We start from the raw sequence: 60,948 nt of genomic DNA, 5'->3' as shown, positions 1-60,948 counted from the left end.
AACTGGAGAACAAGCTGATCAAAAGCCTATCCAAATCTTACGAGACACCGGGGCGGCGCAGTCAGTAATCGTTACTGATGCTTTACCCTGGTCTCCTGAAACGTATTGTGGCTCGTACGTCATATTACAGGGGATAGAGACAAAGCGTACCTGTACCATTACACTGGGTTCACTTAGTGTCAGACTTGGTATCAGGACGTTTCCGTGTTGGTGTAGTGTCTACACTGCCAGTAAAAGGAGTCACATTGCTACTAGGAAATGATATTGCTGGTGGTAACGTCACTCCTGTGTTAGAGGTAGTAGACAACCCATAAATCAGAATTGCAGATGAGAAATTGGTTCAAGCATCTCCACATGTTTTTCCTGCTTGTGTGTTAACGAGGGCACAATCTCGCAAAGTAGGAGATGTGGTGGATTTGGCTAGTTCCATTTTTGAGAATGTTGAGGTAGAAGACAATGCACCGAGTATGCCTTCTGCAATGCCGACAGGAGTAAAAACTAAGGCAGGGGAAAGCGAAATTGCGCCCCAATTACATGACATTCTTTTGTATGTCACCCCCGAGAAGATGATTGAATGTCAAAAAGGAGACACCAGTCTTCGCAAGTGTTTTGCTTTGGTAATTTCCATTGAGGAAGCTGAAACTAGAGACACCGCCTACTTTATGGAAGCAGGAGTTTTGATGTGGAAATGGGCAGCTCATGACACCATTAATGACTGGAGTGAAGTGTGTCAAGTGGTTGTTCCTACATCGTTCCGACAGCAGGTGCTGTCACTCGCCCATGACCAGGCGTGGTCCGGACATTTGGGGATCACAAAGACATATAACCGGGTCCCTCTGCATTTTTTCTGGCCAGGTTTGAAATCTGACGTGGTCCAATTTTGTACAACATTATGTCAACTCACTGGGACTCATATGTCAACTCACTGGGAAAGTGAATCAAACAGTTCCTCGAGCGCCGCTCTGCCCGATTCCTGTGGTGGGGGAGCCGTTTGAAAGAGTGATAATTGATTGTGTAGGTTCATTGCCGAAAACCAGGTCAGGTAACCAGTTCCTACTAACAATAATGTGCAGTGCTACTCGATACCCAGAGGCTATTCGTCTCCGTACAGGCTTCTCTTTCTCAGAAGTGTACCTATTTGCGTGGCATCTTGTTTGGATGACCCCTCTCCCCCACTGTTGCTTGTGGTTAATGTCATATGAATTGTAGATATTGGTTCTGTAAACTGTCTAAAATGTTATCTTTTCAATGTTGTTCAGTGTGTAAAATTTAAAAAAATAATAATAAATAAAGATACTGCTGAGCAAAGTGCTGCTCTGTCCTCTTCAGATGAGAAGGGATCAGTCCCAAAGATGAGAAGGGATCAGTCCCAAAGATACCCTAATCAATGTGGATCCCACATCTTCTTTAACTAGACAAGTCAGTTAAGAACAAATTCTTATTTTCAGTGACAGCCTAGGAACAGTGGGTAACTGCCTTGTTCAGGGGCAGAACAACAGATTTTTACCTTGTCAGCTTGGGGATTTGATCTTGCAACCTTTCGGTTACTAGTCCAACACTCTAACCACTAGGCTACCTGCTGCTACAGTGGCTCAAGACACCAGTCTTTTTTTAGGCATCCATCCTTTACCAGGTTTGTTGGGAATGGTGTGGAAGAACTTGACTGGCCTGCACAGAGCCCTGACCTCAACCCCATTGAACACCTTTGGGATGAATTGGAACGCTGACTGCCTAATCGCCCAAAATCAGTGCTCGACCTCAATAATGCTTGTGGCTGAACGGAAGCAAGTACCCACAGCAATGGTCCAACATCTAGTGGAAAGCCTTCCCAGAAGAGTGGAGGCATTTTGTAAAGAGATGTTTGACGAGCAGGTGTCCACATACTTTTTGTTATGTAGTGTATGTTGTTTGAAGGTAGAGCACTTTAACTATGAGGTGATCACTTTCGTTGTTATCACTTACAGCTGATGATGCTGGTAGGTATTGAATTCCCATAACTGGCGGCTGATCATCTGTCGCTGTGTCCTTGAATAGGCCTTGTATCAGACTCTCTGTGCCTTCCTGAACAGACACTCTTTTGGTGCTGCTGGCTTCCGGGTTGGATGCGCGCTGTGGTAAGAAGCAGTGCGGCTTGGTTGGGTTGTGTTTCGGAGGACGCATGGCTTTCAACCTTCGTCTCTCCCGAGCCCGTACGGGAGTTGTAGAGACAAGATAGTAACTACTAACAATTGGATATCATGAACTTGGGGAGAAAAGGGGGTAAAATTTAATTTAAAAAAGACATCCAAATCTTTCCACAACATTGGCACTTCTTTTATATTTGAGTAGGAGATTGCAACAGGAGCCACATACTGCTTTTGAAAACTCATCAAACAGTGTGACAGGTCCCGTTATCTCTTCTAAAGTCAGTGTATAGTCCGGTCGCAATAAAGACGATTTACCTTTCAAAAGGTTGTTTGTTCCTCTTACAGTCGTATGGCAAACATCAACATAATATTAAATCGGTAATTTCAGGGCCATCGTCACGCACTGTTGCACCTACGACACTAATCTAGTGATTACTCTTTTTGAACTGTCCTAGCTATCTGGCCGGAAGGCAGGACATACCTATCGGGCCGGTCCACCAGACGGACTTTCTGTTCTATGTTCGCTATTTCTTTGACGTTTTTGCGTCTAACTTTTGGTTTTGTACACCAGCTTCAAACAGCTGAAAATACAATATTTTTGCTTATGGAAAATATATTTTGCAGTGGTATAGATGGTACAATGACACTATACTTGCTTGTTTTGTCACATAAACTGAAATTTGGCAAACTATTTTAATTTTTGCAACCGGGAAATGGCAGAGCAATTTATATATAGTGCATGTTGAACCACACTGCTAACCTTATGCCCAACCTTAAACTACTCAAAGAGAAAATGTTTGTAGCCAATTTTGACTTTGAGGCTGTGGAATATGACTTTGTGGCTGTGTTTTCTAGTGCAAACCCAAGGTCTGTGTGTACTGTACACCACACCCACTGAAATTACATACACTTGTTGAAAATACACCAGCAAATTCTTCTGACTGTATGCGGCTTCGCCAGAGATACTTTTAGGAGATGGGAAACTCTTCGCCATAGATACAATCGCATTAACGCCCACTGTATCCGTCCATTGTCGATGGGCCGCGCTGTGCATTCTGGTTCCACTCAGACAAGGCGCTCTCTCCTTCAATGAGTCTATGGGAGTAAATTGGGCGCGAACACAAAAGGCCAACATTAGCATGAATTACGTAAACAAGAAGCTCAACATTACAAATATTTTCCAGGATTTGAGATAACGAACTTGTCCTCTGTTATATCGTATAGATTTCAAATCGTGACAGTGCGTACTTTCAAGGAAAATAGGCAGGTTTCTCGACTCATACCCTGATTTACAAAATTGATTTCGTTACGAATAGCTAAGCAACCACATTACGCAGCATGATAACGTGAACGCGATTGGTCGACAGTCGACAGGGCGAAGCGTTAAGTTCTCTATACATTTCGTGCTGGGACTCTTTTTCAAACATTATTTTATTTTTTGTAAAGGTTTTTTATTTAGGAAAATACAACCATGAAGATACAGAATGCTTAAAAAAAAAAAATCAAATACAAAACCAATCTGATGCTATGACGAGAACAGTTGTTAAATCACTCCATTTGTACCCTCATAAAAAGTAGGTTTGTTGAAAACAGCTCATAAGTAGTAGTTACCTTTAAGAACTGGCCCGCTTCACATTAATTCACCGCTGTGTATTCAACTGTCATGTGACAGTTCCTTATTCAAAATGTGCAGCTAATAAAATAAAAAAACATTATCAGTAGAAACCAAAATAAATTAGACAAGATAGGTAGGTCAGTCAAACAACAGATCAGTGATCCAGAAAACAATTGAGTAGGCCCTCTTCATTTACCAGAACCCACAGCGATCCTAAAAAGCCCAGTGGACTAGAGAACATTTAGAGAACGTCTCCACCATCCCTCCCTCTGTCAGGTAGAACAGTGGAAACATGATGGTGGTGATGGAAGGTTTCAGACCTTTGTGTACATTTCCCTCATTCAGACTCATCACCATTAATGGGTGGCAAAGCAGTCACAATCAAATCAACCAAAATAAGTGCAAGCATTTTCGTACTTTGTTACAGAGCAGAGCTTTGAAACTACAACTGCATTACCATTCTCTATCCAAGATACATTCACTGTCTTTCAGGTTGTGCACAGCCCAAAGTGAGGCAAAGGCCTACAGCACATGAGCCTTGCTCTTTCGAGCTCCCCACAAAAACTGTAAATGTAAAATTTTGTTTGTTTTCAATAACAAATAAGGAGGATCAGAAAGTAAAAAACAAAAAAAACTTGGAACAGACCGGTGGTGGGTGGCTCGGAGTGCAAGCCAGCCCTCCCCACACTTATCCAGGACTGCTCTTATCTACATGGTGGGTTTCAGAAGAAGATTTAAAGTGTCGCGGAGCAGCAGGCGCTGGGCTAGGACCAGGCCAGGTCCGCTGTCATCGAGATGGGGCCGCTGGTTCGGGGTTCGGGGCCGAGCCCAGACGACAGGCATCCGGACGCCACTGTCCTACCAGCCACCCTCGTCACCTGAACGATCTCCATATCCTCCTCCTTGTGCTCTGTCTTTGTTGTCGTAGCCTCTTTCTGATCCATATGAGCCTCCACTTCTGTTGTCCTAACGTCCACCACCATATCCCCGGTCACCACCACCTCTGCCTCCACGGAAGTATTCTCCTCCACCGCCTGAAGAGCCCCCTCGGAATCCGCCTCCGGACCTGCCACCACCGCCAGATTTGCCCGCCTGGTCGACACGGATCTGTCTGCCATCAAGAGACTTGCCGTTCATGGCCAGCATAGCATCCTCGGCCTCATCTGGGTTCTTGAAGGTGACGAAACCAAAGCCCCTGGACCTTAAGTGTCTCTGTCTTTAATTTCATCAACTTCAGATATTTGCCCATATTTGGAGAATTCATTTTCTAATGACTGTTCGTTAGTGTCAAAGCTGAGGCCACCCACAAAAAGCTTCCCTTCCTCAGACATCCTTTTCACCACTCCGATAAAACAGAATATCTTGCGACCGACCTGCAGCAGATGGGAATGAATGAGATGCGAGGCCTCCCGGTATATGTATTGATCATCTTTTTCAAACATCTCTGGCTTCGCGCTAGCCTTGCTGACGCGCGACCCACGTGTCAACACGGCGAGGAAGTAGAGAGGCTGGTGTTTTAGCAAGTTATATCTCAGGTGTACAGTCACATATAGAACAATGTTCTATCTATACAAATCTTTGGCAATGTAGTGAAGGTCATTCTGAGTCATTTCGGTGAGCTCCCAACTGGATCCTCGTTCAAAATACTTTAAAACTCGATCGAGAACCATGGGAAAATTGCAAATCGCCGTTGTAAAGCCCAGGAATGAACTACTAATTTGTCAGATCGTGAAATGCACGTTTAAATACATTTTTACCTGGATAAATTATTCACCTACAAAAATGAATTTTCTTTAAAACACACTGCAAAAATGAGCGTGGACCAGAATGACAGCTTTCTTGTTTCTGCAGTGAGTATTCACCCTCTTACACACTTATTTTGTAACGTATCTGCAGGTAATCATTGTTTTGAGACAAAAAAAACCAACAACAGTGTACTTGTATGTAAATCAGGGAGCCTAATGAATGGCTCTTTCACTCATGCGATTCGGTTCATAAAATAAAAAAAGAGCAGCTAGGTCGCGAACGACCCATCACAGTGAAATGGCAACTTATGAAAGCACTAATGAAGCAAAGGACACCACATCTCCAAACAAGAATGACAAAACTTGCTGTTTCTGTAATATTGCCAAGGAACAGTCGGGATCGGACACAGAAATGCAGCTTTTTGTAAGTTTCGTCATTTGACAGAATCGAACAAAATAGCTAGCCAATGAGGTGAAAGTCTAATGCTGCGTTCAAGTGCTAGCTGGAACTTGGAAACTCAAATGTCCAATTTACTAACTTGTGGTTATACACGTGCCGCGTTCAACCGGTTAGCAAGTCGAACATTTCAGTGTTTCCTAGTTTCAACTAGCACGCAAACGCAGCATAAAACGTGCTAGATAGTAGGCTACTACTACTAGCTACTGATATTGTGTGTCTTACATCATGCCAACATAAGAAGCCAAATGTTTATTATTGTCAAATGCGTAAGGATGATGAACTAGTCTGCTTTCGTGACCTGAAACCCGGGGCACGGCATCATTACCTGGTTGTACCTAGGACACACTCCGGAAGGAGCACATACCTTTGGGTAAGGTAAAGTATTTACTTCTGGGGTGCTGACCTGTTGCACCCTCTACAACCACTTTTTTATTACTACTACTTGACCCTGTTGGTCATCTATGAACGCTTGAACATCTTGGCCATGTACTGTTATCTCAACCCGGTATAGCCAGAAGAGGACTGGCCACCCCTCAGAGCTTGGTTCCTCTAGGTTTTCCCTTGCCCCTGTGCTACTACATCAAATCAAATGTATTTATATAGCCCTTCGTACATCAGCTGATATCTCAAAGTGCTGTACAGAAACCCAGCCTAAAACCCCAAACAGCAAGCAATGCAGGTGTAGAAGCACGGTGGCTAGGAAAAACTCCCTAGAAAGGCCAAAACCTAGGAAGAAACCTAGAGAGGAACCAGGCTATGTGGGGTGGCCAGTCTTCTTCTGGCTGTGCCGGGTGGAGATTATAACAGAACATGGCCAAGATGTTCAAATGTTCATAAATGACCAGCATGGTCCAATAATAATAAGGCAGAACAGTTGAAACTGGAGCAGCAGCACGTCCATGTGGACTGGGGACAGCAAGGAGTCATCATGTCAGGTAGTCCTGAGGCATGGTCCTAGGGCTCAGGTCCTCAGAGAGAGAAAGAAAGAGAGAATTAGAGAGAGCACACTTAAATTCACACAGGACACCGAATAGGACAGGAGAAGTACTCCAGATATAACAAACTGACCCTAGCCCCCCGACACAAACTACTGCAGCATAAATACTGGAGGCTGAGATATCTGCATTGCTTGCTGTTTGGGGTTGTAAGGCTGGGTTTCTGTATAGCACTTTGTGACATCGGCTGATGTAAAAAGGGCTTTATAAATACATTTGATTGTATGTATAAGGAGTCGTGCTGTCTGTCAAATTGTAGCTTCCTGTGTTAGACCAATAAGTAAGCTGGTCTTGGACACTTTCATTAGTTTTATATTTGTATTGAAAATGTTTTCTACTTATTATATTGTTGTCATTTTTGTATTTTTAAAAATTGACAAATGTATAAAATACAAATAGAGCAGCACAAATTAATTGGAAATAGACAGGCCTAGCCCATATATTATCCTCTGAAATGTTGTGTACATAATCACATGGTGTCTGAATGGAGAGTATTGATAGGCTCTTTAATTTCTGCAGTGGAGAAGATGGAGGAGATGGGAAGGAGTGTACTGCAGAAGAAAAAGGTGACTGACCTGGATGACATAAGGTAAAGGTCTACATTATGATTAGCCATGTCATTGAGACAGATCACATTGACCTCAGCCTTAATAATACATTAGAGTACAGGCCCATCTGTGTTGCAATTTCTGAGGATCCTAACTTGTTCCTTTGTTTTTGTCCATAGGATGGGGTTCCACATGCCCCCTTTCTCCTCTGTCCCTCACCTCCATCTCCACGTCATTGCTCCTGCCAGTCAGATGAGCATCAGTTCACTCAGGAACGATGGGCCACAATCCTATTGGTTCATCACTGTGAGTGGAGCAGCAACCTATACCATTTCACTATGGGTGGTCCTTCATGTTTGTGTCATGTTTACAATATTCAGATCTCTGTGTGTGAAATAATTTGTCTGTGCTCTATTGTAGGTAGACAAAGTGCTCCAGCTGTTAAGGACCCAGAACCAGGTCAAATAAGAACACACCTGGTTTAGCAGGAAACAACAGCACTGGTCAACAACTCTTACATGGTTGACTGCATTCCCTCCCTATACTTAACATCCACTAACCTGAAGGACTGGCCTGCAAAAATATTTGTTTTGTTTTTGGTTAAAAAACACAGTAAAATCACCAGGAATTCTGCAAAAAATAAAAGATGTGATCGTGTCTCAATGTAATTCAAGGTATGAAATTATTGCTTAGAGATAAATGGGAGGCTATTCTCAACAAGTGTTCTTTTGACCTAATGCTACTTCTAATAGAAGAATCTAAAGAGGACAGACAAGTAGTCCAAACAGAAATTGAAGAAGTAAAAAGGAAAATCAGAGCACAGTGACAATTCTCACAAAGCACAATGTGATGAGATCTTGAAAGAGAAAGTAGACACATTCACTCTGATATTGAAACAAGACAAGCTAAGAAGATTTAGAAGAGATGAAGTAGACTATATAGATGGCAAGGTCTTTGCCTGGAGAAAATCAACACGCAATAATTCAGAATCACATCTGCAGAGAAGGAAGCCTAGATCTGTTTCTTTCAACTTTACAAGCAGTGACGACGAGGATCACCCCAGACGCTCAGAGGCCAGCTCCTCCCAAGATTTTTTTAGATCAGGTAGAGTCGTCACACAGGTTCCACAACAGGAGAGGACGCGGAAGAGTCCAACATGGAGGGGGAGGAAGAAATCAAGACTATCCAACCACACGGAGCAGGACCAGAACAAGGCTGTGATCAACATTTCTGGAGAACCACTTTCCAATGATTGCATAAGGGTATTGTCTAAAGGACTGTCCTTTGCCCCCACATATTCAACTAATGAATTTAATACAAAGATTGACCTATTTAGTTTCTACAGGAATCTACATCTGAAGGCCTGGTACAAGCAAAACATCTCTACAACTACAGATGCCAGTGTCTCCGGTCAGGCAGTTTCTGTTCCCTCTAAAACACCTTTTAAGCCCAAGTCCACTTTTTGTCCCAGCGTCCAGAATGCCACACTAAATACATTTGCTAAGAAAGTTAATTTTGATGTGGAGAATCTGTTTAAGGGTCAAATTGACTCCAACCAAACACAACATAATCTTTCTAAGACAGAGCAGGATGCAGTTGAATCATTGTCCAAAAATGAACAGATTGTGGTTAAAAAAAGCAGACAAAGGTGGTGCTACAGTAGTGTGGAGTAAAGACAAATATGTGACAGAAGCCTACCGTCAATTAGACAATGATGAATTCTACCAATCTCTTACCTTCAACCCTACTGAGGACCTAAAAACTGAATTGAAAGGGATCCTCACAGAAGCTAAGGAGAATGGCTACATTTCAGACAATGAGTTCAAATGTCTTTTCAATGGCAGTATGGCTTCTTTTAACCTTCTTCCAAAGATCCACAAAAATCTTGCAAATCCCCTGGCAGACCAGTCATTAGTGGTAATGAAGTCTGACAGAACCCATCTTTAAGTACATTGATTACTTTATTAAGCCTGTTCTGACATCACTCCCAGCCTATCTTCAAGATACCACAGACGTGTTGAACAAAATGAAGGAATTGAACAATATAGGTACAGCTTCCTTTTTAGTCCCCATGGATGTGGAGTCTCTATACACCACCATTGAGCATGAACAAGGTTTGGCAGCTATGCACCATTTCTTGAGTACCCGACCTGAAACTGAGATGCCTCCTACAGAATTCATTGTCTCACTGACTGAATGGACTCTTAATCATAACATCTTTATATTTCAGGACCGTATCTTTAAACAGGTCAAAGGGTGTGCCATGGGAGGTACAGCCCTTCCTATGCTGGTTTGTACTTGGGTAAATGGGAAAATGACTTCATTTTGCATCCTTCTTATAACCATTTCTTTGACTGGATAATATGGTGGGAACACAATATTGATGATGTTGGCCTGTTTTGGTCTGGCTTAGAAGATGAACTTATTTCCTTCCACCAATAGCTTAACCCTTACATCAAACTAGCAATGGAGTACAGCAAGGATATCATTCATTTTTTTGGACCTCGACATTAGTAAAAATGACAAAGGTTGTTTGCACACATCAATCTTTAGGAAGCCTACATATGGGAATACCATTTTGAGGGCAGACAGCTTTCACCCCATAAGGCTAAAAGAAAACATTCCATATGGCCAATTCCAAAGAGTCCGCAGAATCTGCGATCAGGAAACAGACTAGTGTCAAATCTGCTGAATTGGAGAATCGCTTCTTGAATCGGGGCTACAGCGTTCAGGTCCTGAAAGATTCCAGTATAAGGGCTGGATTACTTGACAGAGAGAACTTGTTGCGAAGGGGAGTGCCTTGTGATACACCGGAGAGAGTATATTTTGTTACAAAATACAGCACTGAAGCAGAGAGCATTAAAAGAACCATTAAAAATAATTGGGGAATCATCCAAAGTGATACGCTACTACGCCAAGTCTTTCCTGAGCCACCAGTCATAAGCTTTAAGAGATAAATGACAAATGAGTCCACAGTTATCTTCCGGGTGACTCAAAAAACTTGGCTTGACCACAAACCCAAGGGCTCTTTTAAATGTAACCATTGCAACCATTGCAGTTGCACAGAAGAAGTATTTTGATGACACAGCTTCCAAAATGGAGTATTACGTCAAGCATTTCATTAACTGTAAAACCACTCATGTCATCTATAGATTGGAATGTCCACAGTGCAAGGTGTTCTACATTGGACGGACAAAGAGACGCCTTCAAGACCGCTTAGCGGAACACAAGTATGCCATACGGATAGGTAATGACGACTACCCCATGGCTAAGCACTACAAGTCCTAACACCATGGCAACTCTGCCTCCCTACAAGCTATGGGTATTGATCATATTCCGGCCTCTATTAGAAAAGGAGACCGTATTAAACAGTTAAACCAAACTGAACGTTTTTGGATTTACAAACTACAGGCCACTAAATACCCTGGTTTAAATGAAGATATGGATTTCTCACCCTTCCTGTAGAGTCGTGATGGGTCCATTTGCTGTCATCTAGTGGACATTTTGCTCAATTGCCCTCAGCTATGGTTAGACTGTTGTTCATGTTTGCTGTGTTCTAGTGTACTATGGAATATATAGCTTTCTTATTCTTGACACCTCTCCCAGTCATATTTAAGGTTAGAACTACCTTTTAGTGTTCTGATACTTCTAGTTTGGAGTTGTATTTTTATGATAACATTGCTACAGTATTTCACCTTTTAATGTGTATAGTATTGCTTACTAGGTGTGTCCAATCAATTGTGTAACCACTCCTTCTTTCCAATTAGGGCTAATTGTAAAGCTGTTAAAAAGGGGACCTTGTATTCCTTTTTTTGTACTCCCTGACGAAGGCCATGCAGCTGAAACATGCCAGTTTAAAAATAAAAAAAGTTTCTATTGAACATGCCATACTAATAAAGGCATTTTAATCAATTATATGAAGAGTGCCTTGGTCCTCCTTTCTTTTTGATGACATGATTGCTATTTTAAAATGCACTGGTCCTGGGTCCTGGACTGGCATGGCTACATGTGGTCTGCAGTTGTGAGGCCGGTTGGATGTACTGCCAAATTCTCTAAAACAACGGAAGCGGCTTATTGTAAAGAAATTAACATTCAATTCTCAGGCAACAGCTTTGGTGGACATTAGTGCAGACAGCATGCCAATTGCACGCTCCCTCAAAACTAGAGACATCTATGGCATTGGGTTGTGTGACAAAACTGCACATTTTAGAGTGCCCTTTTATTGTCCCCAGTACAAGGTGCACCTGTGTAATGATCATGTTTAATCAGCTTCTTGATATTTCACGCCTTTCAGGTGGATGGATTATCTTGGCAAAGGAGAAATGCTCACTACAGGGAAGTAAACAAATTTGTGCACCAAATTTAAGAGAAATAAGTGTGTGGCCCACTGACACAAACTCACTCTTTAATGTGGAACAGCACTGTTTCTCTCTTCTCAGAGAGCAACAAAGGAAATGACATTAAAGGGCCTTTTGTGCTCAGATTTGATCGTTTTTCTAGGTGGAGAAAACATCTTGTTGCCTATCCCTGCACTAGTAGGTCTGTTGTGCTATATATTACTTTGGGGTTATTTCTATGCCTTGTTACAAAATATTACCAATGTGTGTATCTTTGCAGACAGACAGTCTAATGATGAACAATAGTTTTGATGATAATCCTCGGCATTTTGCTCTTACTTTTTTTTTCATTATCATGTACACTGTAAGTAAGCCAGTGTCTGCCGTCCTTGTGCGTTGACTCCAATTATTTTGGCCACATGGGGGCGTCATAGCCCTATGATTACCAAAGAATGGCCTTGTAGATGTCAGAACATTGGAAAAGCATAATACATTGTGCCCCATCAAGAAGTCAATATGGCATTGATTATGCCAAAGATATTCATAACTAACCCAAGATTGTAAACGACAGAGATTAACTGTGGGAGCAAATGAAGCAGAGTGGGCAGAACAAGCAACGAGGTAGGAAAGCCAAGTACGACCTAAGCAGATCCAATAGCATGTATTTGCATATTTCCGTTAGGAACCCCTCTGAAGTGCGCGTGTGCACAAACTCAATTTGGTCGTGCACTTCTTATAAACCACTTAAGAAAAAGTCAAGTTTATACAACTTAATACACTGTGTTCGCAACAGATTCTAGTTTTGGGAACAGAATTGTATGGAGATCAGATGTTTCATCGATTTAGAAAATGAGCAGGATGTCGGCCCAGTTTCACCGAGTTCCATCCTTTTCCAATACCCACGACAGGACTTCATCTCACTACCATATATGGTGGTGAGCAAACGTTCTAAACGGATGCTTCAGTTTTATAGCCCCTGTGACGTGTCTGGATTACACCTTTGTCTGATTATGCTACTGTAAAATGGACACAATGGGCTTGGTTGACTGCTATATCTGAACCAACCGACTAAAGGCGAAAGTCGAGGAGTGAAGTCGGGGGAGGTGGATCTGCTACAGCCAAAAGTCGGACACTGATGTGGTTTTCCGAATGCATAGCTCAGTGCAACATTTATTTAATTTTAATGTTTTTATTTTACATTTTTACCAGGTAAATTGACTGAGAACACATTCTCATTTACAGCAACGACCTGGGGAAGATTTGTTTTTATTAACCCCTCCACCACCCCGCTTCAGAGGACAAATATCTTTTATTTTTTTACAGCTTTTTTGCTACACATACATACACGTTAAATATATGTTACATACATGGTACTTTTATATAAAGCAATCACATAATACATTACCAAACAAACTCTTTAAACCCAACCCTCAGCCACTCTCAGCCCATCCCACCTATCACCGTAGATCACCCTGGTTTGGTTTTCATGTGCCATATATTTTTTAAATTGTGCGGTTTTACAAAATGTTTGAACCTTTCTAATCGTATTTTATCCACAGATTGTGAGTTAAGATAACCTTTCCTATGAGTTATGTATTGACTGACCAATGCTTTCCAAATCGCCCAACGCTGTTCCTTGTAAGGTTAATTTTAATTTCAGGTTGTGATTTTTGAACCATTCCTGAACCAGTGACCAGAAACAAGCTACATCGGGGCAATACCAGAATAAATCTGTCTCTTCGCAGCAAAATCTACAGAGCTGAGATTGTTGTGTATATATATAGCATTCTGTTGTTGGCAAGAATTTTATATAATTTAAATTGAAAAACTAAGTGTTGAATTAAGTGCAGTTTTTTTTGCACCAGTTCATAAACCATATGCCATGGAATTGGTACATCAAAAATCTCCTCCCATTTATTTTGCACCTTGTATGGCACAGCTGTCAACATTTTGTCCTCAGATGAAACTGGTATATTTTTCTATTTATACCAGTTCCTTTCAGCCAATTTGTATCTTTAATATCGGGCAGGCAAACAATTCCCTGCCTTCTCCCTTTTCCACTTGCCCCCTCCATTTTTGTGGTAGTGCTGCAATCAATTGGTTGTAAATTTGGATTGAGCAGATATTCCCAAATATATTCGATAACTACTCCGTTTCTATTCATAATATCAGTAACAAATATAATAAAAAATGTTTTTTTATTTATCAGTATACTTGAATTTAACCATAATTTGTTCTATCTTTTCTGAAGGATAAAGCTGAAATTGTAACCAGCTTTGTATGGCTTGTTTAAGAAAGGGCGATACTTGAAACAAAATGTAATTTCCAATTAGTCAGAAATGAGAAGTTGTAATATGTATTAAGGCAAAAAGGCCATTTTTGAACAAAGGATGAGCCTTTCTTAAGAATCTAATAGAGAACCATTTTGGGGTTAAGTATACTTTATGTATGAGGGAAGCTTTTAATGAGAGGTTTATAGCTTCAATATTGAATAATTTAAGAACCCCAAACTCATTATATAAATAGGTACAGTGCCTTGCAAAAGTATTCGCCCCCCTTGAACTTTGTGACCTTTTGCCACATTTCAGGCTTCAAACATAAAGATATAAAACTGTATTTTTTTGTGAAGAATCAACAACAAGTGGGACACAATCACGAAGTGGAACGACATTTATTGGATATTTCAAACTTTTTTAACAAATCAAAAACTGAAAAATTGGGCGTGCAAAATTATTCAGCCCCTTTACTTTCAGTGCAGCAAACTCTCTCCAGAAGTTCAGTGAGGATCTCTGAATGATCCAATGTTGACCTAAATGACTAATGATGATAAATACAATCCACCTGTGTGTAATCAAGTCTCCGTATAAATGCACCTGCACTGTGATAGTCTCAGAGGTCCGTTAAAAGCGCAGAGAGCATCATGAAGAACAAGGAACACACCAGGCAGGTCCGAGATACTGTTGTGAAGAAGTTTAAAGCCGGATTTGGATACAAAAAGATTTCCCAAGCTTTAAACATCCCAAGGAGCACTGTGCAAGCGATAATATTGAAATGGAAGGAGTATCAGACCACTGCAAATCTACCAAGACCTGGCCGTCCCTCTAAACTTTCAGCTCATACAAGGAGAAGACTGATCAGAGATGCAGCCAAGAGGCCCATGATCACTCTGGATGAACTGCAGAGATCTACAGCTGAGGTGGGAGACTCTGTCCATAGGACAACAATCAGTCGTATATTGCACAAATCTGGCCTTTATGGAAGAGTGGCAAGAAGAAAGCCATTTCTTAAAGATATCCATAAAAAGTGTCGTTTAAAGTTTGCCACAGGCCACCTGGGAGACACACCAAACATGTGGAAGGTGCTCTGGTCAGATGAAACCAAAATTGAACTTTTTGGCAACAATGCAAAACGTTATGTTTGGCGTAAAAGCAACACAGCTCATCACTCTGAACACACCATCCCCACTGTCAAACATGGTGGTGGCAGCATCATGGTTTGGGCCTGCTTTTCTTCAGCAGGGACAGGGAAGATGGTTAAAATTGATGGGAAGATGGATGGAGCCAAATACAGGACCATTCTGGAAGAAAACCTGATGGAGTCTGCAAAAGACCTGAGACTGGGACGGAGATTTGTCTTCCAACAAGAGAATGATCCAAAACATAAAGCAAAATCTACAATGGAATGGTTCAAAAATAAACATATCCAGGTGTTAGAATGGCCAAGTCAAAGTCCAGACCTGAATCCAATTGAGAATCTGTGGAAAGAACTGAAAACTGCTGTTCACAAATGCTCTCCATCCAACCTCACTGAGCTCGAGCTGTTTTGCAAGGAGGAATGGGAAAAAATGTCAGTCTTTCGATGTGCAAAACTGATAGAGACATACCCCAAGCGACTTACAGCTGCAATCGCAGCAAAAGGTGGCGCTACAAAGTATTAACTTAAGGGGGCTGAATAATTTTGCACGCCCAATTTTTAAGTTTTTGATTTGTTAAAAAAGTTTGAAATATCCAATAAATGTCGTTCCACTTCATGATTGTGTCCCACTTGTTGTTGATTCTTCACAAAAAAATACAGTTTTATATCTTTATGTTTGAAGCCTGAAATGTGGCAAAAGGTCGCAAAGTTCAAGGGGGCCGAATACTTTCGCAAGGCACTGTATATATATATATATATATATATATATATATATATATATATATATATATACACACATACACACATACACACACAGTTGAAGTCAGAAGTTTACATACACTTAGGTTGAAGTCATTAAAACTAGTTTTCCAACCACTCCACAAATTTCTTGTTAACAAACTATAGTTTTGGCAAGTCGGTTAGGACATCTACTTTGTGCATGACACAAGTAATTTTTCCAACAATTGTTTACAGACAGATTATTTCACTTATAATTCACTTTATGACAATTCCAGTGGGTCAGAAGTTTTAAATACACTAAGTTGACTGTGCCTTTATCAGCTTGGAAAATTCCAGAAAATGATGTCATGGCTTTAGCAGCTTCTGATAGGCTAATTGACATCATTTGAGTCAATTGGAGATGAACCTGTGGATGTATTTCAACCTGTTTGTAGGTGACCAAGTACTTATTTTCCACCATCATTTGCAAATAAATTCATTCAAAATCATACAATGTGATTTTCTGGATTTTAAAAAAAATGTTGTCTGTCATAGTTGAAGTGTACCTATGATGAAAATTACAGGCCTCTCTCATCTTTTAAGCGGGAGAACTTGCACAATTGGTGGCTGACTAAATACTTTTTTGCCCCACTGTATATATATATATTCAAAAAAGTGTGGATCATCATTATTTGGCCCATATAGATTTAATAGGCCAAAACTGTTTTTGGTCCAATAGCATATTTGAAATTTTCCATCTTCCTTGCAGATCTGTTTGCACAATCGGATCAAAATTTGTATTAATTAGTATAATCACCCCTTTTGAGTTTCTTTGCCCATGACAAAAAATATATTTCTCCTTCCCAGTCCTTTTTCCACCCAACCTCATCTATATTTGTAGAAAGAGTTTCCTGTAAACAATAGATATTATATTCTTTCTCTTTTAGTTGTGTAAAAATGTATCGTCTTTTTTTATGATCTGCTAAGCCATTACAATTATAACTTGCTATACTTATTTCCACACTTACCAAGTTTCAGTTATACTTACCACAACCAATGTTTGTAAACTTACCATTAAAAAGCACCATGATGGTTAAGTGTCCATATAAACTCAGCAAAAAAGAAACATCCCTTTTTCAGGACCTTGTCTTTCAAAGATAATTAGTTAAAATCCAAATAACTTCACAGATCTTCATTGTAAAGGGTCTGTTTCGGGGCCTCCCGGGTGGCGCAGTGGCCATCAGAGACTCTGGGTTTGCGCCCAGGCTCTGTTGCAGCCGGCTGCGCCCGGGAGGTCCGTGGGGCGACGCACAATTGGCCTAGCGTCGTCCGGGTTAGGGAGGGTTTGGCCGGTAGGGATATCCTTGTCTCATCGCGCCGACTCCTGTGGCGGGCCGGGCGCAGTGCACACTAATCAAGGTTGCCAGGTGCACGGTGTTTCCTCTGACACATTGGTGCGGCTGGCTTCCGGGTTGGATGCGCGCTGTTTTAAGAAGCAGTGTGGCTTGGTTGGGTTGTGTTTCGGAGGACACATGGCACTAGAGACAACAAACCTGTTGACAATACCTAATCAATACCTTATCCATGTCAACAGGTTTGCTGTCTCTAGTGTGTGGCGGGCTGGTTAACACTGGGGATAAAGGGATTAAAGTTAACGGTAGAATTAACACCATCCCAACCGTGAAGCATGGAGGTGGAAACATCATTCTTTGGGGATGTTTTTCTGCAAAGGGGACAGGACGACTGCACCGTATTGAGGGGAGGATGGATGGGGCCATGTATCGCGAGATCTTGGCCAACAACCTCCTTCCCTCAGTGAGAGCATTGAAGATGGGTCGTGGCTGGGTCATCCAGCATGACAACGACCCAAAACTCACAGCCAGGGAAACTAAGGAGTGGCTCCATAAGAAGCATCTCAAGGTCCTGGAGTGGCCTAGCCAGTCTCCAGACCTGAACCCAATAGAAAATCTTTGGAGGGAGCTGAAAGTCCGTATTGCCCAGCGACAGCCCCGAAACCTGAAGGATCTGGAGAAGGTTTGTATGAAGGAGTTGGCCAAAATCCCTGCTGCAGTGTGTGCAAACCTGGTCAAGAACTACAGGAAACGTATGATCTCTGTAATTGCAAACAAAGGTTTCTGTACCAAATATTAAGTTCTGCTTTTCTGATGTATCAAATACTTATGTCATGCAATAAAATGCAACTTAAATACTTAAAAATCATACAATGTGATTTTCTGGATCTTTGTTTTAGATTCCGTCTCTCACAGATGAAGTGTACCTATGATAAAAAAAATTACAGACCTCTACATGCTTTGTAAGTAAGGAAACCTGCAAAATCGGCAGTGTATCAAATACTTGTTCTCCCCACTGTATATCCAGGTTTTTTTTATCTGCTCGCTCATGCTTGTAAGAAAAGCTCTGTCTTCTGGAGACAGAGTCATAAAAACTTCCCACTCCAATGTTGAATTAGGAATTTTAGACGGTGGCTTTCCTCCTGTTTCGCTCGCAGAACTCGAGGAAATGTATTCTCTTGTTTGCTTCGATGTATCAGTTTCTTTTCCGAACATATCAAAATGCTGATCAATAAATTGGTACAGATTCTCTTTATTTTCCACAATGTTTGTTTGTTTCGTTATCAGCTAATCCTAAATTTTTGTGATTAATTAATGGGACAAGCTGTGCCTGCCACGCTATCACCCTCTTTCCATGTGTTTTTAAGGATATATTCCTGGGGAATAGTTACAGGGGAGAGGAGGGGGGATGAATGAGCCAATTGTGAACTGGGGATGATTAGGTGGCCATGATGGTATGAAAGCCAGATTGGGAATTTAGCCAGGACACCAGGGTTAACACCCCTACTCTCACAAGTGCCATGGGATCTTTAGTGACCACAGAGTCAGTCCCATCCAAAAGATGGCACCCTACACAGGGCAATGTCCCCAATCACTGCCCTGGGGCAATGGGATATTTTTTTAGAACAGAGGAAAGGATGCCTTCTACTTGCCCTCCAACACCAATTCCAGCAGCATCTGGTCTCCCATCCAGGGACTGACCAGGACCAACACTGCTTAACTTCAGAAGCAAGCCAGCAGTGGGATGCAGGGTGGTATGCTGCTGGCAAAACATGGTAATGTTGCCATTGTTTATGAAAGTTATTCGAAATAAACATGTCTCCAAGTCCCATATCACACACTCACAAACTTTAAATATGTGTGTACATTGTCCTATCAATCTGGGAGGAGCGCCTCATATCACATTCATTTGTACATGTCCACCATATACAAGTAAATCGCGGCAAAGTTCTTCTTTGTGGGTTTCATGGCAGACTACAAGCCAAAAAGGTGTATTACCTCCACTAACTGGACAGTGGTGAAAAAAACAAGGTAAAAATCAAATCCATACGTGACAGGGAAACTAACTCAATCCACCCAAAATAAACCAATAAAAAAAACAAATTGACAAAACCAAGCCCCCAAAACAACCACTTCTACCCAATGGTGGAAAAAGTACCAAATTGTCATACTTGAGTAAAAGTAAAGATTCCTTAATAGAAAATTACAAGTAAAAATGAAAGTCACCCAGCCCAGTAAAATTCTACTTGAGTAAAATTATTTGATTTAAAAAATACTTAAGTATCAAAAGTAAATGTAATTGCTAAAATATACTTAAGTATCGAAAGTAAAAGTATAAATAATTTCAAATTCCTTTTATTAATCAAAGTGAGTGGCGCAGTGGTCAAAGGCACTGCATCTCAGTGCTTGAGGCGTCACTACAGATACCCTGGTTCGATTCCAGGCTGTATTACATCAGGCCGTGACTGTGCGCCACCCTATGGGACTCCCAATGGGCCCAGCGTCGTCCGGGTTTGGACGGGGTAGGCGGTCATTGTAAATAATATTGTTTTCTTAACTGACTTGCCAAGTTAAATAAAAAAACATCAGAACACAGAAAAAATAACAAAAGCCCTTCCATGGTCATCAACTCAACGCAATAAATATGAATTATTTTCTAAATCGAGAGAAACAATGAGTGTTGAAATATATTTTACTATAAAGCAAACATGGAAAACACTGACGTCACATTATGCGCACGTAATGAGCGACGCGGGGGGGGATTGAAAAACGTAAACAACCACCGATTTGTTTGTTCTGTGAAACAAATGTCGCTGTTTTGAGGATAAGTAATTTAGCAATATGTTGAAAAGGGTACCCAAGACAACATTAAAGTCTCTAATGAAGAAGAAAGCCCACATTTGTGTAGGCACAGCCGCAGATGCAATGGTATGTTTGAAAATGCCATCGTAGCGAACTGTCGTTACTAACAATTCTAGCCAGCGAGGCTAACGTTAAAATATTGTTTTCAAACGAATAGCTTTAAGGTACATGCAAACATAGCTAACGTTAGTTTTGTAACTTAGCTTAACCAGCTACTGTAGTAGGATAGTTAACCATCGGTGTCTGAAACGGAATGTTCCTCTCCTAGGTCGAGCTGAACGTGCTGCTGTTTCTGCATAGCCTCGCAGAAGAGGCGAGGACCAAAGCTTTTGAGGATAAATCTGCGACTATCAAAGCACACCACGTCAAAGCAGTATCCAAGGTATTGGTTACTGAACAACATTGGGTGGTAGGACACACAGGGTGCATTTCAATGGTCTAAAGCACAGGTGTCAAACTCATTCCATGGAGGGCGTAGTGCCTGCGGGTTTTCAGTCCTCCCTTGTACTTGATTGATCAATAAGGTCATTGATTAGTTAGGAACTCCCCTCATGTGGTTGTTTAGGTCTTAATTAGACACATTGAAAGTAACAAAAACCAACAGACAGCCCTCCATGGAATGAGTTTGACAACCCTGTTGTAAAGGGCCTCCTCTCCTTCATTAACACTGATCTGAAATAGCCTGGACAGCCCAATATTAGACCTCTGATTTAATTAAGGTGGGAGTGGTTGCTGAGTTTGAATTAAGCAGCGCGTCGAGTAAATTTGGTCTAGAGGAATGTTCTGAATGGACAACAGTAGTATTGAAAACTGGAACAAAAGGAAACTGGAGTAGGGGACACGTGTGTAAAATATAATGAATCGTGTTCGTTGAGTAAGGATGCGTATGTGGGAAACCCGATTGAGGTGTCAAAGGGTAGGTCTGTCAGTGACCAGGAGTGGTGTAATTTTGATTAATTGTATTTCTGAAGAACAGAGGAAGACTGGAGTGGGCCTCAGAAGAATCCAAACAACAGAAGTTTTGAACCTTGGAGTAGCGCACCCGTCAAAGGAGTTATCTCAAGGGTGACGTTGGATGTTCAGGTTAAATACCTGAAGAGAATTCCTGGTGTGGTTGGTGCCCAGCGTCTGACCCACTGGGTGAATGGAGAAAGATAGTCTGTTGGTCCTGTTTTTTGATAAAGAGCAAATACCTATGCATGTGAAGCTTGGTTATGTAAGGTATGCTGTAAGAGCTTTTGTATTGTAGTGTAAGAATTGTAAAGGATTGGGCCATGTTTCAAGTGTGTGCAGACAAACAGAGTATAGTGAAGAAAGGTGTGTAAAAGGATGATGGTGTTGCAATTGTGGTGGGATCCTGAGTGCCCTGTAAGGGTGAAGAAATTGAGGTGGCAAAAGTTAGCGGTCAATCGAAACTCCTATGTGGCGGCGATTTTGAAAAGAATTGAGAAAACAAGTGGTGCTAGTGAAGAGATGGTATTGGATACAACACAGCCTGTAGTCAATGTTTACTGCCAGACGAAAGGTGGATTTTGTTGCATTCATTGCCACAGAAGTTGAAGAAACTAGACATTGTGGCTGCAGCAGGAAAGATTTTGAGACAAAGATTTTACATCGAAAGACTTGCAAGGGGTACTGGCGCCGGAAGACACGCCCTCCCAGATTCCCCTTGAGCCTATGTAGGGTTCTGTTTGATTTATTTTTAACAAAGTTGGCTGATGTATTTATTATTTGGTAGTTCAGTTTTTTGGTGGAATCCTGTTTCCATCCTGCATAGTAGGTGGCGGGATCCACATACAATTGTGTGATCGCCAATATACCAATAAGAATGAGGTCTAAGGGCTTTCCATAGTGACTGTTGCCAGGTTTAGTTAAAATGTCTAGCCCAATGACAACTGAACTAGGCCCAAAAGATGTTGCTCCAGCAAGAGTTGCCACATGTATCCAATATGTGGCGCCATATTAGCTAGCTAGTACTGTCTTTCTTACTTGCCATGATGTGTGCGCGTGCTGCTGTCCTCTCACTTGTGACTCCGCTGCATGCTGCAGCCCTCTCTCCAAGCACACAGACCCCCCCCCCCCCCCCCCCCCCCCCCCCCCCCCCCCCCCCCCCCCCCCCCCACCACCTCAGAAAGAGATATGCCATGGTCTAATTTAAAAGTAGCTAAATAAAAAAACTGTGACCAAAACATTTTCATAACATCGTTTTCAAAATAGCCCAATTGCGGAAAACTGTGGACATGGCAACCCTGGTCAGATAACTCATGGTCCAATGACTACCTGCTAGCAATATATGTCCCGCGTTCGAAGCTACATCCATAATCGGTAGACGGTTCTGATTGTAGAATCGCGGTTTGCATTGCCGAGCAGTGTACAAGAAAGTATTAAATCCAGCTTTTAGGATGCTACCCCCTCCCCAAATCAAAATGTAATATGGATGCCAATGTCTAGCTTTGCGTGCACACATTTCCTTTATTTCTCATGTGGGGCAGCACCTGCCTGTTTTGCCGGACTTATTAGATAACAGACCGGTGTGCGCAAAAACTAACATTAGCATCCATATTAGATTTTGGAGCGTAGCATCTAAAAACTGGATTTAATAGAACCGTCTACCGATTATGGAATCTAGCTTTGGACCGGGGACACATGCTGCTAGCAGGTACGGTCATTGGACCATGAGTTATGTCGAATGCAGTCGCTATGGAATGCCCTTAGACCTAGTCTCATTAAATAATGAAATCATTAATCAAACATCTAATATTGGGCTACCTTGGGTTTTCAGATCAGAACGATGTAAATGAGGTTATTGAAATGTTGCCTTTTTCTTGAATCCTTTATAGACAGAGGGGCAAATTCCTGTGGTTGCTGTATAGACATGACAGATATCATCATAGTGAGTCATGTAGGATATCCTACATTTGTAGATGTCCTATTCCTTAAGTTAATTTGTCAGTTATGTTTCATGACTTTGAATGTGAAAAAAAGCATCTTATCATGCTACTTTTAAAATGTCAATGATGTTTTGAACGTCTTTCCTTAGAAACTTCTGAAACGAGCCAGAGGGTGAAGTGGATGGAGACCTTTCTACAACATGATTCAACAACCCGATTTACAAGGCTTTTTTAAAGTCAAATTTGTCTGAGTTATAAATTTAACCTGTATTTTGTTTTCTTTAGTTTGAATCTTTAGTCTTTTCTTCAGTCGCTAGTCTTTGTCTGTTTGCATTTCATCTGTTTTGTCTGCCATTTAGAATTTGCACAATGCAGAGTATTTTGGAACACTTTTATATGCTGTCCAATTAAATGTTGTGTCCTGTAAATCTCTTTGGTGTAGTCCTAGTCGCCCCTGCCATGTTCCATCAAGCTGACCAGAGTTTGTTTCCTGTCATACCATTCTAGTTCCCTGTCAGAGAAATGTGCCTCTTTCTTTTGACAGGAGTGATATTCACCCAGTGCCTTTTTTTAAATCATTTTCTCTGTTATAAAGATGTAGCATTAATGAAATGCTAGAGAGCCCTCCAAATTAAAATTGGAAGCTCAAAGCTAGTTTCCGTCTAATCAGGGACTGGTTTAGACATGGGACACCAGGTGGGTGTAATTAATTATCGGGCACAAGAGCCAGCAGTCCTCTGGACCTCATACGGTAAGCTTTGAATACCCCTGGCCTAGAGCCTTGTCCTATCTCAGGCCTCCATCTTCTTTCCCTAACAGTTTGTCACGGTGGTCAGAGCTTCAGGCTGAATGCTTCAGACTGTTCACTAAGCATTGGCCTGCCGCCAAGACTTCTCCCAAATTCCTCACCTCTTCACGCTACATACATTATCTGCGTGTCGAGATGTTATCTCACTCATCTTTTATCACAGGGTTTTCTGAAGCCATGGCATTTGACATGTGTGGTATGTGTTCACTTTCCTATCAAATTGCTCAAGAAGACACTTATCTGGTAGTAATCTTATAGAGCCCTTTAGGTGGTCTGCTGTAGGGATGTTAAGTTTCTACATTGTTATAATCAGGTTTATTATGAGAATAACATTGAGGAAAAAATGCGCTGTAATTATACTAATGGACAGATGCATCAAGTTTCTGTTTTTAGTGCTATGCCTGCGCTTATCCTCATACATAATCATATTTTGGTGGTTGTTAAACCAACAACCTAAGCCAGTGCAGAAAACCAACAATCTAAGCCCCCCCCCCCCTGCTTATCTCTCTTGCCTTTCCCCCCAGAGATGAAAGGATGGGTGACATCTCACTCATTTGTTCTAGTCAATGAACTAAGTAGACCAGACCCGGCGGCTATCATGTTGGTGTCTTTGGGAGAGCCACCCCTTAAGTAGACCGGAACTGACAATTGTTTTCAATGGTTAACTGCCTGTGTAAGACATCTTCATTTATCCAGGATAGACACACAGCTGGGTTGATTTGCCGCCTCCTCTAGCGATTTGTTTTCCTCTGAATCTGATCTGGCGTTCCAGTGATGTAGGGGGGTTTCTGGGTGTGGAACCCCACCCCTCTGACCCCGACAGTCCCATTGTCTGCCCGTGACAGCCCACCCACCCACGTGCTACCTAGCCTTACTGTCACTGACCCACAGATTCACATGGCTCTCCTTACTGTCATCAGCTCCTGCATGCTGCTCCAGTAAGACACTTGCAGCAGAGCAGCTCATGTTCAGGGTCCAGATGCAGATGTAGGGTAAAAAAACAAAACAAATGTGATGTTCAGTGGGAACTGGAAAGGCAAAAACATGATTTTCCCAACACTGCATGAAAGCATATTTATACAGCTAGAAGAGGGAGCTCTGTTCTGTTTTGTCTTAATATCAGTGTTATCTTGTCCTTGAGGGAACAACGTGAACATTTCTGTAATTTCACTGGGGAAATAAAGTAGTAAAATTATTTTAATGTAAAAATGTGTGTGTGTATAGGATAACCTGTTTTCAATTTGGTCTTAGACTCATCCAGCTCCAGTCTAGCAGCATCTTTGGCTTTTGTCTCAACAGATAAATCCGCTGCAACGTCAACCCCATGAATGCTCCCTCTGATACCATTTTTGAAATTTTTTCCAGAAACCAGAAGTAGAACTTTAGATGAGATGTTATTAATCTCCCGCTCCCCTGTTGAAAAGCACATTCAAAAAAAGCACTATGGTGTCCATCTAGCTACCAACAGACAATAAATACATTGTGTTGTTCAGATGAGCTCTAGGTGAAGTAAACAGGATATTGCTGTTGATAGTCATAAAAAAATTAAGAGTTTCTGAGAGAGAGAGAGAACACTTCTTCTATGTAAAAGACACAAAGGCAAGTCTGTCGGGTGGTTTTTGCATCGGTTTGTGGTTCCCAGGCCATAATGTAAACTGGGATTCCAAACAATTATCCCTTTGGAAGTGTGTGTGGCTTTTGCCTGTTACCCATAGCGAACAGAAGTGGCAATGGTTGATGCTTTCTGACACCTTCCTGTCTATCTTTGTTTTGTTTTCTTGTCAGACGTTAGAAAGTCGCTCTGTATTTGAGAGTTTGGTTTTAGTTTTCTGGTAACATTCACTTCTGAGTTAATCTGAAACACACAGTCTCAGCATAGTTTTGGGGAATAAACTTCAGGGAAAAGTCGTCAAGCTTTCAGTCAGCAATGTATTGTCGGAAATGTAGATACAAGGGGAATCCGGCTTCTTTTTGAAGTTTATATTTTTTCACTCAATCCAAGCTGCCAGGGTGACATTGACAGAGTGCCCGGTGTAAAATCTGTGAGGTGACTCACAAGTGCACTTATGCTCCTCTGTTTTAAATGAAACCAAATGCACTGACATATTTCTTACACATAGTCACCCAGTCATCCTCTTTTCATTAGAATGGGGGAAGACATGTGGCTGTGGAATGATGAAGGTATCTATGCAGATGAGGAGAATCCCAAGTAGGTGAAGCAGACTCAACAGGACAATACAAGTTAATAGGTCTACTTGAAGTGCTTACTTTAATGACAACTTTTGCATTGAGAACAGGTGTATGTGTGTGAGAAAATGAGTTTGTGAGTGAGACTGAGAGAGGGGGAGAAAGCAAACTCGCTGCTAACCCAAAACCTTGCATTAGGTTTGAAGTGCGACTATCATGATGTTCTGAGATGTTTTCATTCCTTATGGATTCTGACGGCATGGGTGATTTCATGGAATTTTTCTTGGATTTTTCTTCTGGAAAACAGATTAGTTCTCTAGCGTGCATACTGGGGTTGGGACCATTGTGGATGATGTTCTTTTAACACAATTCTGGGGGGTAAATATTTTTCAGGTATTTTATTTACATCAAAAGGTGACTTAGCTGTTGGACAAAGAACCTTAATTCCAAAGAGGGTAAAAATGCTAATTTGGGTACCATTTCTGATTTGGATTCTGCACTTCATGGATCTTATTAACGGACAATATTTCTCAAGACATCCACGACACAGACGTAAGTAGTCAACCGACACATTTTGATGTGACCTGATTGAAATGACCTCATTCAACTCCTCTTCATACATGTGTAAAAGCATGGACATTACTATGTGGGTGCAGTAAATTGTACTTTCGGGGAACAATGCGGTCATATATTTTCATGGTTTATACGCGTTGGCTTACTATGTGAACCATACAACACATTGTTAAGTTTGGCTGAGGGTTTGATAAACCTCCTGTTTCTATTCTTGGAACATTAATGTGCCAGGTATAGTAAGTCACTACTCAGGTTTATGAGATTGGCTGTATACATTGAGTAGAGAGCATAATGATGTGTGATAATGTAGTTCTTCCAAAAAAGACTGAAGTTGTATGGGATTCAAGTTTGACCAAATTTCACTTGCACGTGCTCAAGACATGTAACTGCATCCTCTCTTATCAAGGAACACATACACACGTGTGTGAGTGAAAGAACGAGAGAGACAGACACACACAGCCATAACACCAGCTCTTCTCTCCAGGTAGCTTAGTGGTGAGCAGGTTGTGTCATGCTGGCTGCCTGACATGCTCAGCGTTAAACGGCTGCCTGTCCTGTAAGCCCCGCCTCTTCTTCCACTTGAAGCATGATGGGATGCGGGAGAGGGGGACCTGTCTGCTATCCTGCCCCAGAGGTCACTATGGGACACGCTCCCCACATGTCAACACCTGCACCAGTGAGTCATGTGATGGATGAACAACACCGACACTCTTATGGAGTGCTGTGATAATAATGTCATACACAGTGTAATGCCCTGATCATGTATCCACTCTAACCATGGTCCCTGTCGGTGTCTCAGAGTGCAGGGAGGACTGTGTTTCCTGCTTCAACAGGAATTTCTGCACTCACTGTCACCAGGGCCACTACCTGTACAGAGGGAGGTGTGAGAACAGCTGCCCCGAGGGCCTGACCCCAAACGCTGCACTAAGAGAGTGCAATGGTAAGTCTATTACACTACAGCTGAACTGTGATCTTCCTTCATAGTCATAATGTGTTCAAAGTCTGCCTAAAACTAATAAGATCCAGTATTGGTCGGCCAAGAATCTGGGCTTGGATGCATCAAAATCACACATTGTGGAAGAAGACATATAAAGTACATATTTACAGTAGGGAGAGAGATCTATATAGAAATGCGTCTCTAACGTCTATGTCCCTCCGTCCCAGATTGTCTAGTGGGCTGTGAGGTGTGTGTGACAAGGAACACCTGCACCAGGTGTAGAGCAGGACTGTACCTCCTGCATGGCCAGTGCCATCATACCTGCCCAGGGGGGTTTGAGCCTGATAGACAGCTCATGGAGTGCATTTCTCAAGGTTAGTGACTCTCTGTGTTCCCCCATCTCTGTACATGCCATCCCAATAGATCATTGATCGATCACTCTACAATGCAAATTTGAGTGTACATTTTGTGTATCTATCTACCCTACAATGTCATGCCCCCCATCTCTCTCTCAGTACACTGTAAGGTGGGAGAATGGGGAGACTGGGGCCTCTGCTTTCGGAGAGGGAGGGACTACAGGAATTTTGTGGAGGTACGAAGACGAGAGGTCCTACGGCACCCCACCATGTACGGCGACCCCTGCCCCAAAGTCAAAGAGTGGAGGAAATGTGTCATCAAAAGGAGACTGAGTCCAGGTATACTGGTGATCAAAGTGAAATGTTTGACTTATTTCAGTTTTCACTCATCTTGCATTGTCCTCTCCCTTTCCACAGGAAGATCAGATGGCAAAGGCATTAGGCCAACAGAACATTGATGCAAGATCATTGGTGGGAGAAAAATAATAGCAAGTGGCAGATGTGATCCAAAACAGGATGGAAGGACAGGAGGACTGGATTAACTGGTTTGAAAGAGAGACCTCCATTGCCTGAACCTCAGTCGTTTCTGTAGTCAGGAACAGTGTGCAACAATTTATTCCTCTATGTTTGTGACCAGCTGTTGACTTGCCTTGGTTGAGAGACCTTGGAGAAGATAACATTATCATCTGCTCTAGAATTTTGTGTTCAACATGTTTTTGTTCATTACGACATGTCACCCACACGATCCATTCCAGGAAAAGGTCCTTAACTTGATATGGACTGAATTGAGCAGTGTTCAAAAAGCAAAGTGTGTTATTCTAATTAGTTTTTTTTGTTTCTATCATGATGGTGGCTAGCCCACTTGTTCTACATGTGTAGCATTTCTCTGTATAGCAAGTCAATTTGAAACTATTGATTCCTTTTCATGATTGCAATCATTGTTATAGACCTACATAAAATGTTTGTGTAGGAGATTTTATAGTAAAGTACAGTATATTGTCTTCACAAACATGACTGAATTTTTAAAAAATGAACCAAAAAACGTTGTTAGGTGGAAAGCCTACTCCAAAGATGTCTATAGCTAGCTAAATAAAACAAATTATATACAATATGTTCTATACATGTTCTCCTACATTAAGACGGCAGGTAGCCTAGCGGTTGGAGCGTTCAAATCCCTAAACAGACAAAGTGAAAAATCTGTCGATGTGCCCTAGCCCTTGATCATGACTCAGTTCCATTACATTACACATAAGAGTCATTTGACGAAGGCGTGTTCTGTACAGGGATGCTCAATCTGAACAGTAACAAGCGTCGCTTGCTGTAAATTATTGGCAGCATAAGGACCTTATCTTCCATAGCAGAAAAAAATAAAAGGTTATTTGATTGATACACACATTGGTACAGTTAGGGTTAGTGTTCTCATACCGCCATATCTCCATGTTCCAGCGCTTGTTGATGGAAAACAGACAGCTATCTAGCATGCTCCGAACACCTGTGTGTAATGTACATGTGCAACTCGGGAAGTGTAGTTTTTTTCGGTTGGAGACACTCATAGCTGTATGGATCTGTGCAAAACTGCTACTGTAGGTGTAACTTTTTTTAGTTGAAGGATACTTTCTCGCTGATGAAAGCTAAGGGACATATGTTTCAAAAGCGGTATTGCAAGCGATGAAAACGTTAAAACACAGTGTCGGGATTGTAGTTCACACGAGGCAGTCGTGGGCAAAGCTGATGCCTGAGAACTGTAAGGAGAACGCATAATGCTGCCTAGAGTTTTCAATAGCTAGATGTGCCCTTGAGCAAGGCACTTAAACTTGATTGCTCCATGTTCGTTTCTGATAATGGCTGGCCGTGACCCTATTCTCCGAGGGTGTCTCAGGGAGTTGGGATATCAAAAAACACATTTCAATTTCACACATGCATATAATAGCTGACACACTTGTACATGAAACAGGACAAATATAAGCACCCACATGTTATACGCAATCAATAAAACATGAGGCCATGTGTTAATGCCAATTTATCATGGTTGTGATGTGGTCATAGCCACGAGGAGAAGCTGGAAAATAAAACCACCCACACGTTATGCTATATAATCAACCTCCTCCGACGCTTGAGGTGGCAGACAGACCACGCAACGTCATCCCGTTACGTGTATGAATACACGGAAGGAGCAGGAACGTCAGTATTTTGCTTTGTTTTGGTAGAAGATATTTTAGTGATTACCTAGCGTTTATAGGTCGAAAACGATCAATAATTTGCGAATTATCTAAAAACATCACTGAGCGATGGTCAAACGCTATTCATGACAGGTGAGTGTGGAGGAAATTCGCTCGAGGTAGAAGACAGTCAAGCGGTGTGTCACTGACAACTGTGGCCTCCGAAGCTAACAGTAATTTGAAAGCAAAGCTTGTCAACAAGAAATGGCTACTGTACAGAAGCTAACTAGTTTGATGGCGACATCATACTATTGATGTGTGTATTTAGTATCTAGCTATGTTCTTTATGGTGATTGTCCTGTTCGCTTTAGATTAGCAAAATGGCTAACGTTATAGCAACATACCCTCTCTAATTATAACTAACCCGTGTTTTTATCTCTCTGGGAAAGAGTCCTGTCTCTTTTCAACAATATTTTTTTTCCATATAGAAAGGAACTTTGAGAGAATACAGAATTTACCCTAATGTCATCCCAGTAACTGCGCTTGAGAGAGTAAGTACATTTTTTTTCCATCATAGTAATTAGGGCAATATGATTGACACAAAATATTCTAGCCAGCTAAATCATCTGAAATTCACATTTGAGATATTTAGGCGTATTGCTAATTGAGACTCTTGTGACAGCTTGTATGTGATTTTGTTCAACTGGGAGCTGAGAATATTGCTTAAAATTAGTCCGCAGGACTGTGTCTTTTTCTGTCTCTCAGCATTAGCTTAACGATCTGTCTTTTTCTGTGTCTCAGCATTAGCTTAATGATCTGTCTCCCCCCTCAGCATGGCGAGCTGTGGTGAGGTAGACCACACTGTGGACTCTGTGTCCTCTAAGGTGGAAGATGGAGGGGACGCCTTTACTGGTGACTCCCCCACCTCCCCTAAACCTTCGGCCAACCCCTTGCCGGAGTGTGCCATCTGCCTCCAGACTTGTGTCTACCCGGTTCGTCTGCCCTGCTGCCACGTCTTCTGCTTCCTGTGCGTTAAAGGAGCCTCCTGGCACAGCAAGCGCTGTGCTCTCTGCAGACAGGAAGTACCTGAGGACTTCCTGGAGCATCCCACCCTGCTGTCCCCAGAGGAGCTGAAGGCAGCAGCTGCAGGGGGGCGAGGAGGAGCCGGGCCGAGGAACGCTGGGGGAGACAATGCCTGGTACTACGAGGGGAGGAATGGATGGTGGCAGTATGACGAGAGGACCAGCCGTGAGCTGGAGGACGCCTTGGCCAAGGGCAGGAAGCGTGCCGAGATGCTGATTGCTGGCTTCCTGTACGTGGCTGACCTGGAGAACATGGTGCAGTACCGCCGCAACGAGCACGGTCGCCGCCGCCGCATGAAGCGTGACATGGTGGACATTCCCAAAAAGGGTGTAGCCGGACTCAGACTGGACCCTGACCCCGCCCCGCCAGTAGTTGCCATGGCAGCTGTTCTGGTCACAACAGCGACAGTGGAGCGGTCAAGCTCTGCTGACGGGGAGGATGTGACTGGACGGTCACAGGCAGGTCGCTCAGGGGTTCTCATCCCAGCTCCTCCTGTCAGACCCCCTACAGTCCTGGGGGCCCACCCTGCCACCCCAGCCTTCATCTCCCTGGAAGACTCTCTGTCCCAGCTCCTCATCAGCCAACCAGAGGGGGAAGTAGAGGAGGATGAAGAGGAGGTAGCTTCAAGCATGAGCCAGGCGTACGAGTCAGCACCTGGTAGCAGTGAGGATGAGGATGGTGGTGGTGATGAGGTAGGCCAGGGGTGGGACAGGGAGAGGAGGGGACGAGAAGTAGGAGTTCGACGGAGGACCAGATACAGACTCCTACAGCGGTGGCTCAGGGAGGTCCAGCCTGACAGACTGCCACCTGGTGGTGGGTCCTCCAGCGGAGGCCTTACTGTGCGCTCACGCAGCCCTGACGGTCAGTGCAGTGTCACTGAGGTGTGACCACAACTGGACCACTGTCTCTGCACTCATCCCGGCTCAGCAAAAAAAACGCATTCACTTCATGCCCATGGTGGTAGTGAAGAACCCAGGGGAAGATAGCAGATCAGCCATTTCCATTACATATACAGTTCAGTCAGGCACATATGCTAATCAATAGTTTATAATAAAATGTCAGCCAGCAAGATTATGCAACATTGCACACAATGAAATAGCCCATACTGCTCCACTGTCTGCCACTGTAGCCATTTGAGCCCATGTTAACCATGCGTTGGTACTAAATATTTGAAGAGAAATGGTGAAAGGATAAAGGTTTGAGATTTGGAGGGGACTTAACCTTTTAAATGTAGCATCCCATCTCTAACCGGAGGCAAAAAATAAATATCTTGTTTTGTTGTACATTGTTTTTTGCTGTAAGAAATGTATTTTCTCATCTCTATTGAGTGTGTGTGTGTGTGCGTGCTCTTTTGTCTGTGTATTGAGGTCATATTCCATCTTAATATAAAAAGTGTGTGCTTGTGTTGTGTGTGAAAGGTGATGAGAGCCTACTGGTAGAGAGGTCTTGAGTGTAGAGACGAGTGACGATTTCTATTACTTGTTCTAGTATTCTATGGAAACTGTGGATGGGAGATGTATTGTGAGTGCTAATGAGTCTGTTTTGAAGTTTGAACCTATTATTTGAACTCTTCTGTCAACAAAAAAGTTTTTTTGACTTATTTAATATGATTTAACATGTGTGTGTGGTCTCTTTGTTTAACTGTGTTTTTGCAAAAACAATAAAGTTTGTCTTTGACATTAATTGAAAAGTCATGAGTTCAATGTTATTGGTAACTTAATGGGAATATGACAATTATTGGAAGGTGATAGCTATTACATATGCATATGATTTTGGGTGATACAATATGCTCAGTGTGCATGAGTGTTGTGACTCAGCATTGTGAATTTACACTCACAAGGTTTTTTTTATTCAACATTTTTGACCAGGCAGGTCAATTAAGACCAAATTCTAACATCAGCTCAGTAGGTGGAAATGATGGGAAATGCTATATCAGGAGACTTCCTCACTCAGATGAAAAATTACAAAATGAAACGGATGTTGATGGAAAAAGATGGTTAACCTGTGGTTACTTGGAGGCATGAGACAAACGCAATGACTCGTCTTTTCATCAAGTATTAAGCAGAAACCTTTGCATGACAAAGACACTACTTGTTTGGAGTTACTCTATTCCTCCTGCCTCTGACCATACAGAATGACTAAGCAGCAGGAAAATGAGGGAATTGTTTTGCAAACAAACTGATTGGATGAAAATTGTGTAGATGTTTCCCTGGATTCATTTGGTGTGTGGATCTTGATGAGCCTGTGGATAAGCTTTTTATGGCGGTTTTGGAGCAGTGGCTACTTCTTTGCTAGGTGGCCTTTCCGGTTATCTCGATATAGGACTCGTTTTATGGGGATATAGATACTTTTGTAACTGTTTTCCGACAGCATCTTCACAAGGTCCTTTGCTGTTGTTCTGCAATTGATTTACACTTTTCGCACCAAAGTATGTTCATCTCTAGGAGACAGAACGCATCTCCTTCCTGAGCGGTATGATGGCTGCGTGGTCCCATGATGTTACTACTTGCATATTATTCTTTGTACGTACTGGTGAAAGTGGTATTTTCAGGCGTTTGGAAATTGCTCCCAAGGATGAAACAGACTTGTGGAGGTCTACAATTTTTTGGCTGGTTTCTTTTGATATTCCCATGATGTCAAGCAAAGAGGCACTGGGTTTGAAGGTAGGCCTTGAAATACATCCACATGTACACCTCCAATTGTCTCAAATGATGTCAATTAGCCTATCAGAAGCTTCTAAAGCCATGACATCCTTTTCTGGAATTCTTTAAGCTGTTTAAAGGCACAGTCAACTTAGTGTATGTAAACTTCTGATCCACTGGAATTGTGATACAGTGAATTATAAGTGAAATAATCTGTCTGTAAACAATTGTTGGAAAAATGACTTGTGTCATGCACAAAGTAGATGTCCTAACCGACTTGCCAAAACTATAATTTGTTAACAAGAAATCTGTGGATTGGTTGAAAAACTAGTTTTAATGACTCCAACCTAAGTGTATGTAAACTTCCGATTTCAACTGCACATAGTCATTGAACACTGGTCACTTTAATAGTGTTTTATGTATATACTGTGTTCCAGTCATGTCTAATCCTATATCATTTATTTAATATTTATTTATGGATTATGTGTGTATTGTTTTTTATTTTATTGCTTGGTATTACTGCACTGTTGGAGCTAGAAACACAAGCATTTCGCTGCACCTGCAATAACATCTGCAAATCTGTGTATGTGATGTCTAACTCCACCCACACGGTGTGCTCCTGCAGTCTTCTCAGCAGCTTTGCCCCGCTCAAAGATAACCACCAGAGTCTGTGGTGATGTAGGTGGGTGCTTTCGTGGCTATGGCCTGTGTGGTCAAATCGCTATTCGTGACAGCTGCGTAATGATAGACGCCTCCAGCAACAGAACATACAGTAATTTCGGAAAGTATTCAGACCCCTTGCCTTTTTCCACATTCTGTTATGTTACAACCTTATTCTAAAATTAATTCAATTAAACATGTTCCTCATCAATTTACACACAATACCCCATACATTTTTTTTCAAATGTATATATAAAAAAAACTGAAATACCTTATTTGCATAAGTATTCAGACTTTTTGCTATGAAACTTGAAATTGAGCTCAGGTGCCTCCTGTTTCCATTGATCATCCTTGGGATGTTTCCAGCTGTGGTAAATGCAATTGATTGGACATGATTTGGAAAGGCACACACCTGTCTATATAAGGTCCCACAGTTAACAGTGCATGTCAGAGCAAAAACAAAAGCCATGAGTTCGAAGGAATAGTCTGTTAAGTTCAGACATAGGATTGTGTTGAGTCACAGATCTGGGGAAGGGTAACCAAAAATGTTTGCAGCATTGAAGGTCCCAAAAAACACAGTGGCCTCCATCATTCTTAAATGGAAGAAGTTTGGAACCACCAAGACTCTTCCTAGAGCTGGCCGCCCGGCCAAACTGAGCAATCGGGGGAGAACGGCCTTGGTCAGGGAGGTGACCAAGAGCCCGATGGTTCCTCTGACAGAGCTCCAAAATACCTCCGTGCAGATGGGAGAATCTTCCAGAAGCACAACCATCTCTGCAGCACACCACCAATCAGGCCTTTATGGTAGAGTGGCCAGACGGAAGCCACTTCTCAGTAAAAGGCACATGACAGCCCACTTGGAGTTTCACAAAAGGCACCTAAAGACTCTCAGAATCTCTGGTCTGATGAAACCAAGATTGAACCCTTTGGCCTGAAAGCCAAGCGTCACGTCTGAAAGAAACCTGGCACCATTCCTACGGTGAAGCATGGTGGTGGCAGCATCATGCTGTGGGGATGTTTTTCAGCAGCAGGGACAATGAGACTTGTCAGGATCGAGGGAAAGATGAACGGAGCAAAGTACAGAGAGATCCTTGATGAAAACCTGCTCCAGAGCGCCCAGGACCTCGGACTTTGGCGAAGGTTCACCATCCAACAGGAAAACAACCCTGAGCACAGAGCCAAGACAACGCAGGAGTGGCTTCAGGACAAGTCTCTGAATGTCTTTGAGTGGCCCAGCCAGAGCCCGGACTTGAACCCAATCGAACATCTCTGGAGACCTGAAAATAGCTGTACCGCGACGCTCCACATCCAACCTGACAGAGCTTGAGAGGATCTGCAGAGAAGAATAGAAGAATCTCCCCAAATACAGAGGTACCAAGCTTGTAGCGTCATACCCAAGAACACTCAAGGCTGTAATCTCTGCCAAAGGTGCTTCAACAAGGTACTGAGTAAACGGTCTGAATAATAATGTAATGTAACAAAATGTGGAATAGTTTGAATAGTTTCCGTGTGCACTGTATATGCCATTATGCAATACATCCTCAGTACACCTGTACAAATCACACACCATGATGTACTTTGTGTTCAAATCAAAGTTTATTTGTCACGTGTGCCGAATACAACAGGTGTATTCTTACTTACAGGCTCTAACCAATAGTGCGGAGGGAAAAAAAAGTATGTGTGTGTGTGTGTGTGTAGGTAAGTAAAGAAATAAAACAACAGTAAAAAGACATTTGAAAATAAGAGTAGGAAGGCTATATACAGACACCGGGTAGTCAGGCTTATTGAGGTAGTATGTACATGTAGGTATGGTTAAAGTGACTATGCATATATGATGAACAGAGAGTAGCAGTAGCGTAAAAAGAGGGGTTGGCGGGTGGTGGGACACAATGCAGATAGCCCGGTTAGCCAATGTGTGGGAGCACTGGTTGGTCGGGCCAATTTAGGTAGTATGTACACGAATGTATAGTTAAAGTGACTATGCATATAAGATAAACAGAGAGTAGCAGCAGCGTAAAATAGTGTTTGGGGGGGGCACACAATGCAAATAGTCCGGGTAACCGTTGGTTACCTGTTCAGGAGTCTTATGGCTTTGGGGTAAAAACTGTTGAGAAGCCTTTTTGTCCTAGACTCGGCACTCCGGCACCGCTTGCCATGAGGTAGTAGAGAGTACAGTGTATGAATGGGGTGGCTGGGGTCTTTGACAATTTTCAGGACCTTCCTCTGACACCGGAGAGGTCCTGGATGGCAGGCAGCTTTGCCCCAGTGATGTACTGGGCCGTACGCACTACCCTCTGAAGTGCCTTGCGGTTCGAGGTTGCATCACTGCCGTACCAGGCAGTGATGCAACCGGTCAGGATGCTCTCGATGTTGCAGCTGTAGAACCTTTTGAGGATCTCAGGACCCATGCCAAATCTTTTTAGTTTCCTGAGGGGGAATAGGCTTTGTTGTGCCCTCTTCACAACTGTCTTGGTGTGTTTGGACCATTCTAATTTGTTGTTGATTTGAACACCAAGGAATTTGAAGCTCTCAACCTGCTCCACTACAGCCCCGTCGATGAGAATGGGGACGTGCTCGGTGGTCCTTTTCCTGTAGTCCACAATCATCTCCTTGGTCTTGGTTACGTTGAGGGATAGGTTGTTATTCTGGCACCACCCGGCCAGGTCTCTGACCTCCTCCCTATAGGCTGTTTCATCGTTGTCGGTGATCAGGCCTACCACTGTTGTGTCGTCAGCAAACTTAATGATGGTGTTGGAGTTGTGCTTGGCCATGCAGTCGTGGGTGAACAGGGAGTACAGGAGGGCACTGAGCACGCACCCCTGGGGAGCTCCAGTGTTGAGGATCAGTGTGGCAGATGTGTTGCTACCTACCCTCACCACCTGGGGGCGGCCCGTCAGGAAGTCCAGGATCCAGTTGCAGAGGGAGGTGTTTAGTCCCAGGTTCCTTAGCTTAGTGATGAGCTTTGAGGGTACTATGGTGTTGAATGCTGAGCTGTAGTCAATGAATAGAATTCTCACATAGTGTGTTCTCAGACATTCAGTTTGTACTTGTATTTATTTAGCTTTAATTTATGATAGACACTGTCATTGTTGTAGTTATTGTTGTTCTCATATGCCAACAATTGTTTTTTAGGGCAAGTAAGAGGCAACTCTGACCTCTAATGGCTGAACTTATAAAGCATAATGCATTTCCAGCCATAGTATGTAATGCAATTAAACATTTTAGATGAGAGCCATGTGAAAGACATACTGTATATAGATGTTATTATGGTCACCGGGTGATAAATATAGAAATTCAACACACTTATGATGCCAATGTGAAAGATACATGGGGAGAGAAAAAGAGAGAGTGATGATGGAGGAGGAAAGAGGAAGGTGGTTGGAGTGGGAGGGAGTGAGAGAAGGAGACAGGAAGATGAGAAAGTGAGAGAGAGCAATGAGGGATAGGAAGAAGAGAGGGGGGTGGAGAAAGAGGTAGAGTGAAAGAATGATGACGGAATAAGAACGTGAGTGAGCAATCAGTGGGAGAGAGGAAGGGATGGAAAAAAATAGGGATGATGAAAGAGAACCGGGTAAAAGAGTTAATCTTAGGTACGTATGCACTAGGCCAGACATAGCCCTGAATATATACATACATACATACATACGGACGGACGGACGGATGGACGGACGGACGGACAGACAGACAGACAGAGAAGATGGACAGACGGAGAGACAGAGGGAAGATGGACAGACAGACAGGCAGACAGAGGGGAGACAGAGAGAGAGGGAAGACAGGCAAAAGTAATTTAACTCTCCCATAACCCATGTAGTCTACACCCTATCATGTCCCCCCTCTCTCTGCATGCAATATACCGGGATACAACCCCCAGTTCTACAGGAATAGTTGGATTGTTCTTGTCTATCTGACTCCCACCACCCTGTAGTTCAAGAGCACAATTGTTTTTGTGTGTGTTATTCTTTGCAACCTTGTTTTGCTTGGGATGGGACTGTTATTTCTTGTTTAATGCTTAGGGGCTGTGTATTACTTACATTGTGAGTTATGTTCTGTTGATACGTTGAGACATGTTTGAGCTAATCCATTCTATTTTGGTCGATTTATCTATTAAAACCAAATTTCCATTAGGTAAGAGTTAAGTTTGCATGCCTGTAAGTTTGCGTACGTATGTGTGCATGCATGCGTTCGTTTGTGTGTGTGCATGTGTGTGTGTGGTTGTTGGTAGTCTATTTCCAGTGGTAGAACAGACATGGATGCGGTCAGATTCACAGACGTGTCTGTAGTCTCGGCCCAATAGGAACCAGCATGACCTCATTCTACTGTAACCATCATCCGCTTTAAACCATTAATACTCTGATGGCATCCCACTGTGAAAACAGTGCCACTACGAACATTAAAAACTCTCAGATGTCACCCACCGGCTATGATTTTATTTTAGGAATAAGGCCTGTTTTTCTTTTGAAGCCAGGAGGCTAGTATCAGCTACATTTATGCCTTTACTAGACTATGGGGATATTTTATTTTTATGCTTCCACTCAGTGTTTGAGATCAATTGACACCCTTTACCATGGCACATTGAGATTTATTTTAAACTGCAAAACCCTTACGCACCACTGCACTTTGTATACCAGGTTGGGCTAGCCTCATTCACTGATATACTTTTATTTACAAAGCCATTTTGGGTTTACTACCATTTTATTTTGGCATTTTTATTGTTCAGAAATGTAGTGGGTACTCTCTTCGTTCGCAGGACTTTATCCTGCTAACTGTGCCAAATGTCCGAACTGAATTTGGTAAAAGGGCTTTTATGTACTCTGTGCCATCGGCTTGGAATGCCTTACAAAATACTTTTAAACTGGAAGAACTTGTCCCGATTGGTGATTTTAAATCACTGATGAAGGATTTTGAGACTGATTCCCTGACCTGTCAATGTTTTTAATTGGCTGTTTTATGATTTTGTTATACTCTTGTGAATTTTATGGTTTTTACTAGATTACTAGAATAGTTTTTCATGTTGTCTGTCTGTAGTTGTGTAATGAGTTGGCGCTGCCTATCCAGGATGCTCTTGAAAAAGTGATTTTAAACCTAAATGAGCTCTTCCTGGTTAAATTAAAGGTTAAATAAAAAAATAAAAAAATGATCACCTTCCTATGCTCATAAATATCTCAACCTATGACACAGTTCTGGACATCATATAATTATTTCTAGTTTATCGTCCACCATGCATGTTACATTAACCAAGGCACTGTAGCAGTGGTAACATGGAAGCATAAACAGAGAAAAAAATGACAGAATGAATTAATAGAGATTTGAGTGTGTGATTGAGTATGACAGAAATAAATGGAGCTAGTCTGATGAAGGATAGAAGAGAGGACAGAGAGAAAGTGTGAGGGAGAAACAGGTAACTGGCCAAAAGAAAGGGAACACCAACATAAAGTGTCTTAATAAGGTGTTGGGCCACCACGACCAATCTGTTGTCAGGCCTCCTGCTGGTTGTAGGGGTCTCATCTTCCTACGTGGTAATTGCTTGAACAGGGTCAGCTGTCCCTTCAGCCTGTTGCACACAGACTGACAGGGTCAGATTCAAACCCTGCAGCTCTACTCAGAATCCTACAGGTCAGGAAGCCAACAAGACAGCCTGTCTGAACACATTCCCTCATAACTCACATAGCATCATACTGTACACCGCACATGCTGCATTGGGACTGTTGCTAGCTCACTGTGAGAGAGTTAGCTTCTCGCTTGGCCAAAGTCAAGTTCACTTGTTTTTTTTACATTTAAATAGTTGCATGTTCACTTCTCTCAACTCTAAGTATGTTTTTTAAGAGCCACCAGATACAGTACTATGAATATTCCCTAATGGTACATACTGTATAGTTTAAATTGACTTTGCCCTGGGCAGGGGCGTCACCAAAGCTCAGTAGTTGTCTGTGCAAAAACCATTAGCTTACTGTTGCTATGGCTGCTATTTCCATATATGTTTTATTATGTGATAAAGTTGAAGTCGGAAGTTTACATATACTTAGGTTGAAGTCATTAAAAGTAGTTTTTAAACCACTCCACAAATTTCTTGTTAACAAACTATAGTTTTGGCAAGTCGGTTAGGACATCTACTTTGTGCATGACACAAGTCATTTTTCCAACAATTGTTTACAGACAGATTATTTCACTTATAATTCCCTGTATCAAAATTCCAGTTGGTCAGAAGTTTACATACACTAAGTTGACTGTGCCTTTAAACAGCTTGGAAAATTCCATAAAATTATGTCATGGCTTTAGAAGCTTCTGATAGGCTAATTGACATCATTTGAGTCAATTGGAGGTGTACCTGTGGATGTATTTCAAGGCCTACCTTCAAACTCGGTGCCTCTTTGCTTGACATCATGGGAATATCAAAGGAAATCAGCCAAGACCCCAGAAAAAAAATTGTAGACCTCCACAAGTCTGGTTCCTCCTTGGGAGCAATTTCCAAACGCCTGAAGGTACCATGTTCATCTGTTCAAACAATAGTACGCAAGTATAAACACCATGGGACCAAGCAGCTGTCATACCGCTCAGGAAGGAGATGCATCCTGTCTCCTAGAGATGAACGTATTTTGTTGTGAAAGGTACATATCAATCCCAGAACAACAGCAAAGGACCTTGTGAAGATGCTGAAGGAAACAGGTACAAAAGTATCTATATCCACAATGAAACGAGTCCTATGTCGACATAACCTGAAAGGCCGCTCAGCAAGGAAGAAGCCACTGCTCCAAAACAATCATAAAAAGCCAGACTACGGTTTGCAACTGCACATGGGGACAAAGATCGAACTTCTTGGAGAAATGTCCTCTGGTCTGATGAAACAAAAATGGAAATGTTTGACCATAATGACCATTGTTATGTTTGGAGGAAAAAGGGGGAGGCTTGCAAGCCGAAGAACACCATCCCAACCGTGACTTGAGGGAGTGGCAGCATCATGTTGTGGGAGTGGCAGCATCATGTTGTGGGGGTGCTTTGCTGCAGGAGGGACTGGTGCACATCACAAAATAGATGGCATCATGAGGGTGGAAAATTATGTGGATATATTGAAGCAACATCTCAAGACATCAGTCAGGAAGTTAAAGCTTGGTTGCAAATGGGTCTTCCAAAGGGACAATCACCCCAAGCATACTTCCAAAGTTGTGGCAAAATGGCTTAAGGACAACAAAGTCAAGGTATTGGAGAGCCATCACAAAGCCCTGACCTCAATCCCATAGAAAATTTGTGGGCAGAACTGAAAAAGCGTGTGCGAGCAAGGAGGCCTACAAACCTGACTTAGTTACACCATCTCTGTCAGGAGGAATGGGCCAAAATTCACCCAACATATTGTTGGAAGCTTGTGAAAGGCTACCCGAAACATTTCACCCAAGTTAAACAATTTAAAGGCAATGCTACCAAATACTAATTGAGTATGTAAACTTCTGACCCACTGGGAATGTGATGAAAGAAATAAAGGCTGAATAAATCATTCTCTCTACTATTATTCTGACATTTCACCTCCTTAAAATAAAGTGGTGATCCTAACTGACCTAAGACAGCAAATTTTTACGAGGATGAAATGTCTGGAATTGTGAAAAACTGAGTTAAATGTATTTGGCGAAGGTGTATGTAAACTTCTGACTTCAACTGTATATGTTAGATGTGTAAATTATATATCTCAGAGGTGTGATATATGCTAGATATGTTGACATATGTCAGATGTGTATAGTCAGACAGTAGTGAATGATTTTGCCACCTAAGCTAACCTCAGCTAAGCCTTCTCAGGTTGACCTGTCTCTGGGGAACATTCAGATTGATCTCTGGCTCTGGGCCAATGGCATAATATCTGGTGCCCTCCCTGGTTCTACCATAGTAAGCCTGTACTACAAATTGGGATATTATACAGCATGTGGTGGTCACAAAACTATGCTGATATTATATACACTGAGTGTAGAAAACATTAGGAACACCTGCTCTTTCCATGACATCGTCTGACCAGGTGAATCCAGCTGACAGCTGATCTCTTATTGATGTCACCTGTTAAAACCACTTCAATCAGTGTAGATGAAGGGAATGAGACATGTTAAATAAGGATTTTTAAGCCTGGAGACAATTGAGACATGGATTGTGTATCTGTGCCATTTAGAGGGTGAATGGGCAAGACAAAATATTCAAGTGCCTTTGAACGTGGTTTGGTAGTAAGTGCCAGGTGCACCGTTTGGAGGGTGTCAAGAACTGCAATGGTGGTTGGATTTTCACGCTCAACAGTTTCCTGTGTGTATAAAGAATGGTCCACCACCCAAAGGACATCCAGCCAAGTTGACACAACTGTTAGAATCAACATGGGCCAATATCCCTGTGGAACGCTTTCAAATCCTTGAAGAGTCCATGCCCCGACGAATTGAGTATGTTCTGAGGGTGAAAGGGGTGCAACTCAAAACAAAAGTTTATTTGTCACATGCGCTGAATACAACAGGTGTAGTAGACCTTACAGTAAAATGCTTACTTACAGGCTCTAGCCAATTGTGCAAAAAAGGTATTAGGTGAACAATAGGTAAGTAAAGAAATAAAACAACAGTAAAAATACAGGCTATATACAGTAGCGAGGCTTTAAAAGTAGCGAGGCTACATACAGACACCGGTTAGTCAGACTGATTGAAGTAGTATGTACAGTGGGGCAAAAAAGTATTTAGTCAGCCACCAATTGTGCAAGTTCTCCCACTTAAAAAGATGAGAGAGGCCTGTCATTTTCATCATAGGTACACTTCAACTATGACAGACAAAATGAGAAAAAAAATCCAGAAAATCACATTGTAGGATTTGTAATGAATTTATTTGCAAATTATGGTGGAAAATAAGTATTTGGTCAATAACAAAAGTTTATCTCAATACTTTGTTATATACCCTTTGTTGGCAATGACAGAGGTCAAATGTTTTCTGTAAGTCTTCACAAGGTTTTCACACACTGTTGCTGGTATTTTGGCCCATTCCTCCATGCAGATCTCCTCTAGAGCAGTGATGTTTTGGGGCTGTGGCAGGGCAACACGGACTTTCAACTCCCTCCAAAGATTTTCTATGGGGTTGAGATCTGGAGACTGGCTAGGCCACTCCAGGACCTTGAAATGCTTCTTACGAAGCCACTCCTTCGTTGCCCGGGCAGTGTGTTTGGGATCATTGTCATGCTGAAAGACCCAGCCACGTTTCATCTTCAATGCCCTTGCTGATGGTAGGCTTTGTTACTTTGGTCCCAGCTCTCTGAACTTGCACAATTGGTGGCTGACTTACTTACTTTTTTGCCCCACTGTACATGTAGATATGGTTAAAGTGACTATGCATATATGATGAACAGAGAGTAGCAGTAGCGTAAAAGAGAGGTTGGCGGGTGGTGGGTGGGACACAATGCAGATAGCCCGGTTAGCCAATGTGCGGGAGCACTGGTTGGTCGGCCTAATTGAGGTAGTATGTACATGAATGTATAGTTAAAGTGACTATGCATATGTGATAGACAGAGAGTAGCAGCAGCGTAAAAGAGGGGTTGGGGGGTGCACACAATGCAAATAGTCCGGGTAGAGATTTGATTACCTGTTCAGGAGTTTTATGGCTTGGGGGTAAAAACTGTTGAGAGGCCTTTTTGTCCTAGACTTGGCACTCTGGTACCGCTTGCTATGCGGTAGTAGAGAGAACAGTCTATGACTGGGGTGGCTGGGGTCTTTGACAATTTTTAGGGCCTTCCTCTGACACTGCCTGGTGTAGAGGTCCTGGATGGCAGGCAGCTTAACCCCAGTGATGTACTGGACCGTACGCACTACCTCTGTAGTGCCTTGCGGTCGGAGGCTGAGCAATTGCCGTACCAGGTAGTGATGCAACCAGTCAGGATGCTCTCGATGTTGCAGCTCAATATTAGGAAGGTGTTCCTAATGTTTAGTACACTCAGTGTACTTATATTCTGTGTCCATTTTGTTTTGTATTCAAGACTAATTTCAGACTGTTCCATATTTGCAAAATAAATAAAATATTTAGTGTATCAAAGGCCTTTGACTTCGACAGATAAACACCTCCAATGGTCATTTATACAGTACTCTGTAGTCTACTATGAATCAAGTGCCATGAAGTTAGAATGTTTTAATCTATAGATATACTGACAGGATTAGAGAAGTTTGTTTCTAAGATTTAGAATTTAGAGCAAGTTTATCTCATAGTAAAAGCCCATTTAGTACCTTATACATACTAAGAGCCCAGATTCAGTGAAAGGATGAGTTGATTCAGTTTCAGGTCTCAGTTTTGAACCCGTTATTCTTGTCTCATTCCAACCTGTCAGTCTCCCTAAAAGACTGAAGCGCTGACATCATATCTGCCTTTATCCCATAGCCTAGAGAATCCAACTCTTTCTGTAATCCAGCTCTCACTCATTCTAGCTACCCCCCTCTTCACCCCCCCATCACTCACTCGTAATGGACACGACAAGATGAGCCAGTCACAGCAGGGTGCTTGTGTGTGTGTGTGTGTGTGTGTGTGTGTGTGTGTGTGTGTGTGTGTGTGTGTGTGTGTGTGAGTCGGTGTGTGTTCGTGCGTGTGCGTGTGTGTGAGTGTGCCTGTGTGTGTGTGTGTGTGTGTGTGTGTGTGTGTGTGTGCCACATGAGGCTGCTGAAGGGAGAATGGTTCATAATAATGTCTGTAATGGAGTGAATGGAATGTTATCAAACACATGGAGATTTGGTGTCTGATTCAGCCATTACTATGAGCCCGTCCTCCCCAGTTAAGGTGCCACCGGCTGCCTGTGGTGTGCTCCAATTTGGACAACCGGGCACGATGACACACCCAGACCCCCTCCACAGAAACCAAATTGGATCGTCATTCATCACGCGTAAAGTGGTCGATTATAGTCCCCTCTGCCAGGCAACACACTCACTAATCCCACGAGAGCTCCCATTGCTTGTTTTGAAAGCCGAGCCCCTAGCCCGGATCTCCTTTCAAAGGGATGTTTTTGGGCCCCTTTCTATTTTCATGGGGTGGCTGAGATTCTGAAAGACCCTTAGTGGTCCTCCCAGTTTTCCTTGATCGGGTATTTGAGCTGGACACCTCAATTGGGCCGACGTGGGCACTGACAACTTGGACAGACTGACGGTGATAAGAAAGAGTTAGACCGTGATATTGGTCTTCTTTGGCGGCTGGTACCAGGTGTCAACGACATAAAGTGGGTTAAACAAGGAGGTTTGGAGTGGTGGCTTTGTACACCGTATTTTATTATGCCTAACTCAGAGTAGATTTGAAAATGTCAATTTTTTTTATTTCTAAGATACTGTAGATGTCCTACAGGAGGGAATAGTGATTGTGGGATTGGACAAAATACATTTTGGGTCGTTCCACCATTTTGGTGCCTTTGGGGAGGTGTAACTTGCTCAATAAAACTTTGATTTCACTTAATTGGAACATTCTGTCACTGTAGCGGTGCGTGGGTAAAATCACATGGGAAACAAAGCCATATTGCATACCTATACATTGTTTGCTCTATAACTTGTTAGTTCATATGCCTTGCGACCATGATATATAGGCCTAAGGCAGAGACAAAAAAGAAGACACAGTGGCAGAATAAATTAAACCACACCTTTGTTTCATCACAAAACTGGCGAGCTGCCTCTGTCCAGTGAGGTCCACAAAGAATTTTGCATGTAACAAACAGTTACATGGTCAAGCAAGTTAACGTTTCTGACATTTTCGGACTACTAAACAACTATTGATATAGAATCACAGAGTTACCGCAAGTCACAAAGAAAAATGGGCTGCCTCCACTGTTCCAGCATCACTTCAATTTCAACATTTCAACATCATCAAATCACCAATGCTTAGTCTAATACAATGACAACAATTTAGTCGAATCAACGCAAGCTAAATATGATGTGGCTGTCCATGGTTCTGATTTCTGTGTGTGTGTGTGAGTGTGTGTGTGTGTGTGTGTGTGTGTGTGTGTGTGTGTGTGTGTGTGTGTGTGTGTGTGTGTGTGTGTGTGTGTGTGTGTGTGTGTGTGTGTGTGTGTGTGTCTGTGTGTGTGTGTGTGTGTGTATGTGTTTTGTGCAAGTAGAATAAACATGTTGACTCACCGTACTTGTAGAGAAACGCCAATGCCATCCTCCTCTGTTTCATGTTGACGAAACGGTCTATAACTCTGTCATACAGTACACACTTTTAGTTTTTGTTGTTCTAAGCTACCTGGCTAAAATGCTTGCACTCTAACCCAACTTTCTTTCATGGGCAACAATGAGCCAGCTAGTTAACATTAGCCTACTACATCTAGCTACATAGAATCGCCGTCATAATCATTGACCGGTACGGAGAATTAAGTAAAACCACAAGTCCAAATCCCTATCTCCATCCATGGCTAATTTAGAAAAGGGCCAATTTTTGCTAGCTAGCTAGCCACCGGAGGACAACAATACAACGAGATGCATGTTTTTCATGTCAATGGCTTTTTGCTCTCGATGTGATCAAATCAAATCTAAAGTCATGCCCTGATCTGTTTCACCTGTCCTTGTGATTGTCTCCACCCCCTCCAGGTGTCTCTTATTTTCCCCAATGTATTTATAATGCAAATAGTCTGGGTGGCCGTTTGATTAAATGTTTAGGAGTTTTATGGCTTGGGGGTAGAAGCTGTTTAGAAGCCTCTTGGACCTAGACTTGGCGCTCCAGTACCTCTTGCCATGCGGTAGCAGAGAAAACAGTCTATGGTTAGGGTGCCTGGAGTCTTTGACAATTTTTAGGGCCTTCCTCTGACACTGCCTGGTATAGAGGTCCTGGATGGCAGGAAGCTTGGTCCCAGTGATGTACTGGGCCGTATGCACTACCCTCTGTAGTGACCTGGGATCGGAGGCCGAGTAGTTGCCATACCAGGCAGTGATGCAACCAGTCAGGATGCTCTCGATGTTGCAGCTGTAGAACCTTTGGAGGATCTGAGGACCCATGGCAAATCTTTTCAGTCTCCTGAGGGGGAATAGGCTTTGTCGTGCCCTCTTCACGACTGCCTTGGTGTGCTTGGACCATGTTAGTTTGTTGGTGATGTGGACACCAAGTAGCTATCAACCTGCTCCACTACAGCCCCGTCGATGAGAATGGGAGTGTGCTCGGTCCTCTTTTTCCTGTAGTCTACAATCATCTCCTTTGTCTTGATCACGCTGCGGTGTGGTTGTTGTCCTGAAACCACAAGGCCAAGTCTCTGATCTACTCCCCATAGGCTGTTTCGTCGTTGTCGGTGATCAGGCCTACCACTGTTGTGTCATCGGCAAACTTAATGATGGTGTTGGAGTCGTGCATGGCCGTGTAGTCATGAGTAAAAAGGGAGTACAGGAGGGGACTGAGCACGCACCCCTGAGGGGCCCCTGTGTTGAGGATCAGCGTGGCGGATGTGTTGTTACCTACCCTTATCACCTGGGGGTGGCCCGTCAGGAAGTCCAAGATCCAGTTGCAGAGGGAGGTGTTTAGTCCCAGGGTCCTTAGCTCATTGATGAGCTTTTAGGGCACTATGGTGTTGAACGCTGAGCTGTAGTCAATGAATAGCATTCTCACATAGGTGTTCCTTTTAGTCCAGGTGAGATAGGGCAGTGTGCAGTGTGATGGCGATTGCATCGTCTGTGGACCTATTGGGGCGGTAAGCTAATTGAAGTGCATCTAGGGTAACAGGTAGGGTGGAGGTGATATGATCCTTGACTAGTCTCTCAAAGCACTTCATTATGACAGAAGTGAGTGAAACGGGGCGATAGTCATTTAGTTCACTTACCTTTACTTTCTTGGTTACAGGAACAGTGGTGGCCATCTTGAAGCATGTTGGGACAACAGACTGGGATAGGGATTGATTGAATAAGTCCGTAAACACACAGTCAGCTGGTCTGCGTATGCTCTCAGGACGCGGCTAGGTATGCCGTCTGGGCCGGCAGCCTTGCGATGGTTAACTTCTTTGGGATAGGGGGCAGCATTTTCACTTTTGGATGAATAGCGTGCCCAGGGTGAACTGCCTCCTACTCAGTCCCAGATGCTAATATACGCATATCATTATAAGTATTGGATAGAAAACATTCTGAAGTTTCTAAAACTGTTTGAATGATGTCTGTGAGTGTAACAGAACTCATATGGCAGGCAAAAACCGGAGAAAATATCCAAACAGGAAGTGGGAAATCTGAGGTTTGTCATTTTTTAACTCCCCCCTATCGAATACACAGTGGGATATGGGTTATTTTGCAATTCCTAAGGCTTCCACTAGATGTCAATCATCTATAGAACTTTGTTTCAGGCTTCTCATGTGAAGTGGGGCCGGATGGGAGCTGTTTGACTAAGGGGTCTGCCTGCAGCCTCATTCTCAGTCACGTGCTTTCACATGAGAGGTATCTCCATTGCTTTTCTACAGACAATGGAATCCTCCGGTTGGAACATTATTGAGCATTTATGATAAAAACATCCTAAAGATTGATTCTATACTTAGTTTCTTCAACCTGTAATATAACCTTTTGAACTTTTCGTCCGACTGGACCAGATCGCGCTTTTGGATTTGTTTACCAAACGCCCTAACAAAAGAAGCTATTGGACATAAATGAACATAAATGATGGACATTATCGAACAAAACAAGCATTTATTGTGGAATTGCGATTCATGGGAGAGCATTCTGATGAAGATCATCAAAGGTAAGTGAATATTTATAATGCTATTTATGAATAATGTTGACTACCCAACATGGTGGATAATTCTCTGGCTGGTTTGGGCTCTGAGCGCCGTTCTCAGATTATGCATTTACGTAACGTTTTTTAAAATCTGACACAGCGGTGGCATTAAGGAGAAGTGTATCTAAAGTTCCATGCATAATACTAGAATTTTCATCAACATTTAGAATGAGTATTTCTGTGAATTCATGTGGCTCTCGGCACAATCACTGCATGTTTTAGAACTACTGAACGTAATACGCCAATGTAAAATAAGATTTTTTTATATAAATATGCACTTTATCGAACAAAACATACATGTATTGTGTAACATGAAGACCTATGAGTGTCATCTGATGAAGATCATCAAAGGTTAGTGATTCATTTTATCTCTATTTGTGCCTTTTGTGACTGGAAAAATGGCTGGGTTTTTATGTGGCTTGGTGGTGACCTAACATAATCATTTGTGGCGCTTTCGCTGTAAAGCATTTTTGAAATCAGACACTGTGGCTGGATTAACGAGAATTGTATCTTTAAAATGGTGCCTAATACTTGTATGTTTGAGAAATTTGATTTATGAGATTTCTGTTGATTTTGTATTTGGCGCCCTGCAATTTCATTGGCTGTTGGCGAGGGGTTCTGCTAGCGGAACGGGGTTGAAGACGTTGATGTCTGCGATGGTTTTCTTTTTGGAATCCGTGATTGTGTGTAGACTCTGCCACATACGTCTCGTGTTTGAGCCATTGAATTGCAACTACACTCTTGTTTTCCTTTTTAGGATGTCGGTGGGTGGAGCCAGGAGGGTCGTCAGCGAAATGGGACACACCTGGGCCCGGGTGTGTCCTGGGGATAAATACGCCTTTCTCCCATTTATTGGGGAGACTGCATGCAGATGTAACTGATGTGAAATGGCTAGCTAGTTAGCGGGGTGCGCGCTAATAGCGTTTCAATCGGTGACTTCACTCGCACTGAGACCTTGAAGTAGTTGTTCCCCTTGCTCTACAAGGGCTGCGGCTTTTGTGGAGCGATGGGTAACGATGCTTCGAGTGTGGCTGTTGTCTATGTGTGCAGAGGGTCCCTGGTTCGAGCCCAGGTAGGGGTGAGGAGAGGGACGTAAGCTATACTGTTACACAGACACACTGTTGGATTTTGGTTGTGACTGTTTTGTTGGTTTGCTTTGCACGTTTCAACACCCCTCATTATCACATCTATGCATGCACCACTTACTTACACTACTGACTACACACACCAGTGTTTATAGTTTACTTTAGTTAATAAATATATTTTTGTTCTTCCTTGATCTCCATGTTGTCTCCCTTTTTGTTACGTGCTACGAGCCTGTTCGTGACACTATGATTAGCTATTAGATGTTCAATTTTCTTTTGAATATAATATTTTAAAAGGAATAGTTTCACCATATTAAAATGAGAGTTCACGTAACAGGGTTGACCTTAAAATGAAGGACAGATGTAAATGAATCACTAATCACATAAAATACATAATAATCTTCAGAAATGACTTTGTCAAAGCAACAAAATAACGAGGGCTTTACAATGATGATGAAGACTTTGAGGTTTTTGTGCTTAAATGGGTTAAAATCTTCCTGGAAGTCAGAGGGTACAAGGAAGGACATGTCAAAATGCTGTATTTTGGAACTTTAGCAAGTCTTTATTCATACAAATGAATCTGATGTATTGAATTCTCTATGTGCTCTATGTTAAAGCTCACCTTATTTTATATAACAGGTTTTTAAAAGTCAATATTTGTGCACAATTTCTATTTCCAAAAAAGGGACTCTTTTCATGGAATGACCCCTTTACATTGACATTTTATCCATTTAGCAGATGCTCTTATCCAGGGCGACTTACAATTAGTGCGTTCATCTTAAGATCGCAAGGTGAGACAACCACATCACAGTCGTAGTATCACAGTTGCAGTAATAACCTAATGTGGTCTGCCTTCAACCCTTATGACATGTTGATCAACTTCAAGCATAATGTAATTCAATGACAGTATGTGTCCTGCATAAGTATGGATGCCAACAAGGGACATCTTACCGAGAATTGCAAACACTGTATAACTGAAAGTGTCCCTGACATGCCTGATGTCTTCAACATGCAAACACATGCAGACCGTTAAACTTTTACAAATGAAAACATTCCCAGTAAAGACTGCACCTGTGAATACCGCGAACCGGTATGAGTTCTCAAGTTCAGTACTTTAGTCTTTACTGTTAACCTATTACCAGGGTGGTCCTATCACTCTCCTATTCACATGTGAACGCACACACGCATGGGCACACACACACATACACACAAATGTTTAAGTGGCAGTTAAATGTCTATTTCAAGGCTTTCACAGTAGCGGACTGACATGCTGTGGCTGTCACCACAGGCTTCTGCAGAGGTCCTATGAGTGAGGAGAGAGAGGTAGAGAGAGAGAAAGGGAGAGAGAGTGGGAGAGGGGACAGAGAGCTAGGGAGTGAGAGAGAGCTAAGGAGCGAAGGAGGGAGAGAGTGGGGGAGAGTTACAGAGAGAGCTAGGGAGGGAGGGAGGGAGGGAGAGAGAGGACAGGGCTGGAGCGTTACACACATGCCCCCTCAGACACCACCAGTACCTTCATTGTCACCTCTGTTCCCCCAGGGCTTATCTCTGATGTGCCAAAAACACAGGGTGTCAAAATGCATTCAACCGCAAATTGGAGCATGGAAGTGTAGGAGTATGTTAAATGGAGGATGGAGGGCACTTCTCAAATGCATAATCCATTTGTGTATATTTTGAAGCATGGATCAATGCAAACTTTGACAGAAAGTATGTAAAAAAATATGATGAAACCACGTAAAAAACTACGCAAAATGTCTTGAAATCAATGGTAGCCATTATTTCAGCTGAAGCCAGAGAAAATACACTCCAACTTTGGAATGAAATGTTGCTTATTCACATCTTATATGTTGTCTGACTACAATATTTAATCTTCATACGTTAATAAATACATGCTGTGTTAATTTTGCCAAGTTTATCTGCCTACGTACTGTAGACAGCAAGCCCGTAATAAGTCAATAGGGCTAACTGGCTAGCTACTAATACTGTAAGCTAGCCAGATAGCCACAAAGAATTGTGAGCTAGCTATCCTCGAAGAATTGACATCTATCTTGCATAGAATTTGTTTTAGGTCATTTTTGACTGTTATATTATCTGGTTAGCTACATCATTACGATTCACATACAGTGGGGAGAACAAGTATTTGATACGCGATTTTGCAGGTTTTCCTACTTACAAAGCATGTAGAGTTCTGTAATATTTATCATAGGTACACTTCAACTGTGAGAGACGGAATCTAAAACAAAAATCCAGAAAATCACTTTGTATGATTTTCAAGTAATTAATTAGCATTTTATTGCATGACATAAGTATTTGATACATCAGAAAAGCAGAACTTAATATTTGATACAGAAACATTTGTTTGCAATTACAGAGATCATACGTTTCCTGTAGTTCTTGACCAGGTTTGCACACACTGCAGCAGGGATTTTGGCCCACTCCTCCATACAGACCTTCTCCAGATCCTTCAGGTTTCGGGGCTGTCGCTGGGCAATACGGACTTTCAATTCCTCCAAAGATTTTCTATTGGGTTCAGGTCTGGAGACTGGGCCACTCCAGGACCTTGAGATGCTTCTTACTTAGCCAATCCTTAGTTGCTCTGGCTGTGTGTTTCGGGTCGTTGTCATGCTGGAAGACCCAGCCACGACCCATCTTCAAAGCTCTTAATGAGGGAAGGAGGTTGTTGGCCAAGATCTCGCGATACATGGCCCCATCCATCCATCCTCAATACGGTGCAGTTGTCCTGTCCCCTTTGCAGAAAAGCATCCCCAAAGAATGATGTTTCCACCTCCATGCTTCATGATTGGGATGGTGTTCTTGGGGTGGTACTCATCCTTCTTTTTCCTCCAAACACGGCGAGTGGAGTTTAGACCAAAAAGCTCTATTTTTGTCTCATCAGACCACATGACCTTATCCCATTCCTCCTCTGGATCATCCAGATGGTCATTGGCAAACTTCAGACGGGTCTGGACATGCGCTGGCTTGAGCAGGGGGACCTTGCGTGCGCTGCAGGATTTTAATCCATGACGGCGTAGTGTGTTACTAATGGTTTTCTTTGAGACTGTCGTCCCAGCTCTCTTCAGGTCATTGACCAGGTCCTGCCGTGTAGTTCTGGGCTGATCCCTCACCTTCCTCATGATCATTGATGCCCCACGAGGTGAGATCTTGCATGGAGCCCCAGACCGAGGGTGATTGACCGTCATCTTGAACTTCTTCCATTTTTTAATAATTGCGCCAATAGTTGTTGCCTTCTCACCAAGCTGCTTGCCTATTGTCCTGTAGCCCATCCCAGTCTTGTGCAGGTCTACAATTTTATCCCTGATGTCCTTACACAGCTCCCTGGTCTTGGCCATTGTGGAGAGGTTGGAGTCTGTTTGATTGAGTGTGTGGACAGGTGTCTTTTATACAGGTAACGAGTTCAAACAGGTGCAGTTAATACAGGTAATGAGTGGAGAACAGGAGGGCTTCTTAAAGAAAAACTAACAGGTCTGTGAGAGCAGGAATTCTAACTGGTTGGTAGGTGATCAAATACTTATGTCATGCAATAAAATGCAAATTAATTACTTAAAAATCATACAATGTGATTTTCTGGATTTTTGTTTTAGATTCCGTCTCTCACAGTTGAAGTGTACCTATGATAAAAATTACAGAACTCTACATGCTTTATAAGTAGGAAAACCTGCAAAATCGGCAGTGTGTCAAGTACTTGTTCTCCCCACTGTATCTAGCTGATAGTTATGAAGTAAAATGTTTGCTTTGTGTATATCTTGTTTTGTCTATTGTTGCCATTGTCCTGGCTGGGTGGGTGAAGCATGAGGTAATAATACAGTAGGGGGAGTGCTAGTGGGAGTCCACACTCATTCCTACAAGAACGTACCCATAGCCAACTCAATGGTTTAGTAATTCCTCTTGGGATGGCCTAGGTTTGTGTTTGGGTTTTGGTTTGAAATCGGCCGAAGAGCTTGATAAAGACACTCCCGTTGTTTAGCTTCTCTTATGACTTTGAGGAGTAGAACAGTTACCAGCACAGTAAATCTGTGTGTGCTCATATATCATTACTGTTCCCAAAACAGCAACAGACACACACGCACTTTCCAACTTTAACTATAACTCAGGAAGGACAGGACAGAAGGTATATATACTGTATAATGAATCGTTATGAACTTGAACCTTAACCCCTGGTGTACTAAGACAAATCATTATGAACTTTAACCTTAACCCCTGGTGTACTAAGACAAATCATTATGAACTTTAACCTTAACCCCTGGTGTACTAAGACAAATCATTATGAACTTTAACACTAACCCCTGGTGTACTAAGACAAATCATTATGAACTTTAACCTTAACCCCTGGTGTACTAAGACAAATCATTATGAACTTTAACCTTAACCCCTGGTGTACTAAGACAAATCATTATGAACTTTAACCTTAACCCCTGGTGTACTAAGACAAATCATTATGAACTTTAACCTTAACCCTTGGTGTACTAAGACAAATCATTATGAACTTTAACCTTAACCCTTGGTGTACTAAGACAAATCATTATGAACTTTAACCTTAACCCCTGGTGTACAAAGACAAATCATTATGAACTTTAACCTTAACCCCTGGTGTACTAAGACAAATCATTATGAACTTTAACCTTAACCCCTGCTGTACTAAGACAAATCAAGTGTTTGGCTACGGCTTACGTGAGGAGTATAGACGGATCAGTGTTCAGCTGCCCCTTCCCTCTACCCAGTGATATAGATTCATTTTTTGTTCTTTTGGCTCTGTATTCCAGCACTTTACAATGACTATGAGGTTAAACTGCAGACTGTCAGTTTTAATTTGAGGGTATTTACAGACGCACAAATGTCATACCCCCCCAAAAATGCTAAACTCCCCTGTTATTGTAATGGTGAGAGGTTAGCATGTCTTGGGGGTATGATATTTGTGCATCTGTAACTTTCTCACTCATCATTATTCACGATTCATTCAGGACTATCCTTAATGATGGTAACATCCTCATTAATGTAGAAGTGTTTAGAAACATATTATATTCTTATTTATAATAAAAGTGACTCCAAAATGACACACTACATTATTTACATTTAATTTCTATTGGGCACAAAATAATCTAAAACAACCAAATCAAACAGCAAATGCATCCACCAAATTTGAAGAATCACAAGTTTGTTGTAGTCATTGCGTGCTATGAATATGGGACCAAATACTAAACTTCATACTCCTTTTCTACACAACACAGTACATTTGGTTCCCTAAAATGGGGGGACTATTTACAAAACGTGCTGTAATTTATAAACGGTTCACCCGATATGGATAGAAATACCCTCCAATTAAAGCTCACTGTCTGCAGTTAAATCTTATAGAAATTGTATCATTTCAAATCCAAAGTTCTGGAGTACAGAGCCAAAACAAAAACTCACTGTCCCAATACTTTTGGAGCTCACTGTAATGTGTGTGTGTGTGTGTGTGTGCCTGCATATCTGCATACCCTTGCTCTTTTGCAGGGTTATGTAAAAAGCTTTTATGATGGGGTATACGTACCCAGGGGTTACAGTGTGATAACTTGGTGTGGCCAAAAGGCCTGTGGTGAGGTCAATGTGACCATGGCTACCATACTGTGCTTTTCCCCTCTGGGTTGGTCATGTGCCCACCGCTCCTCCTCCCGCTCCTCCACACAAATACCCAGCAGGGAACACAGTGTGCCCTCATTCTGTCTGTTTCTGTCCTTCATTAGGCCATGGGCCAGGAAAGAGGGCGAGAGAGGTAGTCAGAAAGGGAGAGAGAGAGGTAGGAAGAAAGGAAGGAAGGAAGAGAAAGACAGACAGAGAGGAAGAGGGAGATTAAATAGAGAGAATTAGGAAGTGAGGGGGAGACAAAGGGGAGGAATTGTGAGGGAAAGATAGTGAGGGAAAGAGAAAGGTGTAGAGATAAGAAATAAAGGAGCTCTGATCCAGAGGCCTAAACAGGACCCAGGATTGATGGCCTAAACAGGGGCCTAAACAGGACCCAGGATTGATGGCTGGCGGGATGCCTTGTTAAGATATCCCAGTGTAGACCCAGGGAGGTGCCAACCTGTGAGCTTCCCTCTCATTTACACACAGTCAGACACACAGGCAATGTGGGGCAGAGAGAGAGAGAGAAATAAATAAATACCTAGCTGGGACAAGAGAGAGAGTTAGCATGAGGATAGAGATAAAGAAAATGAAAATGGAGAGATGAGAGAGAAAAAAGGTATACAGGGAACACAAAGAAAATTAAACAAGCTGGGAGAATTGGTACAGAGATGTGAGAGAGGGGTTAAAAAGGGACTGGGAAGTGTACATATACAGTCGTGGCCAAAAGTTTTGAGAATTACACAAATATTAATTTTCACAAAGTTTACTGCTTCAGTGTCTTTAGATATTTTTGTCAGCTGTTACTATGGAATATTGAAATATAATTACAAGCATTTCATAAGTGTCAAAGGCTTTTATTGACAATTACATGAAGTTGATGCAAAGAGTTAATATTTGCAGTGTTGACCCTTCTTTTTCAAGACCTCTGTAATCCTCCCTGGCATGATGTCAATTAACTTATGGGCCACATCCTGACTGATGGCAGCCCATTCTTGCATAATCAATGCTTGGAGTTTGTCAGAATTTGTGTTTTTTTTGTTTGTCCACCTCTTGAGGATTGACCACAAGTTCTCAATGGGATTAAGGTCTGGGGAGTTTCCTGGCCATGGACCCAAAATATCAATGTTTTGTTTCACGAGCCACTTAGTTATCACTTTTGCCTCATGGCAAGGTGCGCCAACATGCTGGAAAAGGTATTGTTCGTCACCAAACTGTTCCTGGATGGTTGGGAGAAGTTGCTCTCGGAGGATGTGTTGGTACCATTCTTTATTCATGGCTGTGTTCTTAGGCAAAATTGTGAGTGAGCCCACTCCCTTGGCTGAGAAGCAACCCCAGACATGAATGGTCTCAGGATGCTTTACTGTTTGCATGACACAGGACTGATGGTAGCGCTCACCTTGTCTTCTTTTTTCCGGATGCCCCAAACAATCGGAAAGGGGATTCATCAGAGAAAATGACTTTACCCCAGTCCTCAGCAGTTTTTTGCAGAATATCAGTCTGTCCCTGATGTTTTTCCTGGAGAGAAGTGGCTTCTTTGCTGCCCTTCTTGACACCAGGCCATCCTCCAAAACTCTTTGCCTCACTGTGTGTGCAGATGCACTCACACCTGCCTGCTGCCATTCCTGAGCAAGCTCTGTACTGGCGGTGCCCCAATCCCGCAGCTGAATCAACTTTAGGAGACGGTCCTGGCGCTTTCTGGACTTTCTTGGGCGCCCCGAAGCCTTCTTCACAACAATTGAACCGCTCTCCTTGAAGTTCTTGATGATTCGAGAAATGGTTGATTTAGGTGCAATCGTACTGGCAGCAATATCCTTTCCTGTGAAGCCCTTTCGTGCAAAGCAATGATGACTGCACGTCTTTCCTTGCAGGTAACCATGGCTGACAGAGGAAGAACAACGATTCCAAGCACCACCCTCATTTTGAAGCTTCCAGTCTGTTATTCGAACTCAGAATGACAGAGTGATCTCCAGCCTTGTCCTCGTCAACACTCACACCTGTGTTAACGAGAGAATCACTGACATGATGTCAGCTGGTCCTTTTGTGGCAGGGCTGAAATGCAGTGGAAATGTTTTTTTGGGGATTCAGTATGGCAAAGAGGGACTTTGCAATTAATTGCAATTCATCTGATCACTCTTCATAACATTCTGGAGTATATGCAAATTGCCATCATGCAAACTGAGGCAGCAGACTTTGTGAAAATGTATATTTGTGTCATTCTCAAAACTTTTGGCCACGACTGTACAATAGAGAGGGAGGGAAAAGAGAGCGATGAGATAGAGATGAAAGTGCTGAGAAAGGAAGAAAAAGGGAGACAAAAAGAGAGAGAGAGAACCAGCAGCACACACCCCTCTTCTTTATTTATACCTCCATCAGCAGCAGGCTAAGATTTCTGGCACCAAAACAACGTCACGATTGCTATTTCAGTCAGAGGGGCAACATTTCAGAGTGGGGTTGGGTGACAAGGTTGAGGCGTCGTAGGGCCAAGGGACTTCCGTACCCCTACAGCCCTAACATTTCACAGCCCTGACATTTCACACTGTAGCTACCTCCCCTTGCTTTGTGTGTGTGAGAGAGAACCTCTCTCTTGCTCTGTCTGTCTGTCTGTCTGTGTGTGTGTGTGTGTGTGTGTGTGTGTGTGTGTGTGTGTGTGTGTGTGTGTGTGTGTGTGTGTGTGTGTGTGTGTGTGTGTGTGTGTGTGTGTGTGTGTGTGTGTGTGTGTGTGTGTTAAAAAGAGAGAGAGAGAGACAGGTAGTAAGATGGCACCGACAGATATGGCAGCTCTGCCAGAGGGAGAGAGAGAGAGTGTGTGTATGTGAAATTGTAAGTGTGTTAGAGAGGACCCACCTGCTGTGTGTCTTGAATGGCAGACAAAGTGGCAGCAGACAAGTTGGCAAACCGCCTCTTGGTTGTTCATGCAGTTTTATGAGGAGAGAACCTCAGGGCATGAAAACACATCTAATATAGACCCCCAACAGTCTTCTCACGCAACTCCAGTCTGTGTTAGTCTGCCTGGTAACAGGGTTGGAAAGAGTGAGACACTATCCTACAATATAAACCCTATTATTATGGCCACGGGCACTTATTTACTGAGCATTCACTACCATATGTAGATATCATATGGTAAAGTGTTGAAAGAGACACTTTGCACTGATGCAAACCAATGACTTATGGTGCAAACGGTTAGTAAATCTAGCCCAGCATGTATGTTAAATAAAATAGTTAAAGGTTAAATAAAAATTTAAAAAAATAGATAACTGTGCACTGACTCAGTGTTTAGTCAAAGTGAGTTGTTCACATGTAGTAACCAGGTCATAAATAGGGATTTCATAGGTGGTGGTCTTTCCCAAGAAGATATTGCTTATACATGATCAGATTGACCAAAAATCATCCTGTCATCCGCTGTCTCGGAACCTACACTACCGGTCAAATGTTTGGGGTCACTTAGAAATGTCCTTGTTTTTGAAAGAAAAACACATTTTTGTCCATTAAAATAACATAAAATTGATCAGAAATACTGTGTAGACATTGTTAATGTTGTAAATGACTATTGTAGCTGGAAACGTCAGATTTTTTATGGAATATCAACATAGGCGTACAGAGGCCCATTATCAGCAACCATCACTCCTGTGTTCCAATGGCATGTTGTGTTAGCTAATCCAAGTTTAGCATTTTAAAAGGCTAACTGCTCAGTTGTGCACCGGGGCCTCCCACTCCTATTTCTATTCTGGTTAGAGCCAGTTTGCGCTGTTCTGTGAAGGGAGTAGTACACAACATTGTACGCCATCTTCAGTTTCTTGGCAATATCTTGCATGGAATAGCCTTAATTTCTCAGAACAAGAATAGACTGACGAGTTTCAGAAGAAAGTTCTTTGTTTATGGCCATTTTGAGCCTGTAATCAAATCCACAAATGCTGATGCTCCAGATACTCAACTAGTCTAAAGAAGGCCAGTTGTATTGCTTCTTTAATCAGCACGACAGCTTTCAGCTGTGCTAACATAATTGCAAAAGGGTTTTCTAATGATCAATTAGCCTTTTAAAATGATAAACTTGGATTAGCTAACACAACGTGCTATTGGAACACAGGAGTGATGGTTGCTGATAAGGGGCCTCTGTACGCCTATGTAGATATTCCATAAAAAATCTGACGTTTCCAGCTATAATAGTCATTTACAACATTAACAATGTCTGCTCTGTATTCCTGATCAATTTGATGTTATTTTAATGCAAAAACAAGAACATTTCTAAGTGACCCCAAACTTTTGAACAGTAGTTTATTTGGCACCGGAGAAGCTTCCTCCCCCCTCGCCTTCATTCAGCTCCAGCTAATGTAGAATACATCAGCTAGTCATAGTTAGCTTGGCCTCAGGCATTGATGTCACCTTCCCTGAGACCTAAAGTAGCTGACTCCCCTGAACAGTAGTAGCTGAGCTAGTTGCTTTTAATGTTTAGTGGCACTCAGGTTTGCTTCAGTATGGTACTGAATCTCAGTAGTGCTGATACATGGAAGTAGCAACACCATGTCACCACCAACCAATGAAATAACAGGCACAAATCAAACAATACAAATCATGGGGATGCAATTCCAAAGATAGCTGGAGTCAGTTCGTCAAAGCACTGTCGTGTTTATTTCTTATCAAGAGAGAAAAAAGGACATGAAAAGCATCACAGTCATAACTGTATGTCTCACTATGGTTACGTGAACATTTTCAAATGCGTTACTTTGATAATATGATACAGTAAAACATACTATAGACAGTTAGCATGTTGCTTCTGTGTTGACAGGACAGGATCAACTCTGAATTGACTTGTTGGCCATTTATAAAAACAAGCCAACATGGCACTTATTAGGGTTGAGTTACATACATAAAGGGACATGCACCCGCAAGTAAAAGGGGGCATGCTATATCACATTTTACACAGCCATCCAAAAATCACCCATACAAAAGAAAGAAAGGTAGAGAAGTTAAGAGAGTGAAAGAAATAAAAGACATAAAGAAGTTTGGCACAGGAGAAGGGAAGGCCACAGTAACACTGGAGACTGAACAAGAGTCAACTATTCTGTTTCTTATAGAC

The 60,948-nt window shown here is 42.4% G+C and overlaps 4 protein-coding genes and 2 pseudogenes across 8 annotated transcripts in view; 4 read left to right on the top strand and 2 right to left on the bottom strand.

Annotated features, from left to right (window-relative positions):
- Positions 1 to 4,599: 4,599 nt before the first annotated feature.
- On the bottom strand, positions 4,600 to 5,072 carry LOC139407814 (cold-inducible RNA-binding protein B-like; annotated as a pseudogene).
- Positions 5,073 to 5,485: 413 nt separating this feature from the next.
- On the top strand, positions 5,486 to 8,236 carry LOC139407816 (adenosine 5'-monophosphoramidase HINT3-like; annotated as a pseudogene).
- An 11,827-nt stretch (positions 8,237 to 20,063) lies between these two features.
- LOC139407206 (centromere protein W-like) lies at positions 20,064 to 23,322 on the top strand. Its single transcript, XM_071150768.1, has 3 exons — positions 20,064 to 20,240; positions 20,443 to 20,556; positions 23,215 to 23,322. The coding sequence occupies exons 1-3, from the start codon at positions 20,154 to 20,156 to the stop codon at positions 23,239 to 23,241; spliced, it is 228 nt and encodes a 75-aa protein (XP_071006869.1). The 5' UTR covers positions 20,064 to 20,153; the 3' UTR covers positions 23,242 to 23,322.
- A 3,344-nt stretch (positions 23,323 to 26,666) lies between these two features.
- On the top strand, positions 26,667 to 28,998 carry LOC139407205 (R-spondin-3-like). Its single transcript, XM_071150767.1, has 5 exons — positions 26,667 to 27,309; positions 27,433 to 27,573; positions 27,798 to 27,944; positions 28,086 to 28,265; positions 28,344 to 28,998. The coding sequence occupies exons 1-5, from the start codon at positions 27,228 to 27,230 to the stop codon at positions 28,382 to 28,384; spliced, it is 591 nt and encodes a 196-aa protein (XP_071006868.1). The 5' UTR covers positions 26,667 to 27,227; the 3' UTR covers positions 28,385 to 28,998.
- A 1,064-nt stretch (positions 28,999 to 30,062) lies between these two features.
- Positions 30,063 to 32,862, top strand: LOC139407203 (E3 ubiquitin-protein ligase rnf146-like). 4 transcript variants are annotated; one of them, XM_071150764.1, is made up of 3 exons: positions 30,063 to 30,238; positions 30,574 to 30,636; positions 30,918 to 32,862. In XM_071150764.1, exon 3 carries the CDS (start codon positions 30,919 to 30,921, stop codon positions 32,053 to 32,055), a length of 1,137 nt encoding a protein of 378 aa, XP_071006865.1. In that variant the 5' UTR covers positions 30,063 to 30,238; positions 30,574 to 30,636; position 30,918; the 3' UTR covers positions 32,056 to 32,862. The 4 variants fall into 4 exon arrangements, with proteins under 4 accessions (XP_071006865.1, XP_071006864.1, XP_071006867.1 ...); XM_071150763.1 differs by having other exon boundaries at positions 30,074 to 30,238; positions 30,535 to 30,636; positions 30,918 to 32,858; XM_071150766.1 differs by having other exon boundaries at positions 30,077 to 30,238; positions 30,887 to 32,862.
- A 27,618-nt stretch (positions 32,863 to 60,480) lies between these two features.
- The window catches only part of LOC139407202 (uncharacterized protein KIAA0408-like), a 6,106-nt gene continuing 5,638 nt past the window's right edge, over positions 60,481 to 60,948 (bottom strand). For both annotated transcript variants that reach the window (XM_071150762.1, XM_071150761.1), the window contains exon 6: positions 60,481 to 60,948. This exon is cut by the window's right edge and continues 435 nt beyond it. The gene's annotated coding sequence lies outside the window, so the exon portion shown is untranslated.

The sequence above is a fragment of the Oncorhynchus clarkii genome, chromosome 4 (assembly GCF_045791955.1).
Source record: "Oncorhynchus clarkii lewisi isolate Uvic-CL-2024 chromosome 4, UVic_Ocla_1.0, whole genome shotgun sequence".
Classification (NCBI taxonomy): Eukaryota; Metazoa; Chordata; class Actinopteri; order Salmoniformes; family Salmonidae; genus Oncorhynchus; species Oncorhynchus clarkii.
Note: the sequence above shows the minus strand (reverse complement) of the source record. Positions and strands in the feature narration are given on the sequence as shown.

What these genes read in the sequence shown, in the direction of transcription:
- LOC139407206 (XM_071150768.1), top strand. Translation starts at nt 20,154, where the DNA reads ATGTTGAAAAGGGTACCCAAGACAACATTAAAGTCTCTAATGAAGAAG. An exon ending in GCACAGCCGCAGATGCAATG is followed by an intron (nt 20,241 to 20,442) that starts GTATGTTTGAAA and finishes TTCCTCTCCTAG; the next exon opens with GTCGAGCTGAACGTGCTGCT. An exon ending in ACGTCAAAGCAGTATCCAAG is followed by an intron (nt 20,557 to 23,214) that starts GTATTGGTTACT and finishes GTCTTTCCTTAG; the next exon opens with AAACTTCTGAAACGAGCCAG.
- LOC139407205 (XM_071150767.1), top strand. Translation starts at nt 27,228, where the DNA reads ATGCGGGAGAGGGGGACCTGTCTGCTATCCTGCCCCAGAGGTCACTAT. An exon ending in TGCACTAAGAGAGTGCAATG is followed by an intron (nt 27,574 to 27,797) that starts GTAAGTCTATTA and finishes CCTCCGTCCCAG; the next exon opens with ATTGTCTAGTGGGCTGTGAG. An exon ending in CATGGAGTGCATTTCTCAAG is followed by an intron (nt 27,945 to 28,085) that starts GTTAGTGACTCT and finishes TCTCTCTCTCAG; the next exon opens with TACACTGTAAGGTGGGAGAA.
- LOC139407203 (XM_071150764.1), top strand. Translation starts at nt 30,919, where the DNA reads ATGGCGAGCTGTGGTGAGGTAGACCACACTGTGGACTCTGTGTCCTCT.